General features: G+C 37.3%; 3 protein-coding genes across 8 annotated transcripts in view; all 3 read right to left on the reverse strand.

Moving 5' to 3' along the window:
* Positions 1-4,637: 4,637 nt before the first annotated feature.
* gfral (GDNF family receptor alpha like) lies at positions 4,638-13,524 on the reverse strand. Of its 6 annotated transcripts, none has more exons than XM_017463066.3 (10): positions 13,380-13,524; positions 12,080-12,211; positions 9,732-9,875; positions 9,548-9,655; positions 9,411-9,464; positions 8,614-8,938; positions 8,123-8,376; positions 6,181-6,261; positions 5,975-6,062; positions 4,638-5,380 (listed from the first exon to the last, which is right to left on the reverse strand). In XM_017463066.3, exons 1-10 carry the CDS (start codon positions 13,399-13,401, stop codon positions 5,302-5,304), a joined length of 1,287 nt encoding a protein of 428 aa, XP_017318555.1. In that variant the 5' UTR covers positions 13,402-13,524; the 3' UTR covers positions 4,638-5,301. The 6 variants fall into 6 exon arrangements, with proteins under 6 accessions (XP_017318555.1, XP_017318554.1, XP_017318553.1 ...); XM_017463065.3 differs by having other exon boundaries at positions 9,548-9,658; XM_017463064.2 differs by lacking the exon at positions 13,380-13,524 and adding an exon at positions 13,337-13,365.
* An 894-nt stretch (positions 13,525-14,418) lies between these two features.
* Positions 14,419-30,735, reverse strand: hcrtr2 (hypocretin (orexin) receptor 2). The gene is made up of 7 exons (XM_017463203.3): positions 30,507-30,735; positions 22,933-23,111; positions 20,378-20,633; positions 19,368-19,483; positions 18,355-18,575; positions 17,967-18,088; positions 14,419-15,846 (listed from the first exon to the last, which is right to left on the reverse strand). The coding sequence occupies exons 1-7, from the start codon at positions 30,709-30,711 to the stop codon at positions 15,680-15,682; spliced, it is 1,266 nt and encodes a 421-aa protein (XP_017318692.2). The 5' UTR covers positions 30,712-30,735; the 3' UTR covers positions 14,419-15,679.
* Positions 30,736-59,114: 28,379 nt separating this feature from the next.
* fam83b (family with sequence similarity 83 member B) overlaps positions 59,115-63,573 on the reverse strand; it is a 13,577-nt gene continuing 9,118 nt past the window's right edge. Inside the window, exons 4-5 of the mRNA XM_017464562.3 lie at positions 62,769-62,893; positions 59,115-61,885 (exon numbers count right to left, since the gene is read on the reverse strand). Of these exons, the coding sequence (XP_017320051.1) occupies positions 59,845-61,885; positions 62,769-62,893 (2,166 nt within the window). The 3' untranslated portion in view covers positions 59,115-59,844. The remainder of the gene's footprint in view (positions 61,886-62,768; positions 62,894-63,573) is intronic.

Here is a 63,573-nt window from a genome sequence, read left to right on the forward strand (position 1 = left end):
TAGTGTATGAATGGGTGTGTGATTGTGCCCTGCAATGGATTGGCACCCTGTCCAGAGTGTACCCCACCTTGTGCCTGATGATCCATGGGATAGGCTCCAGGTTACCTGTGACCCAGTAGGATAAGCGGTATAGAAAATGTATGCATGGATGGATTTGAAAATGCAGTTTGATTAAATGGAAAAAGTGGCATCTACAAGTATCAAATGATCCATTTGTATCATACCTGTCCATTAACACCATTATGTCCATCTGTCACTTAAACTGGATAGAAAAATGAAAGCTACAGGTCCTGATTAAAGCAAAGGGTCAAGATACTTTTGTCACATGTTGCAAGAAGGAAATCAACTTTAAGTCATTTATAGTTTGTGTCAAACAACATACAAAAATCCATGATAATACTACAGAAATAGTTTTGACCTATGTACATCTTACTATCTAGCATTGTTTCAAGGCTTTCAGAAGCAGAACCTAATATTCCACAAATCCTTCCAGTTTTAAATCTAGTTATGGTGCATTTTAAATGTTTCGCTGTTGATCTGTTACATAAGTATATTTTTTAAAAAAAAAAAAAGAAAGAAAGAAAAAAAAAAGAAAATGCTTGAATGTCATCAGATAAACTCTGGATTAGTAGCAATCGGTTTAGATTATTATCATAGTTTAATAATGCTATTGCATACTATCTCTTCAGACATTATACAGTAGGTGCTGCATATGTTTTACTTTTGTATTTATGCTGAATCACTGATGTATGTGAAATTTACCACTTACATATGAGATGAGTGCATATTTAATTTGCCACAAAATGAATGATCAGTCAGAAATATTGTATCAAAGAAAGCTCAGAAAGCTGTCAGTGTGTTGAGTTACCCCTCGATGCTGTACGCACCACAGTATGGACCCCACGCTCATTTTACACGTTTTGAATGTCTAATGAATGTCAAAGAACAATGAGAGAGCTTTTAGGCACTGAGGCCTACTTATGATGTTTAACACAATCAATGAAGTCCATGAGAACTTAAGACTGTCCAAAGCTCACTCACTGCATACACTGCAGTGATCAATGAACCTACATTTACTTTTTTGATTTTTGGTTTGTAGCTATTTAGAAAGTCGGCAATTTGGACTTCTTGCCACTTTCTGGTTATTAGGCCTAGAATGCAGCTGATATTCCTGACTCTGCACTTTCACCCTTTTTTTGAATTTCACTAGACCAAAGGCTTCTGGCTCTGCTAACTCTTTACTTTTAATTAACAGTAAAATTAGTGTAAACTACAAGGCCCGTCTGCCTTGTACTGTGCTGAGTCAGAAAGTTCTGCACAGTGAACAGTACATGGAGGCTCCCTCCACTTCCTGCCAACACAAACAGTAATTATGGCTCAGGCAGACAAGCTCTTGCTCTAAAACAGGACTTTGGCCATGAGAAAAAAAAAAAGAGTTTGCAATTAGGGTTGAATTGTTCTCTGAAGCAATGGGTGCTCAAATTTGTTGTTTATTCCCACTCAGTGTGCGCTGAAGGACTCTGTAGGCAGCTCTTTTATAGTACTGATACTTCATTGAGGGCAGGAGAGTGGCGCTAATTTTCACTGCTCTCCTTCGTTGTTTCCACCCTCACCACCACCTACCTCCTCTCCCCACTTTCGACATCTGGCTTCTCCTAAGAAAGCTGGAAAACATATTGAACATTCTTCTGACAGTTGAACAGGATATGTGGAAAGCATTCTAATATTTTAATCTGCAGTGTGAAAACAATTAACGAGGCTTCTGTAACAAGAAGTCCAGTCTCTGTAGGTGGTGTGGCACCTGACTATTTAGCTCAGGTGCACCAAAAACCTTTTCTCTGCATTATTCATGCCTCAGCTAATTATCTGTTGAAAAATAGCCTGAATTTCTAGTGCCCCGTATTATGTAGATCACACCAGAGAATGGGGCAAACCATCAAAAGATTTCATTTAAACTGTAGGTCCTTTCCAAGTGGTGAAATGAGCAATTCCCGTTATACATGGGCAAGTTTCCCAAAGTATTTTCATCTTTCATCTGAGCTCTAAGAGTGTTTGAAATAAAATATTAGCTCTGTGTTCATTTGATACCACCCGGGACAGAATGGGTTCAAAGAAACACTTTAGGAATTGGTTTAATGCAGTTGATTTTAATTAGATGATGCTTTTGGGAAATGGAGTGTATGTTGACTCTTATTGAATGAGCAGAAACACATATCAGCAGTTTTGCCAGAGCAAACACATACCTTTTAAAAGTAAACACAAACATTTGACAGAAATGTCAAATCCTGAACTAAGCAACATTTTTCTGGCAGCTTAGCCAACAAAAGCTCTGGAAGCAGGAATGGCCTACATAATTAATCGCAATGATTATCAACACAGTGCAATTCAGATTAATGTTGAGGAAGTTCAGACAGACAAGAAAAAACATTTTGCAGGTGATTATATTTTCATATGTTAGAACGGGATTTACTCAGGGTTACAAGAACACCGCAGAGCTTTGTGTGATTTATTTGATTTCCTTTCATTTCCAGGTCTTCCAGGTGACAAAACCAAGCTTTATTCATAAAATTTGGTTTTGAAATGACAGCGTTCCCCAGACTTACTTTTTAAAAAATTTGTCTCCACTTTTTATGTGACATTTATGTGAAAGACATTTCTGGAAAGAACATATTTATCACATATAACACAAAACCACTAAATCTGTTTGTTTCTTTCCATATGTCAAAGTCCCCATGAGTAGGATTACATTAGTAATATATTCTGGTTGGATCTGACTTCCAAGAAAACTCCAGAAGACACAGGTGTTTCTACAAGGTTTACCAGATGATTTGTACATTTAAACACTACTTTATTAGGATCACCTGTACGAAACAGAACAGTTGAATATTGGAAAAAGACCAGGCAATGTTTGTCTAATCTTCAACTGTCCAGTTTCAGTGAACCTGTGCCTAATGTAGTCTGAGATTCCTGTTCCTGGTTGACAGGCATGGAACCCAGTGTGATCTTCTGCTGTTGTAGCTCATCCCATTCACAATTCTGTGGGTTATGTGCTCTGAGATGCTTTTCTGCTCACAATGGTTGTAAAGATTGGTTATTTGCATTACTGTAACGTTCTTATTCTGGCCATTGTCCTCTGATCTCTCTCTTATCAACAAGAACTTCCACTCATTGTATTTTTTTTGGTTTGATTTGTTGTTCACTCCATTTTTTTGTAAACCCTACAGATTTATGTGTGAAAATCTCAACAGATCAGCAGTTTCTAAAATACTTAAACCAGCCCATCGGGCACCAAAAACAATGCAAACAAGTCACTGGGATCACATTTTTTCCCCATTCTGATGAAGCTCTCGACCTGCATCTGCATGATTGTCATGCATTGTGCTGTTGCCGCCACATGATTGGATAACTGCTTGAATGGGCTTGAATGTTCCTAATAACGTGGCCAGTGAATGTATTTCAAAAAATTCAAGGCACACAGAAGGTGCAGAAGAAGAGAATAACCATTATACATCTCAGGCTTTAAATCCTCCTGGCACATCATTGTTTTGGTGGTGGATTCTTCAGTTGCAAGCCTTGGAGGCCACCCATATGCCAAGGGTAATGTTTCAACAGAGGACACCCTATATATACTAAACGAATCGCATGGATTGAAACCGTAAGTGAGCTTTTTCCTTGCTATTATTCTTTGGTATTTTTTATTCTTTTATCATCGGTCTCAGAAATGCTAAGAATGGAAACTTGACTACTTTGTGCAACTGTATCATTATGCCTCAATGAAATGAATGATACACTGCCAATCACCAGCACATGACATTCTTAATCTCCAGACAATTCCATTGAAAGCATTTTCAAGTATTTACTGTATTCAAACAGCTTTGTAAAATGTAAAATGTTACTCACATGTAGCAAATAGAAACTTTTAGGCCTTTGTTTGGCTGAATTGTTCCTAGCAGTTATAAACCTGATATGCTACTGAACTGTCCTGGTGGTAATTATGGTCTACAATTTCTCACACACGCCCTTATCCACACCCACCTTTAAAAAAACAAAAAAAAAACAAAAAAAAAACAGGCTTTGAGAATTAACCAGGTTCCCTTTTCTATTGCACCCCCTGCTGCATCCCAGACCTAACTACACATCTGTTCCTCTTCTCTTCCAGGACATGGATTTGTCAGAAGTAACAGAATCATTAGAGTTTGTCTGCCAAAAGTGCCATCAGTTGAAATATCTTCTGATTATTTGTACTATAAATGCAGTCATGTAAAATGAAATACTGAATATTAAACATTGCATGCCAGTAGAGAACATCCTTTGTCATACCCAAACAGCTCAGATAATGTGTATTGCACACGCATTTGAATTTGAGTATTCAGTGTAGGTTTGCAAAACCTAAAATGCTGAGGAACCCCACATGCATTAAAGTTAATGCTTACTAGAGGATTGCCACCAGTACCATTACATTGCCCAAAGTGGGTGCAATTTGATAGAAAACAATCTCAACTCTTAACATACCGAAAGTAGCCATTCCCTGAAATTGGTAGTGAACAGCTTTCTTGCAAACACCATACTCATAAAACACTCATTTTAAATTTTACACACTTTTAATTGCAGCAATTTTAATATACATGCGATTCCTGTCTAATCATTGATAAATTTTATTTACATTTTACTGTGACTTTTTATTAAACAGTGATACACATTATATATGAGGCAGCCTAAGAAAACCCATCAGATGCTGCTGTGGCCGAACTCTGGAAAACAGCCAAAAATGACAAAAGTCCAGCTTTGACCAAAATTGAGTTTTCCTGCCAGTACTTTTACCTCAGATGATGTGGATGATGCTGATAATCAGTTATAAATATTTTCATTGTAAAGTTATAATTCTTTAAACTTTGGTAGTAGTATTGTTTTTCCACAAGTAAATTAGATTACAAATTTAAAAATAGATGGGGTGTCTTTCAGTGGGTGTTCCTAAGCCATCACACATATGTGATGGCGATATGCGTCTGCTGAGCATTAATAATTACAGCCTGTATATGTAAAGAGCATTTAAATGGTAAAACGCTAAATCTCGGTTGTGCAATATTAATTCTATAAGAAAAGCACAGTAACAAAACAATGAACAATCAATCAATGTCATACAATAGTGTATTCATAACAGTAATTAAAACTTAATTTCATAAATGTCAAGATCATATACAGTATAAAATAATCTGAATTTATACAAACATAGGCTATCACATAAAACAATCATAATATTATATGCTTTGTACAAAAATTCACAAGTTAAACATCTGGAAATTACAGGACAAGTGATTTTGTTGAATCCTCTGGGGGTCTGAATCTTGAATCTGCGTTTTTGGACGAGCTGTGCTTTTTCCTAAAGGTAAAAATACAAAACAAAGAAGTTTGATCATGTCACCCCAATTTTAGCATCGCTTCATTGGCTCCCAGTCCGTTTTAGGATTCAGTTTAAGGTTCTGATGTTTGTTTTTAAAACTATTAATAATCGAGCTCCTTCCTATCTCGAGGATCTTCTTAAACCACATTCATCAAACAGATGTCCAAGATCTTCTGATAGGTTTCTTTTGCATGTTCCTCGTTCCCGGTTAAAAAAAAAGGGGGATAGAGCTTTTGCTGTTGCTGCCCCCTGTCTATGGAATCAATTGCCACTGGACATCTGCCTTGCACCTTCTATTACTACTTTTAAGAATAGGCTTAAAACATATCTCTTCTGCCAGGGTTTTTGATCAAATTTTTAATTGTTTAAACAAATTTTTAATCAATTTTTTCTATTGTCTGGTTTTATTTGGTCTAATTCTGTTTCTATTTTACTTTCCTTACTCTGTTCAGCTTTGCTGTGTGAAACATGCTATACAAATAAATTTTACTTACTTACTAAAACATCATAACTCATTGTTTAATAATTTCCTACATACAGTACTTATGATTTATATAGTGCTTCACTGCTTACCCCAGTTTATGTATAATAATGCCGATGGCAACTGCAATGATCACCAGCGCCACCACACAAACCGCCACCACAATGTACAGTAACTGATCTGTCATCAATTAGGAAAGACATTGTTACATTTCATGGATGATGAACAGAAAACCAGCGAAAAGTTTTTTTTTTTGCAGATGTGCAATAAGTGTAACAACAATTTCACAGCATCTTACCGTTTAGCCATGAATGTTCTTGCTGTGATTTGTTTACTTTTGACTTTGTAGATGAGAGATTTTCCTTAAGTCCTTGGGGTCCTAGATGAATGACATCAAAAAGAAATGATCAAAAACATACTGCCATTAGTTCAAAGGTTTAAAACAGGGCAATGCCAGTCCTATATCTTGAAGGAACTGCACAGTGTAACGTTTTCTGCTCTTACACAACTATGGACAGGTGACAAATAAAACAAAAACACCGTCATAAAGCGTCTTAGGTGATGGGCCACCACAAGCTGCCAGAACAGCTTCGCAGTTTTGATTCTACAAGTCTGTGGAACTATATTGGAAGGATGGAGCCCAATCCCTCCAGTGCTGGAAGTGTGTTTTGGTTCACTGTCTTGCTGAATGATGAACTTCCTCCCAATTAGATTGGAAGCATATCTCTGTAAATTGCAGACAGAATTTTCTGAATGACATCTGAATTCATTCTGCTACGACCATCATCAGTTCCATCATCAATAAAGATTAGTGAGCCCATAATGAGCTCTCACAATGTTTGTCATTGACTGTTGTTTTACTTGGCCAACCTGTTTTTTTCTTTTCTTTCAGGACATTCCAAAGTGTTGTACTGGCTATACCCAATGCCTGTTCAATGGCTCTGATTGATTTTCCCTCTTTTCTCAGCTTCATAGTGGCTTATGTTTCTCCAATAGACAGCTCTCTGGTCTTCAAGTTGGTTTATCCATTTTAACAACAAATACAGTCTTCACAGGCAAAATCCAAGGCTCAAACCAATAGTAGATATTCAGAGCTATTAACTGCTTGAATAATCAATCTAACAGAGCACATCAGGGGAACAAGATGCACCTTTCAGTCAAATGTCCCAATATTTTTGATCACTTGGAAAAATGGATGGATTCAAACAAAAGGTGCCATGTTCCAAGATGTTTAACACATCTAGATGTAACAATCAGGAAATGTCTTCAGTGTATAGCAAAAACAAAAGAATTGGCTTTGCCGTTCCAGTACTTCTGGAGGGGACTGTATAGTGCCTACAGTATGGTAGGCTACTTTAATTTAAAAAACAACAATAAAGCTTGCTAGGCTAGACAATGCATAACGTGCTAGGTTAGCGGCATTTTGTTAGACCTTGACAAAATGTAGGAACCATGACATCACATGGCTTGTACAATAGAACTGATCAAGCAAAACTAAACTTTAACATGGTTTATAAATGCTAATAGGTTTGTCAAAAAGCATATGTAACTGAGCAGTGCTTATGATTAGCTTTGACACTTTCTTCAGTTGAAGAAATTGATGAAAATGATAGAATTAGTACACTTTATGGAATACCCCCTGGTGATCCTGCATATAATTTACATAATTTTCAATCTCATCAAACCATTGAGTAAGCCCTCATGCCTTGTAGATTAGGCCCATTCAGGATGTTCTATTTTTATATGAGGTGTTGGGATAATTGAACAATTACTTAAGTCTCTCTGGGACTCCCCCTCCCCCCCCATCTGAATCATTCTGCACATATACATGTTTATCTTTATTGTGTATTTTACCTTCTATAAAATGACCAGTAGAAATACCCAAGGTAATAGACACTTACCGACCACTTTAATAGGATCCCTACTTTTTCCTTTAGTATAAAGACACTCTAGGAAGCAATATTTCTATTGTCTATCAGAATGGAAATATTTCTACAGGTAATCAATCAGAAGATCTTTGTATTGATTTGTAGGGATCCTTCCCTCCAAGTGAACCCAAACCATGCCAGCAAAATGCTACAGGAAAACAGAGCCAGGGCTTTTTCCTTTGCCAACAATCTGTATTTCATGTCTCTAGCTGACCTAAATATCTAACAGCAGGTCAGCACTTTTGTTACCAATCAGTACAGCAACTAGACATTTCTGACTATAACAAATATTGACTGTGCATAAGTACTTACTGAAATAGGATCTGTTATGAATGGCTTGTTGCAGCACATTGCACCTGTAGAGATTGTGATGGTCCAGTCCATGACAGGTGCATGGACTCTGAAGCACAGATCCCATCATAGCTACAAAGGCCAGTCGGCAATCTTTGTTTTCACTGACAAAAAAGTTGAGATCTATGACATGCAGCAGGTCTGTGGTTGAATATCCACTAAATGAAACATCCTTTGCACCAAAACATTCAGACAAGAATGCCTCAAATGTCTGCCTGTTAACACAAATGAGTGTGCTGTTACCAGAAGCTCTTTACATCCATCAGTGCAGCTATTAAATTGTTTATAAATAAATCAGTAAGCATGAGTAAACATCATTGTCTACCTTGCCCTGATACTCTATGGAGAGAGCAGATGGGCTCAATATTGGAAAAGTGCAGATAAACCAGTGCAGTGTGGCAAAATATATGGTCTTAAATGTTAATAGACATGTGGGGCATAAACAGCCAAACCTGCAAATCTTCTCTTCAGTGCAGTTGTCCAGCATCTCCAGGCAGTTCCATTGTTCTGTCTTGTCTTGTTTGCAGGAATTGGAATTGAGCAGGGTCTGAAAATGCTGGCAGTCCTGGTCGTCTGTCATACACTGGCAGAACACCAGCATCTCAGCCACTTTTTCAGGCAGGCTTGAATAAAAGTGTCTTGCTGCTAGCCTGCAAAGCCTCTCCTCACACTGAGGAGCAGAACAGGACTGGACAAATGGCACCAGCTTCCGATTACACACTTCATCCTGGACGCACAGTGTCATCTCCTGTACGCAGGAAATGTCTGGGGCTGGTACTTAATTTGGGGACATTAAGAGACAAAGCAGAGGGAAACTCTGTCAGAGTTTTGGCATATGCTTTGTGTGTAACCAAAGCTTACCCATTTATAAGTTTTAGAATATGATATTGCTAAAAGTTACTTTTTAACACAAAAATGGGGAAAAATTATATCATAAGGCTTATGTCCAAGTCATTCAAACCTTAAACAATGTGAAATAAAAATTATAAAGAATGTCCAGTCTTTGTACAAATGAGACAAAAATATGCTTTAGATCCCTGTCTCATTTTCTCCAGTGCTTATTTGCACTCCTACCTGTACGTAAACACACACACACACACACACACACGCAGAAGATCCCCAGTTATGTGAAGGGGATTTGGGTGTCCAATACCATATAAATATTGTTTATGTTGCTAATAATGGAGACCTATGGGTGATCCTCTGATCATTAATTCAGCAGTTCAGAATAAACAGAAAATCCATTTACCATATGTCAACAGTCTACTTTCTTTCCATTCCTCCTTTGGGTTGTTCTCATGAACTGGAAAGGAAGTTAAACGAAAAGGTGTTAGATTTTGGCAAGGAACACTGCAAATATAATTAACAAATGGAATATGGTAGAACCTGGTATGGGTAGGTGATGATCTGAATGAGGATGTAGCCCATTGGCTTGACGGCTCCCCTGCCCAGTTGCCAATCTTGATTTGTCAGGGGCACGCGAGGGCTCAACATCTGCTTTAAAGAAATTGGTTTCACTTTACATTCACTTAGAGTGTGAGGTCAGAAATGAGTGTGCTGCATACCATACCCAAGTAGGAATGGCAGAAGGAAGCCAGAAGTTGTAGAATGTTGCATGGATCTTCATCGGTGCACATACATTCTCTTGAGTGAGCCAATATTGCCTGAATGGTCATGTTACAGCCATTAGAGCTTTGCATTTGACAGCTGCTGTCTGATAAAAGGGACAAAGCAGAAAAGCCGGTTTTAATGATGCGACTTCAACTAAGCACTGATCCATGCAATGGTAGTGTATTACTGCCATGATTGATGACTTCCATCAAGCTAAGCTGTGTTATACTGTTGGGTAACACAAAAAAAAAAAACAAACAGGCACAGATTCTATCTATCTATTTATATTCCAAGTCTCTAACAGTACTGGAGTGATGAATGCCCTTCCTCCAAAAGATATTCGGTCCAACACTTTGGTCCTAACATGGCCACGTTATTTCCTTTAATTGTTACCCGTCTGTATATCTATAAGTTAATACATTTAAAATTTAATTTAATTTAATTTAATTTAATTTAATTTAATAACACTTAAATTAGTATGGAAAAATGTTTAAAAAGTACCCGAGTTCAAAACAATGTTTCAGGTTCCATTATGGCGTGTTCTTTCATGAACCATTGTGTCTATATGATCGACATGTTAACAAAATGTAACAACATAACTACCACTTGTATTATTTGATGTTACAACTTCGTTAAAGTTTGCAGTTATTAAGTGGAAAAATTAAGATGCGTGGCTGAGCAAGTTTTAATATATACAGCCAGAGGCCAGAGTTTATTTAGTTCTTGTGAAATATTGTTAATATTAGTTGGTTAGTTTTTTTTTAGTTTAACATTTGAAAAGTACCCAACATCTTTTACAAGATGTAATTTTGGGGCATGTTTCCCAAAGAAGGTTTAGCATGGCCAAGGTTCCTGACCAAGTTCCAGCTTAACATAACAAATGGAACCGATAGCAACTCGTCTTAAGAAGTTCGTTAACAATCAGACTTCGCCTGTTTGATACAAGGTATCTGTATGTACTTTCATCTGTATGTACAAAGAATATGGGGCTGAGTGAGTGATCTTGGAGAAATCAGCACAATCTGCTACAGATCCCAAACAGAGTAACATACAAAAAGCTAGAAGAAATGTACAAGAAATACAATCTTTCATGTAATAAATACACAACCATATTCGGTTGTTGGGGGGGGATACTAATGTAGAGACTTCTTTTGTATTTGCTAAAGAATGCATTTGCCTACGTTACATCTTTTCTAGGAAGAACCAAGCTTTCTGCACCACCATGAATCATCGGGAAATGGAAAAGCTAGAATACAAAATTTCTCTCTTTTCTCCTTCTAGTGCAGAGGAATATAGAACTCCTATTGATGTTCCTTATATTTCCTTTACTGTAAGTTTTTTTTAATCCATGAACATTTAACATGCCAGTAGTGTGGTGATGGGGTCTACCTAATATGTGTGCGATGGATAACTTCACAGTTATATTGTGAGGAATATTGCTTGCAGATGTTTGTTATTACACACGTTCATTGCGTAACTGGTGGCTGGAGTGCAATCTATAGAATCCAATCACTCTTGGGACTCATACCAACCTCGGATAAGGAACTGTTAACTCATTACTGATAATTACTCTATACATGTAACTTTGGCTGTATGTGCTTCTTTAAAAGTTCCACTGTATGTGTTTAAATGAGAAAATGACCACTTTGTAATGAGCTTAGTTGTATGCCTGCTGAGATTCTTTGAGAGAGCATAGTGGTGAGTGTTATAGTGATGAGTTGTAGTATCTCACTCTAAAAGGTGGCAAAGATACAATATTCGCTCTGCTAAAATTCAGCATCTTGGAGATAAAAATGATAGGGAGAAATCCAAAAAATTCTGGTGATCTCTAAATACTCTTGATGTGCAAACTTTTCACAATTTATGCTTCTAAATCCATGAAATTTAAAAGGTCTGATAAATATATGTCCACTGTGGAACATTAATAGCCTATGTCAGGGGAAAAAATAAATAAATTTTCTGATAGCTGATTGAGCCATGAGATGCTTACAGCCCCAAGACTGGTTAGCTGTACTACAACAAAACACCATTAGAAGACAGGAAATCCAAGGTAAGATCAAACTGTGCTCAGAGATAGCTAGATAATCTTTGTAATACAGGTCCATACTTTATGTATGGGTTTCAAGTGACCCTGGATAAGAAGGTAAGCAAGGGAGTTTGCTGTAGGCTATTGCTTTTAAATTGGGTTACGTTGGGTTAGCATCTATATCCTGCCAAATCCTGCCAAGCCATGTTATTTCAGAAAACTTGTGTCCTTTTGGAATGATTGAATTAGTCAAACGTCACTCACAGAAAACAAATGTGTACCTTCAGAAAGACAAACATTTCTCAGAAGAGTCTGTTCACTCCTGCACAGGTCTGGTGAAACACAAGGTTGCATCAGTGACAAGCAGCGTGTAGATATTGTGGTGCAAACCGTCTGCAAAACCAGGCAGATCCCTGCAAATAAGAAAAACAAACATTTCACTACCCATTGCTATAAATCAATCCGATTGATTCATTTTGATCCATTGTGGAAATCACTACCAAGCATGATCAAAGTTACTGTATTTACCACTTTATTAGTTATTAGTCTGTTTGAACAAATTATCGAATTTAAAGGGTTCAATCCAGACCTCAATAACTTCAAAACCTGTGAATAACAGAAACCTATAAATAATGTCAGCTTGGACCCAATATCAATATCGATATTAATATAAACATGTTCAGTGAGTCGAACGTTCAGGAATACAAAAGCCGTATGGCTCTAACAAATAACTAAAATATTACTGTACACAGACCTAATTTTTGAACAGTTCAATTAAGTGCATAAAATAAATTAAATAAATGTGGTCCGTGGATTTATTATTTTTTTTTTTAAACTTTCACACTATCCATTGATACCCAGATGAGGATGGGTTCCCTTCTGAGTCTGGTTCCTCTCAAGGTTTCTTCCTCAGATCATCTTAGGGAGTTTTTCCCTCACCACCAGCTTGCTCAATACAGATAAATTCACACACTTAAAATCTGTATCCTGTGTTTATATATTTCTGTAAAGCTGCTTTGAGACAATGTCCATTGTTAAAAGCACTATACAAATAAAATTGAACTGAATTTTTCTGTTAAAGCGGTTCCTGGTGGCAAAATCCCTGCTCTATACCATAATAATATACAAGATATTCTAATATCTTGTAATTGTAATGAATTAATTAAGTAATTGTCTATGAATGTGACATTTGAACTCATATGCCTGCCTGCAACCCGACTGTAAGCATGGTTTGTAACAGCGTTTCAGGGAAAATGCGTAAATATTCAAAAGATTGATGTTCATTTACGTATTAAGTGTACTGCAACCGAAATAGTAGAACTCACTTAACTATCTTTTCAACTTCAACAATTTATTTTTTTTTAAAGTTTCATTTACCGCCTTCTCAAGGGCTATTCCAGGCATATCACTCTATCTAAACTAAAAAATAAAAAATAAAAACTGAACTTCCGCTAAAAAACAAAACAAAACAACAACTACAAACCAAATAGCTACCAAAAAAAAACCCCAGACAAAAACGTTTAAAACCCACCACATACACATAAAGGGAAATATTAGGTGTTTCATCTCCCTGTTACTCACCGATAATCAGAGCCGACTTCATGTTCTCCTCTGAGCGCTTGACTGTCTAATGAAGTTCAGCTGCTGCGCAGTAGCAACACCTGCGCTCGTGCACCGGCCACCGCTCCGGTCCCCATGGCAATGCCAGCAACCGGACATGACGTCATCCCCGGCAGGTTTTTAAACTAGCGTATTTACCTGTTCACATTATTCGCTTGTTTTCACTAAGTGTTTCATGGCTGCTGTTTGCCTTTTTAAAAAAAAAAAAAAAATTATTATTTATTTTTTTAAAGGAGCTATGGGATAATAAATAAAAATCACTGCCTGAATTGTACAATTAAATTGATATGTTAGAGGATTCTATAGTAACAGAAGCAGTACTGGCATTGTGAATTTGCCATTTCATTAGGCTATTTTAAACAACATCGACCTGACCTTGCCCTAGCTAAAACTTCCTGCATTTGACAACCTGTCACCTCCATGTTGCTGTAGAGCAATGTTAGTCCGTTAAACGGATAGTTCACCCAAAAATGAAAATTCTGTCATAAGTTACTCACCCCATGTAGTTCCAAACCCATAAGACTTTCGTTCATTTTCAGAACACAAAGGAAGACATTTTTAATGAGTTCTGGCCCTTCGTTTACAGTCCAAGTATCCAAAACTTTCAAGCTTCAAAAAACTCTTAAAGGCATCGTAAATGTAATCCATGTGACTCCAGTAAATGTCGAAGTGTTTAATTCAGGCTTTAAAGCATCATCACTTCTATAGCACCAATAGTGCGGATTCCTCACTGCAGTTGTTAATGCAATATGTGTTAATTCAGTTTCCGACAATATGTCAATTAAAAATGTTGAAGTGTTTAATTATTATTATTGCTGTTTAGCCTTTTGAAATGTTCAGTTAGTTACTGAACTACTGTAAACTTACTAAACTTGGCCCCCTCACTGTTGACTTATGATTGGTGTTACTAGTCAAGGTAGCCAACCCAAATATGTCCTTAATTTATCACATCAAAATCACACACCATAACGCTTAATCGTTAAACTAATTTATTAGGCTTTAGAAGGACATACTGAAAACACATTTTAATCAAACCATTTTTGCAACCAATTATATCTGATATAAAATCTGTAATGTGTATGTACAGGGGTATATTTGTGGATCAAGTAAAAAGAAGAATGCAATTTGCAGATACATCATATATGAGTAAAATTAGCTTGCACCTTTATTTTATGGGAAATTTGATCTTTGAAATATAATAAACTATATAAACAAATATCGATGCCAATACTAGCAATTTATTTTCCACCATAAGCAGTTAAAACTACACACCACCAATTAAATTCAAACATTTAAAACAGTTAAAAATGAGCAGCAATGAAGTATCTTTATACATTTTTGCGCTGTTGTTATTTAACAAGCGTGCATTTACATTGATCACAGCAAGAACCCAACAAGCACATGAAAGAATGTCTAACAAAGCACTATTACAAAAGGAATTCTACACCCTGCTCTTAAAAGCATTCATACTTAAGAGGCCCACCAAAGCAGAACAAAGATGTTCGAATCTACCACTAGCCTTTCTCTGATTACCCTCTGATCCCCACATATGCCTTGGCAAATAGCTATTATCTGGAGCAAATATCTCTCCACATCAAAAGCAAGCGAGCCAGAGTGACAAATGAATAATACAAGCTTGTGCAAAGACTTAAGAACAATCCCAGTGCAAACGCAAATTAAACAAATGCACACAATACAGAGAGCAATTTTTATCTCACAGAAATAAAATTTTGTTTTATTTTAGGAATTTACTTGTGACAATTTTTTTGTGAATTTAAAAACACTTGAAGATATAAATTATTATAAAACTCTGAAGAGATTTCAGACTGTGTTGTGGTCAATTATTCACAATATAGTCATGCTGCTCAGGGACCATAAAGCATATAATGTAAAACATCAAAAATACACTATTGCATTTTTAACAAGGTAATGTCTTCATGAGAAATAAAACAGTATGTGTAAAATACAACTCCATCACCAGACTGCCTGTGCTTTCTGTCTGAAAGGCATTGTAATCGTGGAGATAAATAATCCTTGGAAGAAAAAGGAAATGTAATTCAGTGGTATCTTGTGCTCTTATTTGAGGCAGAATGTCATTTTCCCACTGTGTGGCTGATATTCAGAAGCAAATATTCCTGTCAAAGCCTTCAGTGCATATCAATTGAGTAAGTCTGAGCCTTTGAGAGCTCCCTGTCTTTGCTTTGTCCTATAAACCATTAGAGAAGTGGCATGTTGTGAAGACTAACCCTTGCAGATCAGTGCTACATAACCTGGTCCGAGATCCGTGAGACATTGTCGAAATGACTGACTTGTGTGGACAGGGATTTGTGGCTGTCGGTGCTCATCTTGGTCCTCACCCTCTCCTTTTTTTCCCCTCGACCTGAACAATGACAGGCAAACGCCGCTTTGAACTCCTCTCGAAATTTACCTGTGTGAAGAGTGCAATAAGCACAAAAAAGCTTGAGATTTAACTTTCTGAAATCTGCATTTTTCCAATTTTTAGAACCTGAATAGCAAGAGTGAATTGTTTTACTCTAAATGGTACAATCCCAGTCTGTGAATACAGTCCCTGTGTTTGAATCTTTAAATGCGCCTTGGCAAACAGCTATTATGTGGAGCAAATATCTCTCAGCATGACAAGCGAGCAAGACAGAGTGGTGAATGAATAATGCAAGCTTGCGCAAACACTTAAAAACAACCCCAGTGGAACCTTACATGAAAGAGATGGTCCCAACTACACACAGAGAGCTACTGTAGGTGTTTAAAGTTATGAATCAGCTTAATTGTTTATGACAACTTATTTATGAATTTAAAAGCTGCTTTTTGTTAAAAATTGATTTTTATCTAGGGGTGTGTCCAAAGCTTTAAAGTGAAACAGAATTGAGCTACAATACTAAAATTTGACTTTCATATTAGTACTATGTCAAGTTTACATGAACATTTACAACTATGTATCATGAACTGCACTGAAAATTGTACATGATCCCATTTCTGTTTAAATGTGCATGGTGAATCATGCATTTGTATTGTGTAATTGACAAGATCAGACTGATTGATTTATCACACACTGCCTGATTTCATATTTTTTTTAAAAAGAGATATATAATGAATTTAGATGGAAGCAGATGATCTTAGAACAAACAGTCATTTAGCCTTAGCAGTTATTTTAGCTAGTGGTAAAACTTTAATATTGTTTCATGTAGTAATTCTTTTACAAATCAATATGAAAACGCATAAAGATTTCAAAGTACTGGCTTACAGTTCTTCATTGATTCTCTTCATCCTGGCACTGTGATCAACATTAAACAGCAAGATAGAGCCATCCTACAAATGCCCACCAGCAGCAATGACTAATTGGACACTTAACATCTTTTTTTGTGATACCCATGGTGGCCAACCAAATTTTATTGGGGGCCAATGCAACTCCAAGCATCTCATCCCTAGAGCTTCTTAATTTTTTTATTTTATTTTTTTTTAAATCAATGGACAGGGTAGTAATTATTACAAATCTCTGGTGAGTCTTTTGTTACTCATCTTTGAGCTGACACAAGCAATTTGCTGGTTGCTAATTAGAAAATAAGTGAGATTTTCTTGGTGTTAATTAAATGTGGGAGCAGGTAGCATTGCCACTTCCCAGCTCCAGGGTCCCCGGTTTGATCCCGACCTATGGGTACCATGTGGGTTTCCACTGGGCTCTCCAGTTTCCTCAAAACTCCCAAAAAACATGCCATTAAGTGGAGTGGCTATACTAAACTGACATAAGTATGAGTGAGTGGGTCAGTGTGTGTGCATGGTGCCTTGAGATGCAATGACATCTCATCCCATTGTGTAATTTTCCACCTTGCACCCAGTGTTATTAGGAAAAGCTGAGGTACTTTATAACAGTCACACAGCAGGGGCTTTTAAAGAATAATAACCATGCTGATTAAATATTAAATATTAATTGAGATTGGCTTGTTGAAAATACATGTGAACAGATTTGTTGTTTGAGATCAACAGGTCATTTAAAAGCTTTGAAGGCCTATTTCAAGAATACAGTCAGGTCCATAAGTATTTGGACAGTGACACAATTTTTGTAGTTTTGCCTCTGTACACCACCACAATGGAACTGAATGGAGCAATCAAAATGTGATTGAAGTGACAGTTTATCTCATTATCGTCTTGAAATAATGAGGAAACAGGCCACACCTGGCCATGAAACTTCTTATCAGTCATTCGTCCATTTACTTTTGAGCCTGTGAAAACGGAGAAATTCAGCAAAAAAAATTCCTGTAATTCATAAACGGTTAAAATTTTTGTTAAACCCCTTGAATTAAAGGTGAAAGTCTACACTTCAATCACATCTTGATTGCTTCATTTCAGATCTGTTGTGGTGGTGTACAGAGGCAAAACTATGAAAATTGTGTCACTGTCCAAACACTTATGGACCCGACTGTAGCTGACAGCGATATGGTGTGGAAGAAAGGATCCAGCAATGCCTCATGTGTCCAGCAGATGGGGATAATGTCTCATACAGAGGCTGATTAGAGCATAAACTAAAATACTCACCACTGAGGAAATTATAGATGATGGGATTGGCTGCGCTGTTGGCGTATATAAGCCAGTGAGAAAAGGTGAACCAGGCATACACCGTCTCTCTGTTGGTTGCGTTCTTGAAAGCCCCAAACACTCTAGACATGAGAAAAGATTAACTATATAAAATAAATTTGAGGTGAGTTGCTGTGTATTGATGGAAATCATGGCTGCTCAAATGGGGAAACAAGAAACATTTCATTAGAACATCAATCTTAATCTGTATTGGCACTACAAGATAATTTCAGAGAACTGTAATATCATTTGTACATGTCTTTATTCCAGATATAACAGTCAAACCATAAAAAACTACTTTATAGCTTTGTATACAATTGTAGAGCTAAACTGAAAAGCCTCTGGGTACCTTTTCATGATATTAAGGACGCTAATGGGCAGATAACAGATGGCAAAGACGAATAGCACCACCATCAACATGCGTGCCGTTTTCCGTCGAGATTTCATTTGCTTGATCTCAGCCGACACCGCACTGGTCCTGACCTTGACTGACTCACCAAGGCCTGCAGTCTGAGCTGAACATTGCAGGGATTTCCACTTTCTCTGTACCACTGACGAGGTCCCTGGAATCTTAACCAGACATTGCCTTACGTTACATCACAGGTACATCTTGTAAAAAATAAAATCTATAAAGCAGTGCTTTGGAGACATGACAGGCCAAACTGTTTCAGAGAAGACAAATTCAGAATAGTACTTTAGTCACCAGAGAGCCTAGGTAGTAAACCAATAGAACCTATAATACTGATTGATGATAATATAGATGAAAGGTCTTCAATCTTATTGGTAAACGCTTGATGTGGCTGCAGGATTTCATTCCAACCATGTGTATTATACCTCTCACAAGGTCCATAACAATTTAATCTGGAATGCGCAAGTCACTATCTCTTAAATTGGATTTAAGAAATAATTCAGATTCTTCCCTGGGGTTTAAACTTGAAATTATATTTCAAAGTGATTTCACTTCAGGGGTTTTGGATAAACGTGTATCTTGATGCATCTAACAATGTGTTTATGTCAAATTTGTGTTGTTGATAGCAGTTAACCATTTAAAAAAAAAAATTTTTATTGATTTATTTTTTATTTTTTATATCTTTCCGCCATATGCAAAAGTAGATTAGTTTTGCTTCCACCACACTTTTCAACTGCACTAGTTAACATATTAACTGTCTTAGAGTTACATTTAACTAACTGACTTCTTCTGTTAATTTGGCAGAATACTACTCTACTGTCTGACTATAATTGGTATGAAGTGCATATATGTGTGCAGTTGTTTTGTGCAGTGTAATGCTGTGCAACATTAAACTGAGGTAATTGTATTGAAATTGTATTGACTAGGCCAAGCTCTAGTCCTTATTATTTTACCTGCTGACACCAGAGTTTCTGACAGATCTGGATGTATGCCAGGATCATCAGGCACAAAGGGGCAAAATAGGTGACAATAAAGAAGCAGGTGTGGTAGACCTTGGGGTAGATCTCATCTGCCATATTAGAAAGCAACACACACACACACACACACACACACACACACACACACAGACACACACAGAGAGAGAGAGAGGGGTAAAAATAACAGGATTGAAAAGGTTGTTTTTAATGGAGTTAGTAAATTCCCCGGCCCCTGCGGGTTAATTAGGCAAGCTGTTTTTCTCTCATGTGCATCAACAAAAAAGTTTGCTTATTTGACTGTTGTATACTTTAGCATAATGTATAGGTCTATGTTAAAAAAAGTCTTTATAGTAAAGTAAATTCACCTTCATCCATGAACTGAAGCCATGGGACATTATGGCCTGTGCTGTACACTACACTGTATGTGTTTAATATGATACACTGAATGAAATTACACCATCTACATGGTGCATCTACGTGGTCTACATGGAACAAAAAGAAGTTATTAACTGATAACAGGGATTTCAAATGAATGCTTCTGTTCAAGAGCAGTTAAGAATGACAACGTTTTCCTTTATATTACTGGTCTTAACAAATACTGTTCATTAACGGTTCTTGTTTTTATTCTTTGAACTGGGTTGTTGTCCTGTTTCTGAACACAGAAAAGAATAGATTACGTGCTTGCCATTTCAAAAGCAAGCAAGATGATTTTTCGTTCAGCTAATTAAATGCCTTCAGTGGCATCTAAATATCAGTTGTGATTTTAAAAAAAAATCTGAAACTTTTGACTGAATGTGATAATGACTTTTTTCTTGTTCAGTGATCAATTACTTCACTTTCCTTGGTGGCTATTAAAATGTTTCCTCCTAATTTTAACCAAGAGAAACACATTCCATTCACCCATTTATGGCGAATGTAGTCATCTATTTGTCAAACTCAAAAAGGCATACTGACTTCTGAGCATATGTACCAAATTTCTGTCTCACCTCCCCAGTGTTCATCACACACAGTAAAGAGAACGGTCTTGTTGGTGAGCTCAGGCAGCAGCTCAGGCAGCAGGCTGTTACACTCCATGACAATAGCCTGGGGAATCATGATCACACAGGAGACAAACCAGATCAGGATGATGCTCCTGCGCGCCCGTTTCGCAGTGCTCTTGAACTTCAGAGGGTGGCAGATAGCATACCACCGGTCCTGGGCAATGCAACTGAGGGTCAGCACTGATACAGACACAGAGATTGTCTGGCAAAATCAAAAGATTAGAAAGGAGAAACTGATGAACATAACGGATATTACATCGTAGATAATGACACAAAGTAACAAAGGTATTTAAACTCCGTTACTGTACCATTATTCAAGTTAGCTGTGGCAATATCTCGAAAATGTGTTTCAAAGTAAGGGCTCCTCTCATAGAGGAAATAAAGAAGGGGTTAAGATCAGGAACTGTTAAATTGTTCACTTTGTTTTGTTCTGGACCATTAAGGCGTTCCCTTTGAAGCAAGCAGCACTTTCCCTGTTCTTTGAGTGCCTATGTGGATTCATAACTTCTAGTTCAGAAAAGTTCACTTTAGCATTTTCATTAAAAAAAATACAAAAATCCAGGCTTCTGTTTGAAATTATACACTTGCCTTTTAAGGCTGGGGAAAGTGACAGCTCCTATTGCTTTGGATTTTAAAGGAATGCCAGTCGACTACACCATACAAAACCCCTCATGGATCTTCTCTAAGGTAAAAACCCCCTTTCTAATGTACAGCATTCAGCCCTAACGTGTCATAGTTGTTATGGGTATTTGTAGGGAGAATGAAAGGATAGCAGGTGTTAATGCAGCTAAACTGTTTAAAATGGCTGTTACTGAATAATATTTGTAAGGAGGGAAAAAAAGAAACAGTAGATTTAAAGAGCTATGATCTACTGATTAGCCCACCTTTTCAGCTGATAGAAGGGTACTTGTCTTTGACAGTGTTTCTAAATTGATCTGGAGTACACTTGCACATTTGAGCGTTTTCCCTACTTTAGCACATCCATCTCACCATCTGTTCTCTGGCTGTGAGTCATATCAGTATTCATACACGGAACTGCAAAACAAAACTGATGACTGGCAAAGATGTTCTATGACATGTGATCCCTGCATAGAGTTTTAAACCTATAACGGATGGACAAAACAACACACGCACTAACAACAGATTAGTATGCAGTTGTGACCTTTGTTTCCAATACACTGCCGGTCAAACATTTTTTAACTCCTGGGTCATCATTTAATAACATTCTGTTAAAATAGATAATTTCTTACGGGTAAGTCTTTCATGCACAGTAAAATTAGGACTCATCAAATGTGCGAATATATCAAATGCACAAGTGTACGCAGTGAAGCTTAATTAACACCAATTGTTCATAGCTGATATGCATGTGCATGCCACTGCCAATTTAAGTGCAGACACGCCCTGAAATAACCATTTTTGGTAGGTATGCTTCATTTCAAAGGACTGTCATTTTTCTTGTGCCATGGAGAAACTGAATTTTTTTCTGAAACAGAGATTTGATCACTAATGTGCAGCGTTATTAAGCTGTGCTTTTTAATGTCTGCGTGTTTGTCATTTTTAATAAATTCATTCACATTAACAAATACATTCCGAAAGTCAGCAGGTCAGAATTCCAACCTAGAAATTTCTAATGGTGCTTTAAGCGCAATAAGAATGCAGTAAGGTAATGATGCTGTAAAAGACAGTGATTGTGTGAAAGTCCTGTTGTCAATTGTGAATTGGTGTAGGGGAATTGGATAAAGTTTGGGCCAAGAAAAATAATGGCACCCAACACTGCAGGCATAATGCCACTCAGTGATGGGAAATACCTGCTGAATTCCCAATTTCTCCCTGAAATGTGCATGCAGGAATAAAATCTAAAGCTAGAAGTAAGTGAAGGTATTGGTCTCATGATTTAACATAACTTAAGTAAAGCATCCCATGCCTTGTATTCCAAGGGTGTCTTACCACAGCTTAATCACAAGTATTACCACAGAACATACAAAATTATACAGAATAACAGTGCTACAGTATGTGATGATGCTATGTGATAATAAAGCATGTGCTTTATTAAAGGTGGCACACATTGAAGGTGTTGGAAAAAAACAACAACACAGTAGTACTAGTATTAAATGCAAAACATAAATAAAATATCACCGACCAATGATATTCATAATGATTTTGGCATTTTCCCGTTTCCTTGGATTTTCATATTCATTGGATTTTCCAGTACTGGTCATTTAAACCCAAATGCTAAAATATAGGGTATTCAGAAAAGTTTGACCATTAACGCTGACATATTTTCTTTGTGAACTGCAATTTGAGTATTCAGATTATTTGGTTTCAGTGAACTCTGTAGGATGACAATGCTTTTAAAATAAAAAGAACAGCTACAAATTGGCTACCATTATAATAATTAATATAATATGACCTGTGTAGCTGCCTCTGATTTGCTTTTTGATTCAAATTTTATTTATGTGGTACAATTATTCTGTCCATCCACTACTGTTTTACTTACTTACCTGTAAATAAGGTAAGATTCGACAGAGTGTATCTCCAAAGAACCATGTTTCTGTGATGTCCACTACGAGACTGGCAGGAAGGCAGGTAATGGAGACCAGGATATCAGCAAAGGACAGGTTCACAATGAAGTAGTTGGTCACTGTGCGCATATGATGGTTTTTCCACACTGCAAAACAAACTACAAAAACAAACACGTTTTTCACTTGATGCTAACGATTCATAGGGCAGGTTTCTAGAGTGTTTGTGTTTGTTACAATAAAAACTGCATGAAATTTGACCATTAGTAGAACATATGAGAAATCTTTCTGATCTAATGTGACATGCCCGCAAAATAGAAATCCAATTTATACTGTCAAATTTCTGAAAGGATATTCGAACACATGCTTGATTGCTCTGTGTCTCTTTTACACATGTCTTTGCTGTAAACAAATTGTTGGTCGTTGACACAGCACAGCATCCTGAATGTTTATGGTGGGTCTCGACTTGTATCACCAGCAAATGATTATTAACCATATTATCTAGCTCAGTGCAGGCATGGTTCTGAATCCAAGACAGATAATGAACTAGCAGGCGCATGATTATTTATTGATGTGTGCTTTCTGAACACTAAGGGCGTCTTTGTTATTCTTCATCATCATTATTTTCTTCTTCATCACAGTCATCATCATCTTCTTCGTGGAGAAGCAGCTTTAAGAAAACAACGGATGAAAAGCATAACTTTTTAATTAATTGGAAAAGCCAAAATCCAAAGTTTCTCCTTGGAAGAAGATTCAAAAAGATGAAAAGGTGAACCTGATTTTTATTAGAGTGGGATAATTTACGTAACTGGAGTATGCTTTTGATGTACTATATGGATAAAAGTATATGTGAAACTTCCCCAAACCACAAAGGAAGCACACAATTGTATAGTATGGATGTCTAAATCTGGAATGGGATATTCAAAAAGTACATATATATGTTATGGTCAGGTGTCCACAAACATTTGGTTATATAGTGTATTTGTGGATTAAGCCTGTTTTATTGCCAATATGTAGTCATTAACAATTTTATTCCATCTATGTTGGCATAGATAGGGCTATTTCTGTGATCATGGTGACACATGCACCAACAAGACAGTTTTGAATATTTATGGTATTTCCATGAGCATGGGTGCAGGTGGTAATATACAATCCAATCAGCTCTTCTCATTTCCTTTATGAACAAGTCCAAAATTTACAATCCCAATCATTTAAAAACATCCACAGAGTTAGATATGCAGATATCAGGCTAGAGGTCGGCAGGCATAAATGAAAAAGTACAGAAGATTAATTAAGCAATATCACATAAACAAGAGTTTTACAGAAATAAATACCAACACAGATGTAATTTGGCCATTGACATGAATCTGCAGGCCTAATGCATCAGGTAATCATACAGCAGCTTTACTTATATTCAGTACAACAGCATGATTGTGAGTGTGATATTGTTCTTATACAACAGTTCTATGAACAAGAAATTAATATTAAGTAACTGATATTTCAGACACGATATGACCAATTATTTAGTTTATTTAATCTGTCAATGAAAATAGTTACCAAAGAAGCTGCAGCTGGACAGAGGGTTGCACGCTGCCATGCCAACGCACAGACTGACCACCAGCCTGTAGTAAATGTACTGACAGTTTCAATGTTATCATCAGAATTGGGTATACTGTATTCTAATTACTTTTTCTGATAACACAGTAATGTAACACATTACATTTTACATTTATATAATTTGACTACAGTTACTGGTGTCAATAAAATTATGTTACTTGTATTACAAATTATATATTTTTTTACTTAATATTGTATTACAAAAACAATATTAAGTAAAAATGCATTTTTTAAAAATTTATCACGTTTTTTGCGGCTGCCAGGGACATAACCTGGCCTGGGCTCTGGGGGCTGTAACCCCGAAGATTTTCTCTTTAGCCCTGAATAATTCTCCACTTGAAGTAGTTTGTCACTACGTAACTGAACATCAGTAAAAGAAGACGGCGGTGTTGTAAATTTATATCTTCAGTGAACGGAAGCGAGATCAAACAGACAGGGTTTATAGGCTAATACATGGATACAGTCGTGTATTATTGGCTGACAGTCTCTCAATTCTGCCAAATTCTAACTCACAGAGTCAGTGTGAGGAAAAATGGATATACACCAATTTTTATTTTTTATTTTTAAACCAGTAAAGGGGTTGAAACTGAAAGCGTAACATTTTCTGGTGTGTAAATGTCTATATGACTTCCAATTCACGTGAACATGATATGAGCAGAGCATAAGGAAAGATAATGAACTCTGCATGGCACTGTAGCAGCTAAACCCATATCTTAGCTGTGCCTCCCCTTGGTTAGCGACACCAAACTAGCCTAGTTAGAAAAGTTTTATATTTTATCGGTCTGGTCCTACAAACAGTGACAACACCCGAGGCAAGTTTTATGACAAATCCAACTTTTTCTGATCATATCATACATTGACAGCTAAGTTACCTCAGTGTCCATAAAACAAAACTTAGGCATGGAGAAGAATCTGGGCTCAGACACGGATGATTAACAGTCCAGCTAACACCCCTGGCGGCTGCGCCAGTTAATGAGCAATGAGCATGCGCTTTAATGAATCACCGGAGAACACGTGCTAAAATTACTGAAAGAACTATGAGTTTCACTTTGTAGTGTATTTTTTGTAAGTTTGAAAGTAACTTGAAAGTAAAGTCATTAGTAATCTGATGACTTTTTATGCAGTAATCAGTAACATAATCAAATTAGAATGTTAAAGTAGTAATAAGTAATCTGTAGTGGATTACATTTTAGCAACATTTAGTAACAATTACATTTTTTAGTTATTTACCCAACACTGGTAACTATTAATAAAACTGGAATTTTAAGTAGAAAACACTGACAAGCAGAGTGATACAAACAGTAAAATGTACCAGTGCTGTTTTATTATATGTAGATACAGTTGGTACATTGCTTGTACAATCAAATTAGTGGACTGGAACTAACTGTATAATTTGTATAATGATGAATACATTAAAAACATAATGTCACATCAGTTGTGTGGTTAGGAACAGAACATTTTGTTCATGCATCATTTCTTGCTCAACACTGTCTGCAGCTATAAACACTGTAAAATAAAAATTCATGCTATACTGTGCAGCATATTAAAACAGCATATTAACTATATGTAGTAGCTTGCTTCCAAAACACAACTCAAATGCCAAATCTAGCTTTGTGTTTTTCATCAGTAAAAGAGAGGAACAGAGCACCAATGGAAAAAAGCTACAGTTGTAAATTTCATACACGTATACAGAAGCATATTTGACATGATTCTCAGTTTGGAAAACAAAGCATCCATTATGATGTACAGTATGTACTTTACTGTATATTATTGTTATGAGCAATAGGTATCAAATTACAGAATCTCATGCATATATGCGAGCACATATGAGAGTCAAAGTATGGAAATAGCAGGGAGATTTACAGTAATGAGAAAAAGCAGAGCAAGGAATTCAGCAATTTATTTTGGCTTGGCACTTCAGCAGTCATACTGCTGATTGTAGGGATCTAAATTCAGACAGGTACATTAACATACATTAACATGCAGTCTGGCATGAACATATCAACACCATGTCAGCTAAACTGTAATTGTAATCAGAACCTGTTCCAAAAAAATGTTGTCTCTCAGAGAGGTTACAGTGTTGAACTCAAGAAAAATGGTCTTGCAGAGAGGTCAGTGTATGATATATGCCTTTCACCTTTCCTCTGCATATAAAAATGCACATACAATATACATGATAATGGAAAATGTGTATATACACTGTAGTGTTATAGTGTATTGTAGTATATAACTAATAAAAGAACATTCAGTCCTTTCAGGTATTATTAGCCTTTTTTTAATGCATAAGGAACAACACACATTTACACTCACTGGCCACTTTAAAAGGAACAGCTGTACACCTGCTGATTTGTGCAATTATCCTGGCTGGTTTGAGTATTTCAGAAAATGCTGATGCCCTTGAGTATGTTTGAAAAAACAAGACAAAACAGAAAAAAAAAACACATCAAGTGAGCAGCAGTACTGTGGATGGAAATGCCTTATTGTTGAGAGATGTCAAAGGAAACATGGCATGCTGGTTCGAGCTTAGCAGTAAGGCTATGATAATGAAATTAACACTTTACAACCATGTTAATTAGAAGAGCATCTTTGCCTAGATAATTGCCCAGTACAGTTATATGCAAAGGATTGGGCAACACCATTTAATTGATTTTTGAAAAAATTAAACAACTGCCGCAGCAAACTACATATTAATAAAAAACAAACAAACAAACAAAAAAACAACAACAATTGCCTGCATAAAATAGTAGCTGTGGCAAAAATGTGGAACAATGTGGATGCCTGAGGCATTTTGGAAACACCAGCTGTGGACTGATGAAGTAAAAATGGACATTGGCCATAATAACCAGGTGTCTTTGGAGAAAAAAAAGAGGAGGTTTTGATGAAAAGAACACCTTGCCAACTATTAAGCATGGGGATGGATCTATTATGCTTTGTAGTTGTGTAGCAGTCAGAGGCACAGAAAACATTGCATGTCTGAATGGAAAAAATATAAATATAAGCAAATTCTGGAAACAAATGGGAGAGTGCCAGTCAGGAAACTTAAGCTGAAAAGATATTGTCTTCTACAATAGGACAATTATCCAAAGCATACCTCACAATCCACCTTCCACTAATTAAAGAACTGCAAGCTGAAGCTTTTGCAATTGCACCACAGTGCCCTGACATGAATAATAATAATAATAATAAGCCTTTATTTGACACATATACATTACACCACAGTGAAATTCTTTTTCTTCGCATATCCCAGCTTGTTAGGAAGTTGGGGTCAGAGCGCAGGGTCAGCCATGATATGGCACCCCTGGAACAGAGAGGATTAAGGGCCTTGCTCAAGGGCCCAACAGTGACAGCTTGGCGGAAATGTCACGACATCTGTCCCTGAACTGAATTTCAGGAGAAAGTGAGGTATGCAGCAAGGCCACGACCCTAAGCACACAAGTCATTCTACCAAAGAATGGTTAAAGAAGAATAAACTTAATGCTTTGGAATGGCCAGTTCAGAGTCCTGCCCTTAATCCATTTCTATTGGAAATGAAAGACCTGAAGCAAGCAGTTCATGTGAGGAACATCCCAGAGTTGAAGCTGTGCTGTTCTAAATGACCAAGTATAATATTTTTGTCACATTTGTTTAATTGGGTTCTCTTTCTCTACTTTTAGGACTTGTATGACCTTATTCTTTTGGTCACAACCCACAGCTCACGGCCATAGGTAAGGACAGTGACATAAAAATGAGTGGTATTGACCTGCTGCTTCTGACCCAGACCCAACCCAGATACTTAAACCAACCATAATTGTGCCCACCTGCCCATCTAATCATTGCCTTAAGAAGTTCTTGATCAACTAAAACATGTGTTCAATTTTTGTTGGGGATGAAACCAGCAGGAAGATAGATCTCAAGGAAGAGGGTTGGTGACCACTGATGTACAGTATTTGTTTATGTATTTTCATTATTTGTTATACCTCTGAACTTGGAAATATTAAACTAAAACACTTATTCAAACAGAAGATTCTGTCCATAATTATTTCCCTTTTTGCTTTTCAGCTGCATCTGATCTACATATAGATTACTGGGTATTTCATGCCATACTGCTACTCTTTGTGCATCCTTCACGCAGACTGAAAGAAGCAGGCTCATGAAACAGAATCTAATGTCAAAGCCATGTCTCAACATGGAACCAGGACAAGGTGTATATCTCACCCATTTGCCATTTGTTCCTCAATCACATAGAATTAGAGGATCAGTAATCTGGAGCAGTTGATGAAAGATGCTTCCAGGTTTTCACTCAAAGGCTCAATAAGGCTCAACCTAACACATGACAATTCACACGGTGAAAGCTCGGCTCAAGATATGTCTGGGAACACGTATATTTAATTTACTAAAATACATACTTGTTAAACCAATTTGTTCATTTCAGCAAATGTTTACATGGGGATCACAACATAAAAAGGTGAAATTGAAATGAACATGCTTTGTAAAATGCTCTTATAGTAATACCCTTAGCACTTACTAATGTAATTATAATGCAAGCCCAATAACGGATTTGCAAATAACCTAAATGAATAGCAGGAATGGTGCTGTGATCAGAGTACGCATATCAAAGAAAGCACTAAAGCACTTTTTTTTTTTTGCATTTGCAATTGCATATCCAATTACAATTACATTACATTTTTCCCAGGTGGTGTTTGCATTGTATTATAGCTGACAGTTAATTTATTCAAAATTCAGTAAATTACATTATTTAATAAATTCGATACACGGTTGCTGTGCCAGTGATAATAAAATATGATCTGCAACATAGACTAATTCTGCACCATCATATGTCCACTAAACAACCTTCAATACATATTACACCAAAAACACAGTATAGCATTTTAATATATTATGTAGTATCCAGGCAAATATAGTATAGTGCATTTACTGATTGGATTAGTACATGTACCCACAAGGTCCAACAAAATTTTACACAACAATATATTTTATTCAAGGGTATTGTAAATTAATATGGCGTAGGTAGCTAAAAAAAAACCAACAACAGTTCTTCTGCTGCCTCTTAAACTATTAAGGAAGAATATCCTAAATAATCCTTCAAAATCAAATATATACAGTGCAGTAAGTATTTGGACAGGGACTCATTTTAATTTGTTATTGTTGTTGTCATTTTGACTCTACATTCCAATGACTATGAGCTTAAAACACAGAAAGTCCACTTTAATTAACATCTGTATCATGCGGACATATGATAATCGAAACATCAGTTTACAGCACCGAAGATATAAACGTGCAGAAGAGATGAGACGTCCAGCTCAATACTCCAGGACACACAATTAAGTGCAGAAAAGAGTGGCTTCTACAGACGACCAGATGTGGCTGATGTGTACTTACATTACTGCACTTTCATCCAGTGTGGTTTTGTACCAGAATGACAAAGATAAAGCAATGCAATGTAGACTGAAAAACATCAGCAAGGCACAATAATAGTGGAATAATGGAATTGAAATCATTTCTCACAGGGGTCCGTCGAAATGTCAGAAATCTTCACAACTACACCCACCAAACCCAATACACACACACACACACACACACACAGCACTACAGAACACAACTGTCTGCAGTGTTGTGTAGTAGGATTTCTGTCAGATATATGACAGAATGTACAGACAGAAATTTTCACTCCCCATGATTATGGGAATGAAACCAGTGTGAATAGTTTCCAAATTCTGCAGTTCTGATGAATGCCAGAAGCAGAAATATTTACACCTTTCACACTGTCCATTTAATCAACTTTAAGTTAGATTAAGTACACCAGTTTGTGCAGATATATACTGCCTTTTAATCCAAGATGAAATGAAAGACAGTAGATCCAATCAGGCAAACCCTGAGCACTTACTAATGATCAGTTCCCATGGTTAAAATGAGATCAGAAGATTTTATTGGAAACTTACCTAATGTGTTTCCGACCAGCGAGCACAGGAAGACAATAATGTATCCTATGATCAAGACCCACTCATACTGCTTCGGATGCAAGTATTCACTCCAAATGTATTTCAAAAGTTCGTCGTCCTCGTCGACGCGCAGATGCGCGGAACTTGCAGTGGAATTGGATATGAAACAGTCGCGGCAACCGTAAATGACGGTGACCCCCGCCATGCCGCTTGTCACTCCGAAACCATCGCGAAGCAGGTGAATGAATGAAGGACGAAGGCGCGCGCGCGTGGGGCTTTAAGCGTTGCCGTGACGCGCTCGAGGAGATTTCGCTGTAACCAATTGGGTGATAGATACGCGCGCAAAGACGCGCACGGGATCCGCGTGAATTCCTTATTCCTGGAAACATTCCTGCAAAATCCCACTGTGCTATATGACCTATATCCCCCTTACCCCCCCCCCCCCCCCCCCACCACGTATTATTGTTAATTAGCTGATAGGTGTTCTCAAAAATAACGAACCATTGCATGCATACATTATTTAAAAGATTGATCAAATTGCAAGGGGATCTGTTGTGCACAGCGTTCTTCAAGTCATTCCACACTTTTCCATAGGATTTAGGTCCAGGCCATTTCAAAATGTTCTGGAGACAATTCTTTGTTGGCATTTTTGACTTGTTGATTGTTTTATTTTGAGTAATTATTGTGCTGGAAGGTGAAAGGTTTTCTTCATTTTCAGCTGCCTAGTCACTATTTACTCGATCTTTACCAAGTCCCAGCTGAAAAGAAGCAGCCCCATAGCATGATGCTGCCACCACCATGTTTCACAGTTTGGAAACGGTTTTGTAGCCCTCTCCTGATCGATTCCATTTCACCATGAGATCCCTTACATGCTTTGTAAGCTCTTTGTGGTCCGTGGCTTCAGCAGTCAGATGAAACCAAGAAGATGTCAAAGAAATCCTACAGAAATGGTTGATGTCTATTTGATGAGAGGCGTATGATAATGACTTTTGAACATGAGTCACAGCCACATGTCCCATTTTCAAAGGGTGTGCGCACTAATTAGCTATTTGTTTTTCACTTGAATTTTGTTGGTAGCTACTGTATAATACATTAAAGGTGAAGTACCTTTTTTGGGGCAAAAAGTACAAAAGAAATCAGGATAATGATTTGTGTTATATTACAGTAATAGTTTTAAGTGATTTGGAGGCAACATAGATCTTGGATTTTTTTAAAAATATACATAATTATGGAAACAATGCAAAAAAAGCTTTACAAATAAACGGTACTGTGTAAAAGCCCTTTATTTCTTTTTAAATATAAATTGTATCTTGAATGTTTATGTCTGAAGTCATTTCTGTGTCAGTAGAAAAGAACACATTTTAGGTTTACAAACATTATTCCAAAAAAAGGGTACAGAGAAATGTTTGTTTGTCATTAAATACACACACAAAAAAAATTATTCAGGCCCTTCATAGATATGACACATTTAAATTTTGTTCACTTTCTTTAAATAAATCTACTTAGGAGTAATACACACACACACACACACACACACACACATTATATATATATATATATATATATATATATATATATATATATATATATATATATATATATATATATATATATATATAAACTAGTCTAACATAAAATGTTTAAATAGTGTCATCTATTGAGATTTATTTAAATTTGATTAACACAATTCATTTTGGGAGCACTATTTGCACATGTGCGAGACAGGCTCAGACACCGTGTTCACAGTTTGTGACTGCCATTTTCTAGTGCTGGCTCTGAAAGGACCGATATTCTTTGTTGGTAAGTATTAATTTTTTTTTGTAGTTAAGATCTGACCTCGCTTAAATTCAGCCTAAAACAATGTGCAAATGATCATTGGCAGTGAGTACTCAGTTCAGCCTCTAACATTTGCTGGTCCAGAGAACAAATGTCTTTCAAATCCCTCCTTCTCCATACGCTGACTATTGCTGGCCTCAGTGTTCTGAAAAATCAGATCTGGAAGACTGGGTTAAAAAACAAAGTTGTGAACGGATTTCCTCTCATTCAACATGTATGTACTTAATAATACTCAAACACTAATAAACAAATCACTACAACTTTACGTGAATGAGCTGAATGTCCATGATCTTGTTTGAGGTCCATCAGTTAGTGTGTTCCATACTTGGCACTGTGTCTTAAACAGTTTGTCATATTAGCAATTGGTTATTAGTGCTTGGAATTAAACATTGTAATAGTCATTTCTAACAGTACATTTCTATAGCAAACTAAAATGGGATATTACAACAATAACTGCACATACCTGGCGAGTCTGCATGCATGTCCCAAACTACTACTTCTGCACTAACAGCATTTTGAAGTTGTTTCCACTGCCAATTGAATGTGGGGAATAGGAAGGCCCTTTGGTGTTTCAGGTACGTAGTTTGGCAAATCCCCTGAATGTTAAATGCCTGCATAAACTGTCCCAAAGGAAAAACACAGTTGACTATACAACAGTTAAAACAGATTTGTATGTAGAGCACACATATGTGACTGGAAAAAAAGTTTTATCTTGGACACTTGCAAGTCGGATGATCCACCAAACAGCACAGAAGCAGCATGCTGCAGATTTCCCGCTGGTATGTTCTTGACATAGGGTTAAGGTTAGGTTTAGGGTTAATCCTGGCCCAGCGGTTGCGATGGTGGCAATGAACACAGGTCTGATCCACATGTAAGAATGTTCCCACTGTTCTACTAAAATGTATCATATGTACAGTTTTTATAATATATTTTATTATATTGCTTTCCTCGAACCGGAAGCAGCGCGGAGGAGAGAAGTGTTGGAATGGTAGCTAGCTAATATGCTCGAGCTTCAACGCAGACTCTCATTGCATAGTTTTGCATGCGACGGCCCATCGGTGGCCCATGGAGCTTTAAGTGGTTTAAAAGGCAAAAGGCAAGTAAAACTGTTATGGTTAAAAATGAGACACATACCTCCTTTAAAGTACTCGGGACTTGGTACCTCATCATTGTGTAGACGCAAACTGCTTTCATGAGCAAGGCCGAAGTCCAACTTTCTCCAATTCTCGTATCTCTCCTGAAGTCAATGCTTGCTACACACAAACAATTTTGATGCGAGTTGATGGCCAACCAACTGCCTGCAGCCAGAGTCCAGCCCTGGCGACATCGTGAGGAAATGCAGCACCCTCAAATTCTTACACCACTGAAACAAACACTTGCGACCCATTTGAATGCCTCTCTCATCAACTATGTCTGTTGTAGTAAAGCACCACGTGCTGTCATGAATAATTAAGAGACAGCGTCTTCTCATAGGATAAGAACACGCAGGCTCATAACTAATTATGAGACACCGATGTGTCATCGAAGTACTATAGTACATTGCTATGTCACTACTTGTGACATCGACACAATGTAGATTTTAAACGCGGAAGACGAAAATAGCAGAAAAAAGCTAAAAATGAACCAGTTTTCTCCTACAAATGAAATTAACGGATGCTAACGTTGACTTTAATGATGTGCGACAAGAACACCTCTGTTAAAATCTCAGAAAATGTAGTTTAGTGTTTCATGGCTCTTTAATGCGCCGCGTTTCAGTCGCTATTTTATACTTGTTCTTTTGTCTGACAACAGAAATAGAAAATATGTAAATGAGAATAGCTTTATTGTGAATTTGGCTGTATTTAAATACCGTATGTGAGCACAGAGAGAAGGAAAGAAGCAAACAGATGTAAACAGCTGACACTAGGCAGAATGCAAATATGACGCGATGATGAAAGGAATATGCTAATTAGCGTATGACACCATCTATTGATATTTACCAACTTTCCATTGAACGTTGTTGGAAACACTGCTCCTGTCACTCACCTAGAGTAAATTGATGTTATGGTGAAGACGAAGCAATGCCTGGGAAATGTTATTATTATTATTATTATTATTATTATTATTATTGTTGTTGTTGTTGTTGTTGTTGTTGTTATTATTATTTTACTTTCAAGTACTTGTTCCCACACCTAATATAAATCTTCTCTATCACAGTTTGATTAACATCATCAAGTTAATGTGGTAACCTCCTAGTGATAGTATGTCATATTTGCTCAAACAATCTGATTTACTTGTGTCATTTGTTAAATATGGCATCTAATGGTATGCTATCACTCAAGTGTTTTTCACAATCTGCCTTCTCAGAAATCTGGTTGCAGCCATTGATAGCTTCCTTTTTCCACCTCGCCCAGGTATTTCATACATTTTCTACCCCTAGTCAGTTCAGGTATTTCATGTATTCCAGCTCAACCACACCTGCTGCAATTAATGAAGCCCTTGATTACTTGCATCAGGTATGCTTGAGACAACACCTGTTTTGCATACTTGTGCTGTTGTGAGGGATTCTATTCAGGGGGTTGAATAATTTTGAGACTGGAGAAGTCATTACAAATTGCATTTTCAGTTGAATTTGGGGAAAGCACTTGAATAATTTGTTGTGTTGAACTATTTCAATTGCTTTTGTTTGATTTGTTCATTGCAAACTGTTTAAAGTCTGTAAATTTTGACAATAAACCTGATTTGCAATTGAGGTTGAATCATTTTGATTGCAACTGTACAAATGACATGCTAAACAGGAAACTCCAAAGTCAGAAGAATGAACCACATTACAGTGTCATGTGTGCTTATGCAGGGAACTAGCAAAAGAAAGAGTTTATTTTCAACATATAAATGGACATCTCAGGCATAATGAAACAGTTCAGTGTATGTTTCTAGGATGCACATTTGAAACCGATGTTTAAAGTACACGTAACACCCACAAAAACAGTAAACACAATCCACATTCATTAAAGGACTTTAAAGTAAATGTTGTCAGTTCAAGTGGTCAGTTGCATCAGTCAGACAATTCTACAGATGGACCAGCAGAATCTGGGGATACAGATTATGAATCTGAAACTCTAAGTGATGCTGATACTGTAGGAGTAGACCTGCCAAAGTCTATTGAAGAAAAAGTTGCTTGCATTTTATAAAAGTTGGAAAATATTGTTCAAGCTTCAAAGTCAGCTGTTGATAAGATTCTTTCTGAACTTCACTATATTTTAAGTACAGCATCTTTGCCCATCACAACAGCAGTTGTTTCTGATCTATTCCAAATCCACAGTATTCGTTTTGAGGAGTCAGAATTTGATGAGATTTCAATTGTTTTATGTGCATCTAATCCACTGGGCATAGCTATTTCTAAGGAGGGCCCTCTTGCTACATCACATTATATCACATCTCATTTAGCTGTTGTAGAGCCAGTTGAGAACATCCCAGAAATACAGAACAATAGAACATTTCAATACATTTCTATTTTACAGTCAAAATCTGCTCGGTCATAAAGGTGTCCTTGAACAGCTTGACATTCAGATAACTGAAGACCATCAATTGACTGGTCTCCAGTATTACAAAACCATAGGTGAGTACTGGAAAAAGATTTGAGAACAGCCATTAATCTTTATGTTGACGATTTTGAGTACATTGTATTAGTTTTTTGATCTCCAAAATGTACTTTACTCTTGACAGTCTCAACACATCTATACAGACATTTCCATACAAATGGGGGGACAAAATTAATCGCCCAGAAGCCATTTGACGTTCTTTCACATCTAGCAATAATATAGGTTGCAATGCATATGAAAACTGGACCTTGCTAAGATTGCTTCCTTTCATTACTGGGCCAGAAGATGAACCAGCCTGGCAGGTCGACATAGTCGAACTGGTTTTAGCCCCTGTTCACACAGATGAGACCACTGCATATCTTGTGGCCAAGATTTATGAACACAGACAGCGCTATCTTGAACTCTTTTCTCATGTCAAGCTCATACTAAAACATGACTATTTAGAGCACATAATCAAAACAACAAAAACATAAAACGGTTTCTTTTTCTTTTCTCTGTTTTTACGCTAGCTTGAAGGCATTTCGTTATGGCGGGTCCTGCTGTTGCTCTACAAATTATCTTTGGTGATGAGACTGACTCCAGGAAACTGCCACTGATGTCTGGAATTCCAGCAATAGTGGAAGAACTTCATGCTTTGATAAAGACATTATTTCAGTTGAAAGAGGAGTTCCGGTTGCAGTACATGGATGTTGACTTCAAAGAGTTTATGAACCTAACTTCAGTTTCTGAAATTGAACAAAAGCAAAAGCACACTGAAGGTAATATGCTTGCCTGCTGTGTCACCTGTGGAGCCCCAGATCGATGAGCCCTGCATTACATTGTACTCAGTAAATTAATTTAGTGAAACTGCCCCTGATTCTGCCACAAACCTCTCACTTTTTTTTCTCACTTACCTCATCCTGCAGTGATAAACCACAGTATACTACTGTATACTCATCTACAGAAGCTCCCTCAAGGATTGTCCCCAAGGCCCAAAGTTTTGTGATCCCTAAGATGTCTTACAATGCTGAATTTGAGCTACACGTTAACAGTAGAGTTTGAGTCCAATAGGACATACTTTAATCCTGGCCCAAAGCTGAAAGGAATCATTCTTGATGGCTTAGCTCAAGAAATGGTAAAATACACAAAAGACTACCAGTGTGAAGAGGTAGCAGAGGCTTTAACTAGGGCTCATCCATGTTTGGGGCAACTAGGTTCCATGACAGGATTTTAGGGATGGAAGGAGTCACTTATGTGCAAGATGCAAAATTATCACACAAAGCTTGGCCTACTTGGACATCCTGAAATGCGAGTAAATTCCTTAAAGCACAAAGGAAAAGGATAAGGCAAGGCTGCTGCCAACATCAATAAACCACAGAAGGCTGAGGTCAACTACATTCCTCTGCATTCAAAAGGTGAAACCACAGAAAGCTTAGAGGATGAGAGAATTCAAAAAACAACGAAGTGGTGATAAAAGCAAAAATGGAAACAGACATCAGCAGATTGTGGAGCAGAGGCCCATGATAGAAGAGTTCAAGAATCAATGACCTGCTCTTTTTCATCAGATTAAAGTAAGTAAATGTGCTATGAAGTGTTTTAGTTTAGTCGGTGGTTACTTGTGGTAGCAATCAGAATAAACATAACAAATTGCTGTATTTTGTTTGTAATTTTTAAGGTGAATGCATAGTTCATGCAGACCACTACTAAGCAACTGCAATCAAAGTTCCAATCACAGCTGGTCTACTTTTCAGATAAGCTGATGCAGAGGAGGAGTGAGGGGGCAAAAGATCAAAAACTCTCTGCTGATCACAGACTCACAGACACAGTTAGTAGAAATGCATGTAACATTTTCTGTTATGTGTAGTTATTGTACAGCTTTTCATGTTTGGCTAAATTTGGTCTTGATTTCACAAATGCTGTCGTGTGATAACATAAACATCAGGAGAGAGTTCATCCTGAAGGGCCTTGTTATCTACCTCAATAAAGATCCAGACTCTTTCTTCAAAGAATATGTGCTGAGTGTATTATTTTCTTCCAAGTCATTTTTTACTTTTATAATAATCCACATATCTTCTTTAGCAGTTTCTTTACAGAAATGTGTTGTCTAAACATCACAATGTCCTACAGTTTACATTGAGCAGTGTTTTAGCTGGGTGATATGAAGATATTTAATATAAGAATTATGTAAACAGTCAGCGGGTTGAGATTTATAAAGTATATGTGAGTATATGTGGATATATAAGCAGGGCTTTAAAGGAATAGTCCACCAAAAAATGAGAATTGTCTCATCATTTAAGTAAATGATTTGAGTAAATGATGAGAGAATTTAAATTTTTAGGTGGACTTTTAGGACGCGGTAGATGTTTTTTTTTTAAGGTACTAAGAAAGAGAAACTCAATTCTATCACAATGAGCTTTCAATGTAATGTAATTCACAAGCTTTCGACTGGATTCCATATCGGTTCATTTGAGTATACACCTGCTAAATATTGTGTAGGTACCCCTCGTGCTGCCAAAACAACACCAACTCAAACCACATTTTCACCACAATTGAACAGACTGGTTATTTGAGTTACCATAGACTTGTCAGTTCTAACCAGTCTGGCCATTCTCTGTTGACCTCTCTCATCAGCAAGGCATTTCCGTCCACAGAACTACTGCTCACTGGAGGCGTTTTGGTTTTTGACACCATTCCTTGTATATTCTAGAGAAAGCAGTGCGTGAAAATCTCAGGAGACATTACAAAAAATATTAATTACAGGGCCCACACTGTTATAAAAAAGGTGAAATTATTATATAATCATAAACATATTTGGACTGTACAGCACCTAGGGAGTAGCTTTAGGAATAAGTGCCTTCCTCCAGAGCACAGAGGCAGCTACTGGCATCTTATCTTGACTTGACCCTTAAACTGAGCTGCCAGTTTCACTTAACATTATTTTTCTGTTGTTAATTTGACTTTTGCCATGGTTTTAGCAATGATATCACACTTTGTACTCACTGGGTCGAATTTACCCTTCTTGATTAATTACAATTAAAAAGTCTGAATTTACCACCAAAGCACCGTCATGGGATTTACACAATCCGAAGAGAAGGCTCTCCTACCGGAACAGAAGATGTAGCAGTTGTGATCGAGGGCATTAAGGTTTTGAGCAACCGAGACTGCGTGATCTTGGTATTCATCATGCTGTTCAGTCTCATTTATGCTCTTGACCTAAACTTTCCTGACAGCCTCAAGTACACCTTCCAGTTTATCCAGAATATCACAATGAACTTAGATAGACATAAACCGAACACAAAGATCCAGCAGGTGAAAAACAAGATGTTTGCATGAGATATGTACTTTTTTGGGACACATACATTATGTTGGGAATTGAGGATTGATGAGGATTACTACATCAACATAAAAAAACACACCCATCTGTACATCACCACATGGCTCATGGATGGTTTCATGTGCAGCCATATTAATGCATTTATGGCTTTCTGGTTTATGTTTTCCTTTTTTCAGAGCAATATTTGTTTGAATACATTTACAGTGAGTATTTCACATGCTTAAAAAAAATACCTCCACACACAAAAAGTACAATGATGTTTTACTACACTGAGATATATACAGCAGTCCATACAGGATTTCGCTGAGTTCTTTTTGTGATTGTTGCGGCCAAAAAAGCTTGATTTTGCTGCGCCTTTTTTTCTTCTTCAAATTTTACAATGCAATTTGTAGAGATTTTGTGCTTTTTTGTGGGAAACTACTTCAATTTGACGAAATTGCAATAGCACAAAATTGTTTGCGCGGTCTTTTACAGTGATGTTTGTTGGTAAATGAGACATTTTAGCTGTACCCATGTGCTATGCTTGTGAATCGAAGAGGACTTTGGCGGAATGCGTTTGTTGTGATGACGTCACACGATGCATCTTGGCCCAAATCTGTGGAAAATCTGCGGAAATTCTGAAAAATTGCAAACCCTTCCGAATATTGCAGCATTTATTTAGATCACAAAATTGCATATAAATATATATGAGAGATATATGAGAGAGAGGGGAAAATTAGAAGGATCTGTACCTAATAATTGATTTTGCAATTAAATGTTTTAGTTTGAGTTCCACAAACATAAATCAATTTTACTTTATAAATGTATCCATTTCATTTAAACTCTTATTTGATCAAATTAAATTTGACCAACTCAATTACATTTCATTGCATGAACTGTTTTTTTATGACTTGGGGCTATACATATTAAATTACACTCAATTAAATTGAGTTCATCCAATGAGTTATTTTTATTTAGTGTAAAGTAACACATTAACTAATAGATCACTTTTAAGGTAAAAAAAAAAAAACAACTTAATGGAGATTGTCTGGTATTCGCTGCAGTCAGTAAGTTCTGCAGTCAGTCTCCACAAGGCAGATTCTACTTCCCTACAATCAGCAAAGTCATCACCTAATGACTATGACGTGACCCCATGAAAGTGGATTCAGTGATGCTAATGTCCTTTGATTCTTGCTAATATTGCTATTGTTAAATCTGCCCAATTAATAATTTTGTCATTGTTAAAGCCACAGCGTTTTATAATTTTATAAATTCATAACTTCCTCAACCTCAATCAATATTTCAAATAAGTTTTCCGCCAGGCTGAGATTGAATGATTCTCTTCTCTCGGAGAATTTAATACCAACGTTGCACATGTGGAGTTTAGTTTGCTGAAAGCAGAGGCATGTCTCAAATAGAGGATCAGTATTCAGTCCAGTGCCACTGTCTGACAATCTGATGTAACCACAATATGTCATGCTGAAATTTGTTTTGGACTGAAAAAAAGGCAACAAACTATGGCCATTTGAGGTCAATATTAAATACATAAATATGACACTATTGCAGCCATAGCACATTACATAGCCTCAAACAAAATTAAGCCAAGAGACAATCACAGTTGGCTGCGATTATAGAATACTAGTCTATAGAGTGAATTTTTAAAAGTAATAAGAAGTTAAGAGTCGACAACATAGTCACCCACCATACAGCAAAACATAACTTTTTCCATCTGTGTTCAAATAGTGTTCAACACTGTCTGCACTTACTGTTTGCCTTTGTGGAAATTTGTTAGATTTCATTCCAATTACTTGCTAGAAACCAAAGATCTTGGCAGCTGCAGAGTATTTTAAACTAGTCCAATTTGGAGTAAAAAACAAGCTACCCTGTCACTGCCCTGTCATTAACAGTCCTATCTGCTGTGTCTAGGTGCAATAATAACTCTATTAATCTAAATGGGGCAGTGAGCTCCACAATTGTGCAAGATCTAGAGTGGCAAGCAAATCAATGGAACAGTTTATAGCAATCAAAAAGCAGCATTAAAAAATATATTGCTTGGTCACACTAACAAGATAATTAGTATTTCAATTGAATTTAAAATGTATGTATCTGTGTAACCTTCATTGATCGGCTCTGTCCCACCTGATGGAATAGCCTACAACCTGCACACATTATGATCTCATTACCTTGATTTAGTATCGCTTGGCTTCATTAAAGTGTGTGCACAACTAAATGCAGTGTACCATATATATCTACAGTGTACCATATATATATATATACACACACACAATGGATTATACCTCTATGTATTTCATTAAGTTTTATTTAATAAGCTCATAAATAATGAGGTTGGAAGCTATATTGTTGCATTAAAGCAAAATTGCAGTGATTCATGTGATCAATATGATTAGGGCTCTTCTTGTAGCAATATATCTTCAATATACTAGACACCTTTCTATTTAATGTTATTTTCAATACTTGCTATCTTTTCGTTCGTATATTATAGTATTAGTCTTTTTTTTAATTGTCTCTTGCTTTTATGTTACATCATATTGCATTTGACAGCAAAGAAAATTGTTATTTTCTTTCTTTAGTCTTTATTTTCTCTCCTTGTTTTTTATGGGTCTTCAAAACAAGTGCTTGTTTTTAAAAGCAGCTATCTAGATGCTTTTGAAATCGTTATCTGAGAAGTTTCTATTCCAGGGAAATGTGCCAATCAGCATGTATGCAATCTGTAGGTAATCTGCATAATTCGAATGGCCTACCCAGAAAATAGCTGGCTAATCCAACTCTGAATATGCATTATTTCTCTGCAAAAGATCTATGTATCTTTTGGACTTAAGTCACCAGCCTGGTCCTCATTCATTCATACATACATCATCATTATCTGCTTCATCCTGGTCATGATGCGGTTTAAATTACATTGTCTCTTTATCTTTCAGGAAATAGAACTAGCTAAATTCATGCAATAACACCTTTCTGTGAAAGCACATGGGATTTGTTGGAATTCTTTTGGGAGCAGGTTGTGGTGGGATTAAACATATAGTGACACTCACCTCTACAATTAATTTCAAAACTTGGTGGAGCTTAGTACAGCTGCCTCTCATACAGTAACTGCCCCGATGTTCTCTCGTTGGCTGCATCTCGTTCTCTAAACTTAGGTAATGAGCCCACCCTGGTGGAGAGTGCTGATAGTCTGCAATCAGAGCATGCTGAAGATCATAGCATAAAGGAGGAATGGGAGAACAATGAGAGACATAGCAGTGGAGTGCAGTTGATCACTGGGTTTATAAGTTCATATGAGAAGGTAAGTTTCTGTGACAAAAATGCCATTTCTGTATCCTAATAAACAGTCTATGCCACTAATACTTTAACTCACTGAAGTGCTGGAAGTCTCCAACTCAGACTGAATAAGCCTGAATTGTGTTCATTGCTGAATTCAGTGCATGGTATTGACCAATATCAATTTATTTTGCTTAGTGACTCACTTAAAAGACCCTCTCTCTCTCTCTCTCTCTCTCTCTCTCTCACACACACACACACACAGACACACACACACACAAACATCTATCATCAAACTATTATGACTCCTATTTGTGCCACCACCCAAACATGCATCTTAGCACTGTATGTGAAAATATCCCTTCCCTTGCAGCTTCACCGTTGACAAGTATGCTTGTGAGATATTGATTTCCCATGCTCATATTTGATCATTCTTAAAAATAGCAGTAAACGATTAATCTTCCAGAACCATTAGCCTAAAAAAAGACAAGAAAACGAGCATTAACACAATTTCAGATTTAAGGTGAGTAGGAGAAGACATAATAATATTATCAGCTGTGCAGTTGGGAACTGCTTGCTATCAGCAGCAATCATGAGATCTCAGCTGGATGGTGGATTTGTAGGTGATTCTGCAGTAAACAGTAAAAACCAGTCACGTATAAAAGCATACATTTCAATATAATCCATTTACAAATTGTTTTTCCAATGTTCACATGGCCAACATGTCGATCTGCTGCTCAAATTGTTTAAATGCATCTGAACACTAATCACTTTTCAATTATAATTACCCTTCATATTATTTGTAACGTGTTAGATACGACACTCAAAATGTTTCAGCGACATGCCTAATAAATATACTTGTCTGATGGTAGCAAAGTCAAAAATATATGCCGATTGAGTTTTGTTTTATATTAAACTCAAAACATTATTCATTTATATGAAAGATAGGAAGGCACACTGTGATCCCACTTGAGCGCATGTGAGATTGGGAGGAAGGGGCGGGGCTTCCAGGCAGTGCCGTTTAATATTGGAAAGTTCAGAACACGTGCACAAATAATTCCAGAGTTATATACAGTATATTGATTGGTGTATTCTTGTTTTACTGGGAAAAAGACTGCTCCTTTGGCATAGTTTGGCATATACTATTGTACTCTAATGTTAAATCACAGAGCTCTTATGCAAAATGTGTAAAAGTTGTCTGGCAGGTGTGGTAATATAATATAATCAGAGTAAATATGATTGGATATTGAGGCACAATTGTGAAATTGGAAATTTTTCCCAACATAAGAAGAAAAATGAGGAACTATCTGGCCCAATCTGAACCTAAGAAGCTTAAACGTCTTTCCTAAAAACTGCCATTTCCAACACAAACATGTCTGATATTATTAAAGCAAACATGGTTGCATTGTGACCCTAGACCTGAAAGATGCATTTCCACCTTCCAATGGTTGTGGAATACAGGCAATTACAGGCAGAATAGCATTGACATCCAGGGTGTTTAAAAAGTCTGTGCATGCTGCTTCCCCAAGAAAAAACCATGAGATAATAGTGAGCTGAAAACTCCCCTCAATCAAAGAAGAGAGCCTTCAGAGCAGGGGACATGGAGGAAATGAATCGGGTCCAGACAGAGCTTAGAGTGAAGATTAAAGAGACCACTGAGAAGTATAACGCCAAACTGGAGAACAAACTGGAGCAGAAAAACTTGTTTGATGTGTAGAGAGGCCTGAAGGAAATCCCTGCCTTCAACCAGCATGGCTCCAAATTAACTGAGGGCAGCTGTGAGTGGGCAAATGAGTTCAATCAATTCTTTACATGGTTCTACAACAGCCTCACTCACACCCACACCTCTTCAATATTACCCCTGCCTTCCCAACAACAGCAATCATCAGCCCTCCCACCACCACCCCTCCTACAATACACACCTTCACTCACCAATTGCCATTACCTACACAAACTTTGAAGGAAGGCCCACACACACACCCCTCCCCTCCACCACAACCTCACCTACACAGTGTAACATCCACTGCCAACCAGGTGAAGAACAAGCTTGGGAAACTCATACTGAGCAAAGCTGCAGGACTGGATGGCATTGAAACTAAGGTTCTGAAGTTGTGTGCTGAAAAACTGAGTGGAACTCTACAGCATATCTTTAATCTGAGCTGCTGATCACAGAAAACTGCTTGTGTGGTCCCAGTCCCCAAGAACAGACAGTTAAAAGTCTCAAATGACTTTCAAAGGTGGCCTTAATATCACACATAATGAAGACCCTGTAAAGACTGATATTAGCTAACCATCAACCACTGGTCAGAGCTGCACAAGACTCTGGTAGATGCAGGTGGATGAATCCATCATCTCATGGGTAATGGACTACCTAACTGGCAGACTACAGTTTGTATGGCTTCATGGCTGTGTGTCAGAAAAGGCTATGTGCAGCACAGGGGCCACTCAAGGGACTGTACTGGTTCCACTCTTGTTCAGTCTGTACACCTCTGAGTTTAGGTACAACAGAGTCATGTCATCCACAGAAGTTCTCACAATGGTCGTGTCATCAGAGGCAGGCAGGAGGAGTATGCGGTCTATGTGGTGGAGAACATTGTTGAGTTGTGCAAGCTCAACTGTCTACAGCTGAACATTGGCAAGACAATGGTGGTGGACTGCAAAATGCTGCAAAGAAACTCAACAAACTGATCAAGAAGGCTAGCTCTGTTATAGGAGTACAGCTAGATCTACTGGAGATGGTTTGCGAACAAAGGACACTCAGCAAACTGCTTGCCATCATGAGCAACAACACACATCTCTTCCATCACACACTGGATAAACAGAGAAGCACTTTCATTAACAGACTGATACACCTGCGCTGTATTATGAAGTGTCATGCTAAATCATTCCTACATGCTGCAATATAGGCTGCATAATGAGAAACCTAACAGTACTAACCTCCCACTCCCCATATAGAAGCTGGACTAGAGCATATCTGCACTATTCTTCTTCTTCTTCTTCTTCTTCTTCTTCTGCTTCTTTTTCTTCTTCTTCTCATTATTATTATTATTATTATTATTATTATTATTATTATTAGTAGTAGTAGTAGTAGTAGTAGTAGTAGTAGTAATAGCAGTTGTTGTAGTAGAAGTAGTAGCATTATTAGTACTACCTCATGGAACATTTAAACTGGTACCTTATATATTGTATATCCCCAGTAGATTTTTGACTAGATATTTGATTTTTAGGACTGTCCTTCTTTAATTTATCTTATTTTTATTGTATTTTTGATATCTGCAAATATTTGTTTTTACCACTACTATAATGCTTTAATTTGCCTTGGTACTGTATCAGTAAAGAATCTATCTTATACCCCATGCAAAGCCAGGTTCTGCTCATACTCCCTTCTATACTTATACTCCTCATATGTCGCTCATTTCAAGCAGGGGGAAACGGTTTGTGGCAACTTTTATGCCCATGCATCAGATTAAAAAAATTACATGACTGTGTTGCCTCGATTATGTTAATGGTTCTGAACACTGTGGAAACACATGACAGGAACGTGTATAGTAACTGGAAGTCTCAATGCAGATATAGCCAGTTAAGACAGGATTCGTGGCACATTAAACTTGTAGAATTAAGTGGTTACTCTATTTATCTCTCTTTTAGGTAACCTTGGTACCTTAACTGTCTTTTCTAAGCAAACAGTTGTCCATTATTTGCTACAGATAAAGTCAATTAATCACTTATTGCTAAAATATTCCAGTGCACTTCATAAAAGCTATTTTCTCCCTTTGAGGTTTTTAGTATATCCTTGTTTTCCTCCTCCTTTCAATGAGGGCTCTGGTCTTTTCAGCCATGTCTAAATAGAAAATTTTAGACAAAGGACCCAAGGCAGAAATTGGAATGGTTAACGTTATAGTTTCACTATAATAATTAATACAGCATTTAAAGAAGTAGAGTCTTCCCAGAAAGAGTGTCTTCACTGTTAGTCAAAGCTAACTTAGCTAGCGTAAGGACTGTACTATTTAATGGAAGATAAAATCAAACATTTCTCTTATGCATTGTCAGTTGTCAGTTAAACGAAGTTTCATTAAAAGTATCATTATGTCATTATGACACCTGCAGTATTTAAAAAAAAATTTTTTTTTACTAACATGGGAATAGACAAGGTTAAAAATTGTACTGCAGCCAGCCAACAAAAGAATTGGTATTGCTTTTCCAATACTTTCAGAAGGGGCCATATAAGCTGATTTCCTTTTGATTTGCTTGCATTTCTAGATGTTGTGCAATTAAATTTGCTTTCATAGAGTTATTGTTGCAGTAGTGGTCAAAGGGCGAGGGCTCCATGACAACGTATCTTTATCTCTCCCCCATCTCCTCACTGCCACTCCGTGAAACACAAACCACTCATTAGTAAATCATTCACGAGTGTAGGCTCACCTCTCACTACTCACTCACCTGACTCCACCCTCCATTCACAAACTGTAGTTCGACCACGCCCCATTTTCACATCTCCATTTTCTGATGCCCAAATTTTTGGGCTACTTTTGAGTCTTGTGTATGTGTTTTTACAAGTACTTTTTAATTTACAAGTTTTACAAGCTGGAGATTTTGCTAAATCCTGTCAACCCTGGTTAATGACATTACCTCGAACACAGTTGAAGATACATCCAAACCTGCTCAAAACAAGCTGCTAGATTCTCTAAGATACTCTTTTTATATGTATCAGTATATTACTCTTATATTTTCCCACTTGGCAGATACTTTTATCCAAAATGACTTGTAAATGAACAGAGCAGATTAAGGTTAATAGCCTTGTTTAAGGACCTAATCGTGGAAGCTTGTGCCAAGTTTTGAATGCATAAGCTCAACAGTAGCCCAAAGCTACTGTTACTACAGTAATTCTGATTCATGAACATGGAGTACAGTTTAATACTTAGCAAAATGGGACCAAGTGGCTTTATGGTTTGGCTCATATCTAAATGAACTGATGCAGTTCATACACTACATGCCAAATGTATATGGACACCTGTCAATTACACCCATAATATCAGATAATAACGATGTCTTCCTGGAGCTCACTTTGTTCACATGAGCACTGTCATGCTGGAGCAGGTTTGGGCCCCTTAGTTCCAGTGAAGGGAAATCGTTATGCTACAGCTTACAAAGTGATTCTAGACAATTGTGTACCTCCAATTTTGAGGTAAGTTTAAGGAAGGCCCACATATGGGTGTGGTGGATAGGTGTCCCTATAGTTTTGGCCATATAGTGTATATTACTGACAATGGATGGAGCTAGACAAGTAGGGCTGGGGAAACTGGGTAACAGTGCTTGAAGCACTAAGCAATCAGCGCCAATCCCTCTATAATGATTATGTCTGTCTGGAGAGACCAATGACCATGGACAAATTGATTTAATTTTGGAGCCACAAATGCTGGGTGTGTGGTGACATCTGAAATTGATTACTAAAGCATCTATCCATCTATGCCTCTGTTAAAATTCTAATTACCACTTTTGAGGGACCAGTGATTTAAAAAAATGTGACTATTTGACAGATAAGCCAACATCCTATTAATTTGGATGGTAAATGGTTTGCACTTATATAGCACTTTTTTAACCTTAGCAGTTCCAAAGCACTTTACACTGTGTCTCATTTACCCATTCACACACACACAGCAATGGTAGCAGAGCTGCCATGCAAGGCACTAACTTGCCATCAGGAGCACCTTGGGGTTCAGAATCTTGCCCAAGGACACCTCGGAAATATGAGTCATGTGGGTCAGGTATCGAACTGCCAACCCTACGATTAGTGGACAACCCGCGCTACCACCTGAGCCACAGCCGCCCCATGGATGCCTTTCTAGATGTTCTGCAATCATGGGTGCTCACTAGCACTAGCTTAAAAATACTAATGCCACTTCAGATATTAGTAATGAGTTTCACTTTACTGTTTAAATTCATATCCATATAGTTAAAATACATGCAGAAAACCTTTGAATGTATTTTATGCAAACATTAAGTGATTCATAAAACTTGGAGCTGCTATGGTACAAAAGAGGGCAGAGAAATTAATGTATGTGTTATATTCTAATTATTTAAAACACATTATTGAAATAGTAATAATAATCTGAACAAACATTAACATTAGCATACCATTTACTTGCATTACATAAAACATCAAAGGTAAAAAAATAAAAGAACTGTTGGTTTTTTAAACAAACAAATGAGAAGGCAATGTCATAAATTGATTATTTATTTACTTTAGTGTATTATATTAATTTCTCTGTATGTACCTATAGTAACAGGCGCACAGTGGCTTAGTGGCCTCACACCACCAGGGCTGGGGCTTTGACTCCTGCTGCTGCTCTGTGTGTAAGGAGTTGCCCATGCTGTGGGGGTTTCCTCTGGGTACTCTGGTTTCCTCCCCCAGTCGAAAGACTGGAATGTCCAAAGTGTCCATAGTGTATGAATGGGTGTGTGAATGTGTGTGTGATTGTGCCCTCAGTGGATTGGCACCCTGACCAGAGTGTACACCATGTTGTGCCCAATGCCCCCTGGGATAGGCTCCAGGTTCCCTGCGGCCCTGTAGAATAAGCGGTATAGAAAATGGATGGATGGATGGATGGAAGATATTGATGATATCTATTTTTTTTTAAAATAGATACAGATACAGATATAGATACAGCCCAAAAGTTTGCATACCCCTTGCAGAATCTGCTAAATCTTAATACTGTTAACAAAATAAGACAGATCATAAAAATCCCATGTTGTTTTTTTTTATTTTGTATTGTCCTGAAGAAGCTATTTCACATAACAGATGTTTACTTATATTCCACAAGACAAGATAATAGCTGAATTTATAAAAAAAAATACCCCGTTCAAAAGTTTACATACCCTTGATTCTGAATCCTGTGTGTTGTTGCCTGGATGATCCACAACTGTTTTTATGTTTTGTGAGAGTTGTTCATGAGTCCCTTGTTTGTCCTGAGCAGTTAAACTGCCCACTGTTCTTCAGAAAAATCCTCCAGGTCCTGCACATTCTCTGCGTTTACAGCATATTCTGCATATTTGGCCCCTTTCCAACAGCGGCTATATGATGTCGAGATCCATCTTTTCACACTGAGGACAACTGAGGGACTCGTACACAACTATTACATAAGGTGCAAACATTCACTGATACTCAAGAAGGGAACACGATACATTAAGAGCTGGGAGGATGTAAACTTTTGAACAGGATGATCAGTGTAAATTGTTATTCTTTTGTGTAAGGATCTTTTTTTTTCCATTTAGTACTGCCCTTCAGATGCTAAATAAGATAGTTACATGTCTCCCAGAAGACAAAAATACTAAAAGTTTACAGAGATGTTATTTATTTATTTAATTAATCATTATTATTTTATATTATTTGTGTCCAGTATACTCAAGTGATCCTTTCCAACGTTTGCATTCGATAATAAATCGATAATAAGCCATGAATCCGTTAGTCTTGATTTACAATGCTACCACCTTCCTCAGCTCCAGCGAACCGTTTGGAACAGAGTCATCATTGCACAGAGAAAGGATGTAGAGGAAGCGACTCGGTGGAGCAGAGATGGAAAGGGCACTCAAAAGGAAAGCCCTCTAAAAAGAACCAGTGAAATGTAACAAAATTACAGACCTGTTCAGGGCTTCAAGTGAAGGTCAGTCTCATCTGTAAACACTATAGCTTTGTGTTCACTAACTTAGCTAGTCAAGTTTTAACCAAAGTTTCACTACTAGCAAACTTTAACACTATTACTATCATCACTCAAAATATGCTAAAGGACAGCATTATGTACTGTATAGTTACAATACTAAGTAATTTAGCAGACAAATATCCAAATTTACATACAGTACATTTAGGAAGTTCTTTTAAATGTAGAAATTACAAATACAGTTAGGGCAAACATCAGCAACAACAACAAAAAACACCTTTCCATATATGAGTCATATAAGGCAATATCATGTTTAGCATTAGGATTTTTCTAAAAAGATATTGTCACAATGTAGTTACTATTGTACTAACAGATATTTAGGCACTTTAGAAAATTTGGTCTGTCCATATGTGAGGTTGGGAAAAAAAAAACATTCTCCTCCTATTTTTCACAATAAGGTGGAGAAGGTCAACACGGCACTAGCTTTGGTGCAGTGGTCACACTTCAGAGTCAACTTGAGATGACAGGTAGAGGTCAAATAAGAGTACAAATATATTAAATATGCTTTAATATATTTGTATAAAATATAGTATGGTTAAATCTTAGGTATTTTAAGTATTTTTAAGTCTAAAAAAAACACATTGCCCTCGATCCTTAAATTTAAACTAAAAATAATTTAGATTCTGTGCTCACAATGTGGAGACAGATCTGTTCATAACAGTTGAACTGGTAAAGCAGTGACAGGTACATGAAAAATGGCAACAAAAAAAGTGTCTTTCATTTATCTCTCTTCTTCTTTTAATGTACTTTTGTGAGTGAAAAGTAGAAGGTTACTGGCAGCTTTGCACTTCTGGTGTTTGTTAAATGCTTGGCATACCCATGTAAGCCGATATAAATTAGGACTGCTTCACTATCTCTGCGTTGCTTGTTTAGGTTTTTAAGGGATGGCCATACTTTGTGTAATAAATTCAATTCAGGAAAGAAAAAATAGGGTTGTTAGTGGTTTCAAAATGTGTTGTGGGTGTATGGGGTGACCTGGATGAGCTTAAGACTCCTGGCCTGAAATTATGTCCCATAAACTATGTCCCCTGCTGAGGTGCACCCTGGGTAACTCAAGCAATGCTGTATATGGTGTCCTGTCCTTTTTGTTGGCAGTGAGGGCAAACAGAGTAACTAATCTTATAAATCTTAACAAATCTCTAAACTCTAAACTTGTGTAAATGGTTAAGACTTTGTTAAATTTCCCATCCGGTTACTGTATTTGTTCTGTGAAGCCCCAATAGAATTTTGAAATGCTTGAGAAGAGAAAAATAATCAATGCACATATTTTCTGGAAATCTGTGAACGTTTGTGACACTCACTTACAAAGCCATGGCAAAACTGCAGCATTCACGGCCCACATGACTCCACATGCTGAAGTGTCCTTGGCAAGACAATAAACCCCAAGTTGCTTTCAATGGCAAGCTAGCGCCTTGCATCGGTGTGTGAGTGTGTGTGTGAGTGGGTGAATGAGGACCAGTGTAAAGCGCTTTGTTGAACGACTAAGGCTAAAAAGCGCTATATAAGTGAGGACCATTTACCATAAAGCTATTAGTGACATGTGAAATGTGCATTTTAGTCTAAGAAAATACTGCTTGTTATTCATCAAATTCCTCTTTCTGATGTACTTTCAGTAGCTGTTTCTCATTATCTAATCCTTAGGCACACTTTGACAGAGAGGACTGATAACCTTCCACCAGAATGTCTGATGATCAGAGTGTAAAGCAGAAGCTGATATTATGAAACTGAAGCTGGATCATCCACTTGACTCAGTTGATTGAATGCTTTTTAGAAACCACAGCAGTGAACTGATGGATGCAAGCTGCAGAGTATGTCAAAAACAAACAAAAAAATGGTTCATGTCAGATCAGAGTGTGGACTTCCTAGGCACGATTCACTGAAAATGTGAGGCAATTTGGCATCATCTAAAAAAAAAAAATTTCAAAGTCACTGCTGGAGACTTATTTTTCCATACTGATATTGATCAGGAGTGTCTTGTGACCATAGATTTTTGTCAGGCAGGACAATAATGACAGCCTCAAACAAAATTATGCTGAGAGGCTATCACACTTGACTTATGATATACAGTATTCTACTATCTAGTGAATGTTTAGAGTAACCCCCTAATAGGAAGTTGGGGGAAATACGACTTGAATGAAAAACACAATCTTTCAGATCGTTGATCACAGCTTCATTGAAATCAGACTGCACAATTTTATAAACTGTTGGTGCAATTATGATGCGTTGCTGATAATTTCACACAAAAGGCACATTAACTAGGCACATTACATAACTAGCTAGATAATATTGTAGCTAAAACTTGCTCATCATTCCCTTTCTAGATGGCAATGTTATTTTGCTAAAGTGGATTAAACAAAAGAAAGAAATTGGTACAACAGGTGTGGTTCCTGTGGCTGTGGTCACAGTGTGCAAAATGAACAGAGTAGAAGGAATATTGTTATCTACCCAGTACCCAGCACCCAGCTTTATTAACACAGCTTTATTTAAAATCTCCCAGATTTATTGATTTGGATTGGTTCACTCACTAACGCCACAGAGCTCAGTTAGGTGACAATGCATAGAGTCAGTGTTTTGCTGCACATTAGATGAAGTTGCCACATTAAAAATATAAATATTTAGGGGGAAAAAACAGTACCCTGGAATAATCATCACACTCTTTTACACTTTAAAACAGACCACTCAAATGTTGGTACCTAGGATGGTACCGGAATTGTCCTGATCCAACTCACTCTGTTTTATGCAGTTTATGGGTTTTATGTCGTCCAACTGGTTCTGTTTCGTGAAACTGTGTTCTGGCCAAAACGGCCCTGTTTTTATTTGTATGACACAACCAGTCCATCTATTTGATAGACAGTGGAGTTTGTAGGTGGCATGAAATAACTCAAATTCCAATTCTGTAAGTGGCTGATGCAAGCTGTAAGAGGCTGATCCACCTTCAATTTTGGTCCCTACTAAAGCTGGAGTTAAGCATGACAGTTCAATTGACAAGTCTGTCCTCCCAGGACTGTAACTCTAATGAACTGGAAGGAAGACTGGCCACTGGGATGTCAAGAGGGTTGTGTTGAAGGACATGCAACCTTTCAAACCTGTCAGAGTTTATTGAGAATTAAGGAATCTTGTTTTCTCTCAACAATATGGCCCTTTCAGAGCTGTGACTCTGCAAGGTATGCTGGTAAATGATCTTTTTGTTCTTATACATGTGTGTCAAAAGTACTTCCACTGCAAGAAATCCCCCAAAACCACCAAACAACAGTCACTGACATCAACAACAACCTCCACATTGCTTGGGTGAAGGTATAACAATCCATCATTCAAAGAAGACAAAGAAGTAAGATATTCTTGTCCTAGTGTCCCCACATTTGGTCCCCACTGAGATATAAAAACATGTCCAAAAACATGTCCACACACAATACTTGAAAATACCTATTAGGGTGCTGGTGTATTGAGTGGCCCTTAGGTTATATTCATTTATAAACTGAAATGTCCAACAGCCTGAGACAGCTTTACGCCTGGCCTCATTAAAATCTGACAATGAACTGTTTCTATATTAAATATAGAAATGTGTCTGTATAATTCATCATTCTTCAAGAAAATATATAGTTTTGTGATCAAATGACCAAATGTTTTACTGCAGTGTCAGGCTGTTTGGTCATTTAATTCAAACTGCTATCAGTGGACAGCTCAGCCTGCATGAAAATGTCCTTTGAAGCCCCCAATACACTGCCTGCAGAACTCCAGAGAAGCACAGCTTCTATAGACTCCTCAGGAAGCCCTGATGCATGGCTTCTCCATGTGTTGACTGGGAGACCTCTCAGAGGGGTGGAAAAATAAACAACTACATATCACCGAAACATGAACATGAATGACATCTCAAACTTAAACATACCAGTTAAAAAAAGTGCTCAGAGAACCAAAAAAAATACCAGAAAAAGTGCTCGGAGCACGACAGCAGTTGGTCCGTAACCAAATCCATAACATTTTTACACAGCTAGTATAGCTTGTTATTTTATCATTGTAATTGTTAAATATTGTAAAAGAAAATTGTACGTATAGAGTTAATAATAATAATAATGATGTTTGTTTTTGTTTTTGCTTAGCACGTTTGCCTCACACCTCCAGGGTTAGGGGTTCGATTCCTGCTGCTGCCCTGTGTGCACAGAGTTTGCATGTACACACCATGCTGCATGGGTTTCCTCCAGGTACTCCCCCAGTGTCCAAAGACATGCATGGTAGGCTGATTGGCATGTCCAATGTGTCCATAATGTGTGAATATGTATGTGCTTGTGCCCTGCAATGGATTGGCACCCCATCTGGGGTGTACCCCACCTTGTGCCCGATAATCCCTGGGATAGGCTCCAGGTTCCCCGTGACCCTGTTGGATAAGCGATATAGAAGATGGATAGATGGATATCTATCTATAAAATATATTTTCTATCTTAGTCAGTGTAATTGAAGTAGTTGGTAAGTGTTAGCTAGTTAGCTGGGAAACACTACTACCTGATTTTGTAAGAGTCTGTGGATTCTTTTACTTATGAGGGGACACTGAGAATTAAACAGAAGGGCAGATCAACAGATAAAACACCACACACAGATATACACTTCAATTACACACACACATGTGCTTCCCCGATTTGAAAAACCACCAGCTGCCACTGCTAACGGCTATTATTTATTATAATTGTTTAATAATCAGGGAAGCCTCTCCAGTATTCAACCCAGACCCCTAATTTTCAGGGGTTGTGGAGATTTGCAAGAGTGGTGCTTAGCATCAGTGAGAGTTTATTGTGTGTACAACACAATTAGCAGTTACAAATTGATTTAAAATAATCTGCAAAAACAGTAAATCTAGAAACATTTGAAACAGTGTTGCCTTAAATTGAAGTTTTGTTTGTTATCTCAGTAAGTCAGGAGAGTTTCAAGGCAAAACTGGCATTCAGTGTTGCTCTGTAGATTCATTTGCATGTAGTGTGTGGCAAATTTTCAATACAACCTTCTTCCAACTACTGAGTGTCAAAGAGACTAATTTTGGTACAAAAATGATCTTACGAAAGGACTCAAAGAATGAATATGTTTAGCATGCCTAGAAACTGTGGGGAAAAGGTATGCATTGTATAAGAATGCAGTTAAATGATACCACTGCAAAATTTGAAGTTTTATGAATGACAGTGAATGAATTACTGTATGAATGAATGAATGAATTACTGTATCTTTGTTGTAGAGGTTATCTCCTGTGGACTCTCATTATCCCTGAACCTTCAAAAATCGAGCATCCTCATCTGTAAGTACACGCAGATTTTTCATGCAGGAAACAAAGCACTCAGTCTCAAGCTTGTAGAAAGGTTATAAATTCATGCAGATTCTGTCTTTTGTGTAGTGCACAAGTCTGACAAATCATTAAAGTATAGCGGCCTTTGTATTAAAAAATACATTATGTTTTTCCTGGTTGTGTATTACTCTGCTACACAATTGATCATCATGGTATTGACTAGGGCTGGACAATATGATATTAATCTCTAATATTAATATCATGATACAGTATATTCATTTATAATACACTTTTCTAAGTATTGTGGGTTTATTCAGGTATATGTACTTTTATAATAGTTACTCATTGTACCATGTAAAATCAGTTTTCATACTAATCAGTATATTTTCCTTTTTTTCCCTTATTAAATAATGTAGTTGCTTGTAAAAGACTTAAATCAAATTCTTCTAATATGTGGCACTTTATTATCAAAATAGTATATTGAGAAACATATCATGCATTGTGGAAAGTATTTTGCCATATCTTATGCATGCGCATAACCGCACAATGTTAACTCACAGTAAACTTTCATTTGCTTTCCTATTCACAAATTGGTCACTGCATGGTATAAAGCCTTTGACATGCACCATGACTGAAGTTTAATTATGTAAACCCCCCCCCTCCTCATTCTGAAGAAGTACTGTAGCATTTTGCATACAAGGTAAAAACATTATTTAAAAAATAAAACCCATATAAAATGTCCACAAACCCCTGTTAAAATGGCAAGTTTTTGTGACGTAAAAATATGAAACCAAGATAAATCATGTTAGAACTTCATCCTGAATGTAAAATTACAAAGTATACAATGAAGTGAAAAAAACTCAGAAACATTTTAGGGGGAAAAAATTAATAAAAAAGGGGGAGAAATTAAAAAAAAAAAGTTACAGTAATCTGGTTTTATACTGTACGTGTGCATACCCTTTTATAATTGGGGATGTGGCTGTGTTCAGAATGAACCATTCACATTCAATCTGAAGTTCAAAAATAATTATCATACAGCTGTCATCAATGAAATTATACTGATTAGCCACAAATAAAGATCAGCTGCTTCTGTAAGATTTTCTTCACATACTGTATTCTTGGGTTCATCTGATTGCTGAAGTCATGGTCCGCAAAGAGCTTGCAAAACATGCATGGTATCTCACTTGTTGAAAGGTATCGATCAGGAGAGGGGTATAAAAGAATTTCCAAAGTATTAGATGTAACATGGATCACTGTAAACTCCATCATCAATAAATAGAGAAAATGGAGCGCTACAGTGCCATCACCAAGAACAGGACATCCCTCCAAAATTTACAAAAGGACAAGACAAAAACTTACCAGGGAGACTTCCAAGAGACCTACGGCAACATTAGAGGAGGTGCATGCTTTTTAGCTGACAAATAATGTGGCAAAATGTGTTATGGTCTGATTACAGCAATTCCAAAAGGTATAATAATAACATAATTCCAAAAGGTGCAATGTTGCTTGAAAGTGTGCTAATGCTTTAGAACGTTCTAAATATCTGCATAAATATAACCTAAAACATCATCAGATTTTCACACAAGTCCTAAAAAAGAGAACCTAATTAAACAAATGAGACAAAAATATTATACTTGGTCATTTATTTACTTAAGGAAATTATCCAATATTATATGTCTGTTAGTGGCAAAAGTATGTGAACTTCTAGGATTAGCAGTTAATTTAAAGATGAAATTAGAGTCAGGTGATTTCAAAGGAATGGGATGACAAGTGTGAATAAGCACCCTTTTTTATTTAAAGGACAGGGACAGGGATCTTGTTGGTGCACTGAAAGCTACAAACATGGCCGACAACTACAACTCCCAAAAGTACACACCACATCTTCTCCTGAGGACTAATCAGACACACCTTTTCCCAATCACACTCACTAACACACCACACTATAAAAGAGACTGCTCATTCATAATGTTTTGTGAAGTAATATGCTCAGTTGCTATTGTCTCTGTTGTTTAGCCTTGCTATCGTGTTGTTATTCTGGCTATGATTCTGCTTTACCCTTGACCTTGATATTTGTCTTACATGCCTTAGCCTGATTGTCTGACCTCTGCCTGTCTTTGTTGTTGTTTTTGCCTTGCCCTCTGGATTATATGCTTTTCAATAAAGCTCTTAACTGTGACTGCATCTGTCCAAACTCCAACAATCCACAGTCAGATGGGTTGTGTACAAATTGAGGAAATTCAAAACCATTGTTACCCTCCCCAGCAGTGGTCAACCAACAAAGATCACTCCAAGAGCAAGACGTGTAATAATCTGCAAGGTCACAAAAGGAACCCAGGGTAATTTCTAAGTATATAAAGGCCTCTCTCACATTGACTGATGTTAATGTTTATGAGTCCACCATCAGGAGAACACTGAACAACAATAGTTTGCATGGCAGGTTTGCAAGGAAAAAAAAACAAACACTGTTCTCCAAAAAAAAAAAAAAGGACATTGGTGTCTGTCTACAGTTTGCTCAAGATCACACGGATAAGCCAGAAGGCTGTTGGAAAAATTTTGTTTTGTGGATGGATGAAACCAAAATAGAAAGTTTTGGTTTAAATGAGAAGAGTTATGTTTGGAGAAAATTGCATTTTTTATGCATAGTTTTCATTCAAAGCCTTATCCCATCTGTGAAACATGGTGGTGGTAGTATCATGGATTGGGCCTGTTTTGCTGCATTTGGGCTAAGATGGCTTGCCATCATTGGTGGAAGAATGAATTCTGAAATATATCAGCGAATTCTAAAGGAAAATGTCAGGAGGTTTATTCATAAACTGAATCTCAAGATAAAGCGGGTCATGCAGCAAGACAACGACCCTAAGCATACAAGTTCTTCTACCAAAGAATGGTTAAAGAAGAATAATGCTTTGGAATGGCCAAGGCAAAGTCCTGACTGAAATCCAATGGAAGGACCTGAAGCAAGCATTTCATGTGAGGAAACCCACCAACATCCCACAGATGAAGTTGTTCTGTACTGAGGAACGGGCTAAAATTCCTCCAAGCCGATGTGCAGGACTGATCAACAGTCACTGGAAACATTTAGTTGCAGTTATTGCTGCACTAGGGGGGTCACACCAGATACTGAAAACAAAGGTTCACCATACCCATGGTGAAGCACGGTGAAGGCAGCATCATGTTTTAGGGCTTTTTTTCTTCAGTCAGAACTAGGGATTTTATCAAGGTGAGGGAATCATACAAATACCAGTCGATTTTAGTGTGAAACCTTTAGATGTCTGCTAGCAAGCTGAAGATGAAAAGGAATTTCACCTTTCAGCATGACAATGACCCAAAGCATACATCCAAAGTTTTTGAATTACTTAGCCAAAGCCTGGACCATCCAGCTAAAAATCTGAGGGTGACCTGAAGAAGGCTGTGCAAAGGAGATGCCCTTACAATTTGATGGAACTAGAATTTTTTTTTTTTACAAGAAATAGTGGGAAAAGTCAAGATGTGCCATATTTTATAGTACGTATAATATATATATATATATATATATATATATATATATATATATATATATATATATATATATATATATATATATATATATGATTGTTCTTCACTTAATTTTTATGTCATAAATTCACACTGAGGGAGAAAAACATTTCTGACATGATTTATTTTGGTTTATTTTTTTTTTTACATCGCAAAAACCTGCCATTGTTAACAGGGGTGTGTAGATGTTTTTTATCCATTGTACCTTTCATTACAAATGTAAACAATTCAGGTAACAACAGTCAAAGCAACAGATGTCCTACGAGAATTATCAGTTGTTTCCTGAGTGGAGTGGAACCTGTACATGACGTGTGTTTAATATAAACTGATCAAGTTGAACATGCCTAGTGACTAATTCTGTTTGATTTCATTGAGGAGTAGTATTGTGCATCTGGTTGTATTCCAAATTAATTGTCATGGCATTCAGAAATACATAAATACTGGGTTCTGGATCCTCTGGTGTGATGGACCTGAAAAATGACCTAAAACAAGAGAGCAGTGCAGGATCGTATGCAGCATGTTTCAATCTCCCTGCTACAACACAAGTAGTCCAATATAATTTATTGCACCAATTTTCAAATTATACCAAGGCGAAGTTGATATATAATCGTTACGGTAAGTTGTTTTCTTCTTTCTTCTACAGCTGAGTTTATGGAATTGTTTTTTTTTTCTCTCAACAATAATGTAGCAGATTAATCAAGATCGGGTTTTCCCTGTTCTGAAAAAAGTTGAAAACAAATGAAATAATTGTGAAATTAATTGTGCCAATTAAAAAACTCCAAGAAAGCACCTCCCTGCTTCCCTTATTTATACAGTACATACTATACAGCCTGAGTTACTTATTCTTGGTTATTAAATTTCCAACCCTCTGTATGAAACGTCCTAATTTATTTTCATGTCCATGTGTATGTTGAGCTATATGGTTGCTCGGATCAGTATTTGTATTTCCTCTTGTTTGGACAGAGCTTCTGTGACTCTCTGCTTTATTTATGGACACATTGGTGCCCTGTCCTGAAGAGGTATGTTTAGTGTCAAAGGAACAAAGGGGCTCAAAACGGCTGTACACCCTATTGACTCCAACTTGCTCTCGCTGCCACTGACTGGTGGTGCCCTGTACCATATTTCTTTTATTGTCGTGACTGTTGTAATACAGCCGATCTGGTGCTCTCACAGACCCATCGCCATGGAACTCCTCTGTATTAAAACGAGGAGCAGATGATTCTCCAGTCAAGACAGCAGCAGGATATTCATTTCCAGGGATCCTCCCATTTGTCCTTTTCAATATGCTGCTGTCAGTGGATTTCATAGAATTGGCTGTGGAGCTCTTTTGTTTGTCATCCTGCTGTGCATTTTGTTCATTGTCATCAGAAATAATGGTGTCAGAACTGCTACCTATTTTAAGACTTGAGACATGCTTTCTTTTTGGTGAGCTGTCCCGCTTCTCTGGAATGTTTAGGAGTGATTTGATTTTCTTGGTACTCTTTTTAAAGAACCTTGGCGATGATATTGCATTGGATTTTTTCTGGTTGTCATCCTCCACTTCTAGAGCTGTTGCTGACATGGTTCTTGAGGGAGGTTCTTGCCAAATAGCACATTGCACGTTGTTGCGTTCAGCCTTTTTGAAGTCTGAATGTGAGATGGATCTCTGGTCCTCTTTGAGGTTTTGGGGATATCCTCCACTTTTTGAATTCTCAACTACCGGATCCTTCTCCGTTTGATTTCTCAACAGATGTCCATACATATGGCTGGAAGTCTCTTTGTTACTATTATATGTGTTATGCCTAGGGTCTGCTACACTGTGCCTTTTGTACAAGTTGTCTTGTGGGAGCACAGGCTCCTTAACCTGAAATCGACTTTTAGCTCTGCCGAGACTGTTATATATTACATCTCTTCTTGAGCCAAAGCCTAAGTTGTTTCCTGAGTGGTCTGGGACCTGTATACTTCGTCTTTTTAACATAAAGTCATCAGGTTGGATTCGATTGTCCATTAAATCTGTTTGATTCCATTGTGTTGAGGAATAGTATGGTACACCTGGCTGTATTCCCAATTGATCCTCATGGCGTACAGCTGATAAGGGATCGTTTGTGTAACTGTTGGGTTCTGAATCCTCTGGGATGATGGACCTAAAGACCAGTGAGGACCTAAGACGAGAGGGCATTGCAGGAACAGGTTTGTTCTCCATCTCATATTGGTCAAGATAATCATATGGTTCTGCAATGTGTGCATCATTGTTATTGAGGTAAGATTCTATCCTCCATGTGCGCAGAAAAGATTTGGAGGTATTTGCCAAACTTGGCAAGTTATGCTGTGCTGAGAGAACCTGTTTATCATGACCATGGTAGGACTGGCGCATGTTAGCATTCCTGTTCAGGAAGTTTAATCTGGAGCTTTCATAGGGGTTCTCCATAACAGCAGGGTAGTTCCTCCCATAAGACCTGATGTCTTCTGCTACATTCCAGTTACTGGTGCCATACCTGGGGTGCTGATTGATGTGTGAGGGTTCCCGTCGTTCCCCTGCATAGCTGTGCCGCTTGTTGTACTCCAACGCATTTTGAAGAAATCTACTATGGTGAGGTATAGGAAGATTTTCCTCTGTGCTCCTAAAGCCTGATTGTCTTTCACAGGTTTGTCGATACACAGAGTCAAGTGTATGCCTCAAATGATCCTTCCTTTCAAAGGGTCTGATGGAATGACCAAAGTAATTCTCAGTTGTGCCATTCATCCTTCGGTCTGTCAAGACATCCTGAGACTGGAACTCAACTGGAATATTGGAGCGGGCATAAAGAGTCCGGAACTCCTCGTCGTAAGACTCCACTAACCCACCAGTTATGACTTGAACCATACTCAGGTGGATCTTTTCACAGGACCACATGAGACTGTGAACGACAGAGTAAGAATGTAATTTACATTTACTTTACATTTAATACAAACTGAATGAAACCTAAATACTGTATATATTGAATGAGAACCTGAAAATACTGAATAAAATTTGAATAAATGGTATGACAACATGAGAAATGTGAATGCAGCCTGATCATAAAAAATGCCAAGCTGATATCATTTTGGAATGTACATATATCTAGTTTAATGATCTAGTTTTATGCACATATTACCCTATATAATTACAAATTAATATACCGGAAAATGAATGTAGGAAATACAAGAAGCGTGTACTATTGCACTCTGTTCATAATTTTTTATTTCCCTTCTAAATCACTGCATGTTGATCAGTCAATATATATTCTTGACTTCACGTTCCTGCTAGTTGCCATAGCTTCCATGTAGTGCCTAGCGATTACAATGACCACCTCTGTGTGATCTTCATTTCCGTGCAAATTCATGCAATTATTTAGCTAGATGTAGTAAACCAGTTTTAGCACTTGTGTATGCACTCACATGTTATTCTAACTAATATTCTGATAACATTTACAATTTGCTACAGACTGTTGCTATTCAAACTAAAGTGTTACAGAGAACATTAAATGGAAATGATAACGCAGTCTTCATTTATGGGTGAAAGTGTTTTCCTCACTTACATATGCAAGGTGACAGTCAAAAATGCATAGACATGGGTATTAAGTACAACACAACCAGGGATATGAGCTAAAAACATTTTTAAAATGATTTTCAGGTTAACAACACATAAGACACATATTCCAGGAGGTGGTGGAAGTAATTTTATATATTCAGATATTACACATTTAGTCTCAATCCAATAACCATGTTTTTTTGAACGGATGACACTCTTTAGTAACTTACCTGTATGATCCAAAAAACACTTTTTGGCAATCAACTAGGAGAAATTTCTGTCCCATTCCTCCATGAAATTTGGCTCCTGATTTGCAAACGTACTCCTGGCCTTGCACCGTGCGCACCCTCATGTACTGCAAACAAGGCAAAAGTAAGTGTTCTCTACAGAAAGAATAAATTATATTGGTCCACTTACACTCACTGGCCACTTTATTTGTAATGTGGCCGTGCAACGCATAAAACCATGAAGATACAGGTCAAGAGCATCAGTTAATGTTCACATCAAACATCAGAATAGGGGAAAAAATGTGATCTCAGCGAATTTCAGCTTGGCATGGTAGTTAGTGCCAGCTGGGCTGATTTGAGTATGTATGTATTTACTTGTATTTCCTCATTTGTTTTGGATAAAAGCATCTGCTAAATGAATAAATGTAAACGTAAAGGTATGTCAGAACTGCTGATTTTCTGGGATGTCAGTCTCTAGAGTTTCCACAGAGTGGTGTAAAAAACAAAAAACATCCAATGACCGGCAGTTCTGTGGGCAGAAATGCCTTGTTGAACAGAGGACAACGTCCAGACTGCTCTGAGCTGGCAGCAAGGGTATACTAATACAAATAACAACTCTTTACAACCATAGTGAGGAGAAAAGCATCTCAGAATACACAACATGTTGAACCTTGAGACAGCTCGGCTACGCTACCAGAAGACCAGTTGAGGATTGATTGGCTGACTGAATAATTGCAGGAATGTGCAGGTGTTTCTAATAACATAATGAGTGTTTATTGAGGTCATGAAGAACCTTATAATGACCATA

Source organism: Ictalurus punctatus, chromosome 3 (assembly GCF_001660625.3).
Source record: "Ictalurus punctatus breed USDA103 chromosome 3, Coco_2.0, whole genome shotgun sequence".
Taxonomy (NCBI): Eukaryota; Metazoa; Chordata; class Actinopteri; order Siluriformes; family Ictaluridae; genus Ictalurus; species Ictalurus punctatus.

What these genes read in the sequence shown, in the direction of transcription:
- gfral (XM_017463063.2), bottom strand. Translation starts at nt 13,364, where the DNA reads ATGAAACACCTAATATTTCCCTTTATGT. An exon ending in CCTAATATTTCCCTTTATGT is followed by an intron (nt 12,212 to 13,336) that starts GTATGTGGTGGG and finishes TCTTATTTGCAG; the next exon opens with GGATCTGCCTGGTTTTGCAG. An exon ending in AAATGTTTGTCTTTCTGAAG is followed by an intron (nt 9,876 to 12,079) that starts GTACACATTTGT and finishes CCCTTTTATCAG; the next exon opens with ACAGCAGCTGTCAAATGCAA.
- hcrtr2 (XM_017463203.3), bottom strand. Translation starts at nt 30,711, where the DNA reads ATGGCGGGGGTCACCGTCATTTACGGTTGCCGCGACTGTTTCATATCC. An exon ending in GAATCTTACCTTATTTACAG is followed by an intron (nt 20,634 to 22,932) that starts GTAAGTAAGTAA and finishes TGATTTTGCCAG; the next exon opens with ACAATCTCTGTGTCTGTATC. An exon ending in AGAAACTCTGGTGTCAGCAG is followed by an intron (nt 18,576 to 19,367) that starts GTAAAATAATAA and finishes TGTCTGGTTAAG; the next exon opens with ATTCCAGGGACCTCGTCAGT.